This window comes from Mytilus galloprovincialis, chromosome 13, assembly GCF_965363235.1.
Source record: "Mytilus galloprovincialis chromosome 13, xbMytGall1.hap1.1, whole genome shotgun sequence".
Taxonomy (NCBI): domain Eukaryota; kingdom Metazoa; phylum Mollusca; class Bivalvia; order Mytilida; family Mytilidae; genus Mytilus; species Mytilus galloprovincialis.
Window position 1 is genome coordinate 20,298,264 of NC_134850.1, and position 72,089 is coordinate 20,370,352.

Here is a 72,089-nt window from a genome sequence, read left to right on the forward strand (position 1 = left end):
GGTGTTGGGTACCACCTTAATTTATGTATCGTTGTGGTTTTGTTTCTTTTTTATACCTATTCTGACATCGAACTCGGGCTTCTTTTGAACTGAGTTTTACTGTGCGTATTGCTCTGTGTTTGTTTTTGTCTATATTGGTTTGAGGTATAGGGGGAGGGTCGAGTTCTCAAAAATATGTTTAGCCCCGTCACATTTTTGAGCCTGTCCCACCAGGAGCCTCTGGCCTTTGTTAGTCTTGTATGATTTTTAATTTTAGATCATTTATATATTTCAGAATTTAGTATGACGTCCATTATCACTGAACTAGTACACGTTTTTGTTAAGGGGTAAGCTGATGCACGCCTCCTTTTGCGGGATTTTCTCGCTGTATTGAAGACCCATTGGTGGCTTTCTGCTTTTTCTGCTCTTTGGTTGTGCTGTTGTCTCTTTGACATTTTCCCAATTTCCATTCTCAACTATAAACAGTAAATGAACTCATCATAGATACCAGGATTAAATTTAGTACATACGCCAGACGCGCGTTTCGTCTTCAAAAGACTCATCAGTGACGCTCGAATCCAAAAAAGTTAAAAAGGCCAAATAAAGTACGAAGTTGACGAGCATTGAGAACAATATTCCTAAATGTTTTGCTAAATACAGCTAAGGTAATCTATGCCTGAGGTAGAAAAAGCCTTAGTATTTCAAAAAATTCAAAAATTTGTGAACAGTAAATTTATTAAAAATGACAATTCGTGTCAGCAGAATAAGTGCTGACTACTGGGCTTGTGATACTAAGTACCCTCGGGGAAATAAATCTCCACCAGCAGTGGCGTCTATATTGGCTTGAGGTATAGGGGGAGGGTCGAGTTCTCAAAAATATGTTTAACCCCGTCGCCTCTGGCCTTTGTTAGTCTTGTGTGATTTTTAATTTTAGATCATTTATATATTTCAGAATTTAGTATGACGTCCATTATCACTGAACTAGTACACGTTTTTGTTAAGGGGTAAGCTGATGCACGCCTCCTTTTGCGGGATTTTCTCGCTGTATTGAAGACCCATTGGTGGCTTTCTGCTTTTTCTGCTCTTTGGTTGTGCTGTTGTCTCTTTGACATTTTCCCAATTTCCATTCTCAACTGTATACAGTAAGTAAGTAATTTATTAAAGTGACATGTGCAATAACAATGAAACAAAACACCCGAACAATTGTCTACGTATATAAGTCACTTTCAAAATAACAAAAAAAAAACGTATGATCTTTCATCATCGATTTCAAACAAAATAATGGAAAAAACAGCTAAATTCCAAATAATTAATTCATCATGAGGAATTGAAAAATAAATAAAAATGAAATAATTAAAAGACATAGTCAATGTCCTGTTGAATAAATAATAAAATAATAAAGAAACGAAAAATCATTCAGGTTGACTATGAAGTAACTTTTTAAATTGCAAAACTACAGACAAATACACTTGTTACTGTCAACTGAATGATAAAAATTGTAAGTTTATCATGATGGTCGAACTTAAACGCTTTCACTCTATATTTAAAGCCAGCTTTCTAGGATTGTTTGTCATCAAAAAGAAGACTTTTCGTCGTTGGTTATACCTATTAATTCATTGTTAGAAAATATATTGTTAAATGTACTCTCTGTCTCAAGTCATTGTAAAAGGATCAGTGGAGAGAAAAAGTGGCACTCATTCTCAGTTGAGCTGCTGTTACAAAAAATTATATTATAAGCGTTCATTCGGTTGCTCGCCGTTATATCTTCTCGTCTCTAGCATCAAAAGAGGAATTCCACAACGCAGTTAATCTGCTTGAATAAATAAATTTTGTCTATGACACAATGTAAATACAAAATTAATTTTCGGAAATGGGTGTGGGGCGGGGTGGGGTGTGAGATGAAAAACAATCTCAGAAAGACATATAGATATAGTTGAATTTGCTGGGTTTTTATTTTGTTTAATAAGTACTTTGTTCTTTTTATGTGTACCTTTCTATTTAGTTGTATCAAATACGTACGTATTGCTATATAAACACATGCAAGTTGTCAACTCGACCATCAATTTTACAAGTTTGAATTAATTGTTCATTACCAATGCAAACTTGGTTTTTTATTAAGATAGTTGATTTATCATAGACAAACTATCGCAAAACTGAGCTTTGCCCTTTTTGTTCTTAGACTTTTAATTTGTGACTTTTTTTAATTCAAATTTAATATATTTCTTGCCTTGTAAAAAGTAGGTAAAGAGGGGTAACATATATATCCTATTATTAATTTCGAATCGCATTGATTAGAGTTTTTAGATAAATGAAATGTGAAAGATAGTTTCAAGTAAAAATTAAACACACGACAAAAAAAAAGGGGGGGTCGACTCCACTCAGAAAGCGCTTGTGCCTTAATTGGCATCTTGATCACAATAGATAACTTTTGTATAATTATACCCATAGACTAATAGAGACCCCCTTTCTTATGGAGCTACTTATATAATTGTACGCGTTTAATTTGAATAAAGTAAATCTCCAAAATTATGTAACCTTGTTCAAGTTTTTGCCTTACCCTTTTAAAAATTTCGATCCGTGTCTTATTACAATATGATAATTCTTAACTTATCAATATAAATAAATAAATATATTTTATTTTATATGAATAATTGCTATTATGTAACAGTATGCAGCTTGTGAAGTTAGAACATGTGAATATGAAAGATCTTCCCAGATCATGGGGATGAGATCGAATATGTTGCGATTATTATAGGCAGATTTAATTGAACCAATCAAAAATAGGAAATTGTACGGCGGCCAAAATGGTGGACAATTTCGAAAACAGAGGTTAAATGTGGAGAACCTTTATCATTTACATCAAACTGTCTTCTTATTTGCCAAACAATATCAATAGATAGGATAACAAACTAAATATAGTACTATTTAAGAAATTCTCAACTGGATAGACAGTTTCATCCGAAAGAAACAACCAGGTAACCACGTACGCTAAGTTTTATCGAAGCAAAATAACATGCACAAACTTGCTATTTTTTCGTCCAGATGATCCCGACGTCTGCTGAGGGTGAATAAAAAAAGCATTACAGACGCAAATAGTATTTCCACTAGTTTATCAGATGTTATTTTTATATTTATAAACAATAAACATAATAAAGTTATATTCTGGTATCTTCAACGTTTATATTATTGTGTTGAATTATCTCCCTTAGTCAGCCAGATTTATTCTTCTTAATTATTTGGAAGGATTTTGAAAAAAGGTGTAATTTATTCTCATTATCTTACTTGTCTCAATAATTTTATTTAAATGTATTGATACTTAATTTCATCTAACATGTCTTGAACAATGGTAGTTTGGGGGGGGGGGGTAGTCTGAGATTACTCTGACGTCCAACAGCTGTTTTGCCAGACAAACTGGGGCCGTGGGACGTCAGAGCTCGTCCCATATAAAAAACTGGATATTTGCCCATCCAAAATAGATGCTCTGCTTCGTCGCTTCTCGTGCCGACTGACGGCCTTGGAATTATATAAATCGGGCATCAATCTGTTCATTTTTCATTTACAGTACGGGTAGGGACTTATTTTTATGGATGTCTTAATCCGTCTAGATGTCAGACTGGTCGGACAGTTGTCCCAGTGTAATAAACACCTGCTGTGCAATATCCAAGTGGAAGGTCGTAAATCAATCTGTACCAGCTTGATTAGAATTAAATTTTACCTGTACAGATATATTAGTATTTATGGAGGATAGATAAATGTAAAATATTGTTTTGTATTCAAAGAGAAAGAATTAAAATTAAAATTAAATATAAGAATTAAAATTAAAATTAAATATAAGAATGAAAATTAAGATTAGATATAATTTTAATTTTTTTATAATTTGAAAATGAAATAAAGACGATTTTTAACAATATATTGTTGCCAATTATTTCAATAGTTTTGTGCCAATAAACTATTTTGTATTTGTATTTGTAAACCGTAAATATTTCATCTAATTCAAAATAATAAGCCTAACAACAACCAAGACTGTTTTCAATAGAAGTTTAAATTGTTGAGACTTCAATCCCGTAAATTATACGAGTTTTCTTGATAGTTATATTATTTCCCCCTTTTAACGTCCTGTTCCTTTATATGTTATTATTAGAAACTCAATTTTAAGTATAAGGCCAGCATATCGTATTTATAAAATATGTATAGGCATTGTGAATTAAGTTATTTTCCTTTTGATACAACTTTCCCCGTCGGAGCCTCTACATCTATTCACACCTGTCAATCATTTCTCGCAAGTGAAAAATTTTGGTCAGACAGATCACTCGTGCTTTCTATTTTGACATATTTCCCGTTAATCTCTTTGAAAGTCAAACAATTGGTATCTTTTAATACAATATTTATAACGCCGAGATCATATTTCGATTCCTATTTTATTAAAAAAAAATTTTTAAATTGTTGACACTCGAGATAATGCCTTTCTATTTTTATGTCTGAAATTTTTTATGAAAATCGCCGGTGTTATAAATATATTTTACAAATTGTATCAAATCGATACACGAAAATCAAAGTTTAACCTTATATAGTTTATTGAATAACAGTCAGGGGACTTACTTAAACAAGTGATTCTCTAAATCACTGATTCAAGTAACATTATTTTCATAAAGGTTGGAAGTTAGAGTTGTCTTTCTTTAATGATCACCTATTTAAGTAGTACAAATTAATCACTAGAAGAAGTGATTTAATATTAGTGTAGCTTTAAATATAGAATACTAATGATCCAGGGACTAATTATGTTTCTAAACTTATCAGAACCAACATCTGTGTTGTCTAGGATGACCAGGTCATTTCAGGTGATGACCTTGTACTGAATCTAGGATAATGACATGAAAATCACTTGTTTAAGTATCAGACCTCAATTTCCTATCCAAAAATCACTTCTTTAAGTATCATTCTTTTAATAACCCCCACTAATTTCAACACCCCCAAACAGTGAAATTTTTATCGCGAACAGTAGAATTTTATTACTTAATCTGAAAGATGAAACCTTGAACTTCACAGGAAAAATACTCCCACTGCTGTGAAAAATCTTTTAAGAAAGTATCAGTTCATTATGTAAAGCCATTATTATATTATTTTTTCACCTAAAATAGAATTTTCAGGTAAATGATAGCATCAAAGGCATAAACCTTGCTACTTAAAAGAAGCAAAAAGTTCATATTTTTTAATTTTACTAATTAAAAGATGTTATTTAAACCTATGTGTTTAAAATTTTGAAAAAGCTACAAAATCCCAATTTGTGACAAAACCTCAAATTTGCTACTCAAATAAGTGATTTAAAAATCACTTATTTCAGTAAGTCCCCTGACTGATAAATGCACATTTATACCCCAAAGGGGTTGAAGGCTAGTCGTACTAGTCGTGATCAGCTGTCTTTACTTTTTCGTCGTACTTCTAGTCATTCTTAAGCTCGCGCAGTCAGTATGATTTTTTTTAAATCGATGTTGTATTATTTCCGAAGTTTAAAGGAGGTCTCCAAATAGATTAATATTTAAATGGGAATCCGGTAAATGACTGATAAAAATAAAACAAAAAATAGTTAAAGAAGACTAAATCTTGTTTTGATTATTTCTATTCTGGTAAATCGATCAAGAGCCTCAAAACTAAAGCACAATACTGTCAATTATTCCACATCAAATTTAATCATGAATGAATTTTCCCACGGTCGTTCTGTAAGGTCACCTGTGTTTACTGTTACGACATTTCCCGCCATATAAAAATCTCGTGCAGTGGACAAAATCGTTCTATAATATCTTTTATTAGCATTCAATATTATTGTGAGTGGAGTCAAGTTAAAGTTCAACCACGTGCACACGATGTTGATCACTGATATGTGTATCATGGAATTGTCTTTTCACGGCAATTTTTTCTTTTAGATTGCTATAAAAAATATAACATACAAGTTTCCCTTTTTACATGGATTGTGCGTAAATTAATATTATACAATTAAGTTCAGGATTTCGGGATAAACCCTTTCGGGATCTGGGAATTCTTTTTCGCGATGTCGGGATTTAAATTTATTTAAATTCGGGACCTTGGGACTTCGTGTTTTAAGCCTGGGATTTCGAGATCCAGACCCCTTTTACCCCCTACCCCCAAATGCAGATCAATTATATTAATTTAGCATAATGAACAAACACGGAAATCTTAAAATAAACTTATGCCCGGGAAGAATCAATATTTTCTTCTAGTGTTATTATTTGTGTTCTATTTAATTATACATCTCCTAATTTTCGGACAATATTTGTTTACAGTAAAAAGTAAAAACTACAAAGAATCATCAAGCTACTATAAATAATATACAAGTATTGCTCACTGTAATTGTTTTTATCTCGGAACTGACCCAACACAGACTGAATATTAAATACAAATTATAGAAATATTTTGCATGTGACCGCGTCAAACTAAAACGTATGCAGCAGCACTTGAGACAGCATTCTGCTAATCAATGGATTTACATGGAAAATAAATCAGTAAAACAAAAATAACCGTAAGCTTCAAGAAATAGAATACATGTAAAAATATATATGTTTAAAAAATTTATGCAAACAAATAAGAAAAAGATACAAAAAAAAACAAACGAAAAGGAACATAAAATAAAAATAATTTTTAGGAACAAAGAAAATAAATAGCAGTTGAAATATGAAAACCATAATTAACAAAAATGGGCTATTTTTATTAAAACAACGTTTTCTCCAGTACTTCACCTGTAAAAACATTTTATGTCAAATACGATGTAGAACTAATATAATCAATAAAGTGACTGAGAGATTAAAATTACAGGTAACCTGATTCTGAAATCAGTGAACCGTAATTCTAGCAACACGGATTAAGATGAAAGGACCATTCACACCTGGATCTGTTGATTAATGACCATACCACCTACCATAAAAATGTCGGATTATTCATATCCGACTAGACGGATTAAGACATCCATAAAAATAAGTCCCTACCCGTACTGTATCTTTTCATTTATGTAAGATCAACCTACCTGCCAACCTTTATTTTCTCATATTTTAACAGTTTTCACAGAATGACAGAGACCCATCGATTTCTGCATTTTGACTGTCACTTTCAAACATGTTCAAATGGACATCAAGTTACAAGAGAGTTCGTGGTCTCGAGACTCATACAATGTATATATATATATGCAAATATTTATTATTTTTTCACCTCCTTTATAGGAGATAGATGTTTAACATTTAGTAGTCAACCCTGATTTTTCACCTCCTTTACAGGAGATTGGTATTAAGCATTTAGTTCCAACCATGTTAACAATCGGAAGCTCTCGGACATTTAGCTAACTTGCATCGTAAATGGATGATATGTTAGAGTATGGTCATTTGCATAAATCATCACTGTTTTCTCGTGGTCACGTGATAATCTTTGAAAATGAAACTCAAAATGCAGAAATCGATGTGTCACTGTAAAAACTGTCTAACTATTGAAACTATGAGAAAATAAAGGTTGGCAGGTAGGTGAAACTTACATAAATGAAGAGATAAATGAAAAATGAACAGATTGATGTCCGATTTATATAATTCCAATGCCGTCAGTTGGCACGAGAAGTGACGAAGCAGCGCATCTATTTTGGGTGGGCAAATACCCATTTTTAAGCAGTTAAGCTGCTTTATGCGAGCACCCTAGATTTATGTTCTACCCAATAAATGCTGAAATATGTGCCACTTTTATTATCGCTGGCTATCCAGGGATGATTCCAGGTGTTTTCAAATGGGTCCCTTGAACATCAAATTGGGAATTTTTTATCCCAATTGGGAATTTTTTATGCATACAATCTAAAACGAAATAATATCATTTTCCTGACCTGTAAAAAGGGAAAATGTATATTAAGTTTCACCTGTACACTGATTGAAGAAGTTATTGGATTCAGACCAGGAAAGTTGTAATACATGAATACCATTGCACATAATGCACTATCATCTTAACTTTGGTAAACAAGGCATATATACAAGCTAACATAAACCTATGACACTTAAGCAGTTTAGCTATTTATTCAAATTTCAAATTATCTCAAATTATCTCATAATATATAAGATATCTTATATAACATATATTTTTATAAGATATCTCATTTAATATATGAGATATCTTATATAATTTATTTTTTTAAAGCTATCTTATATATTATATGAGATATCTTATAATATTATTAATTCGTATATTTTAACAAATTTGATTCGTTTAGGGATAATCACATGTTAAACTATATTTTCCAAGGTAGAGAGAAAACGGCGGATAGCAAAACGCATATTGACCTGCAAAAAGCATATTGCACGGTTATTTTTAGAATATCTAAAAACCAATATACTTTGTGACGTCATGTTATGAATTTCAGGATATTGTTTAACGTTTTGAAACACATGATATCTGTGATCGATTTTTGACGAAAAAAATCTTCAAATACATAAGATGTCAAAAAAAAACGTAAATGAAATAACAACTAATATGTTGTTATTGTCAAGGAGACAATGTAATATCTATAAAATTCCAACAAACCTAAATGACGATTTTGATACAAATATGGTCAGAAATTAATAATATAACAAATATAGCCTTTGTGTGAGGTCAATACAGGATATATCGACCCAAAGAAGTATATCGACCTCGGACTTCGTCCTCAGTCAATATACTTCTTTCAGGTCAATATATCCTTGTATCGACCTCATACAACGGCTATATTTGTATATTATATGAGGTATCTTATATATTTAATAAGATATCTTATGAAATTTAACTGTCGAGAGTGAATAAATATCGTATTACACGAGATTTGGTGGTGGAATCTGTTTCTCTAATGATTTTCTAACATTATGCAGGCAAACTTATTCCTTCTTTTTGAATGATCTGCAAAAAGATGAGTTCTTTCTATGTGACGTCATCTGGCATGGTCACCTTTTTTCATGCCGTCACAATAGGAAATTCAGAGGAAAGCAAGAACATTTGACGTCATAATCGGATTTTAACCAATGAAGTACTGAGATCAAACGAACCACACGTTGATTAAATGTTTTTTATACAATGGGTACAGAAATGGATAAATTGATGAAGAATTAGAGAAATAAGATATCTTAAATAATCTTTTTTATAAGATATCTTATAAATATACTTTATATATACGATATCTTATATATAGTATATAAGATATATCTTATATATAGTTTATAAGATATATCATATTGTTTATAAGATATCTTATACAATTTATAAGATATCTGATAACAGTCAGGGGTACTACTTGTACAAGTGTATTTTGTTTACTTGAAGAAGTAAAAAAAAATATACACATATAAGTAAATTTGTAGGATACTTATACAAGTGAATTTTATTTACTTGTATAGGTAAAAAAAAAATTGGCTTAGTTATGTCCCTTAGGCATTCAGAATTTTTTACTTGTATAAGTAAAAAAATCATCCTTCTTTTCTTGAATTCTTAAGATTTCTTTGCTCTAATAGAATTTTAAGTTGTGTACCCTTTACAGATGTCTTTACTAATCATTTAAGTGTAATTTCATGGACAATGAAAATCCCATTTGTCTGTTATCTTCATAACACTGCTCATTTACAAGCCCCAAAGGAGCAATTTTTGATTGCCTTGCGCAAATATACAAGATCTTTGCTCAATCAGTTTCTTTGATGAATTAATGAGATGAAACATTGAACTTTAATGGAAAAATTTGAGCAAACCTGGGAAAAATCATTAAAGGCATGATTTTACATCTCAAAACTTGAGGATTTTTGTGGGATTGTAAGAAAAATTTACTTATACAAGTAAATTTTTTAGAAAATTAAGGGGAGATTATTCAAACATTATTTATTCACTTATATGTGTATATTTATTTTTACTTCTTCAAGTAAATAAAATCAGGCCATTCATTAAGAGGCGGTACCCGGTACTTTTACCCTCCTATGCTATTGACAAGTACCGCCTAAATGTAGGAATTTGTATATAAGATATTTATGGAATAAATTGAAAAGTACCACCTAGAAACGTGGAAAGTACCAGTCAACATGAAAGATAATGAAACCCCTGTAAAATACACTTGTACAAGTAGTACCCCTGACTGGATAAAGAAAAAATATATGAGATTTATAAACTCTAAAAGATATCTCATAAATTTTATAACATATCTCATGAACTATGTAAGATATCTTATGAACTTTATAAGATATCTTACAAACTATTATATAAGATATCTTATAAAGTGTATGAGATATCTTGAAGTTAGATTAAATAACAAAACGGCTTGCCTTATCAACCACTGAAAAAAATCATCCATTCGGTATTTTTTCAACAGATCATCTTTATAAACTTACCTTGATTCAAATGGATTTCAAATTGAACTGGCCAATTGTCGAATTCAGAAAAGCAATTACAAAAGGTTATATACTTAATTGATAAGATATTTACAGCAATTGCACCAGGCACCAGTGAACTTTAAAATTATTTGGATCATTTTTATATCTTTTGAAACAGTTCCATAATGATGACATCGTATTTCAGGGGAGGGGGGGACCTCATTTCATGAATGGTCCATTATCAACATTATTTTCAAAAACGCTCAAACTGTTGTCTTTTGAGGAAATAGAGCAAAATATAAAGTAATTTCTTTTACAAAACAAGTTTTAATCAAGTTACACAACCGGCTCTGCTGGGCGATCTGCTTTTATAAGATTGGCGCCCCTTAAAATTTATTTATCAATGTTATATCAAAATTTGAATTTGTTCTTTGCCGAGGTCTGCTTTGACACCAATTTTGACAAAAAGCATGTTTTTGATCAACCTGCTGAGCGATCTACATTTGCGAATTCAAATACTCCCATAAAATTTTATTCAATTGAATCCGGCTGCTAAAATTGTTTACCTCACGTTGACATAATTAAATCGTTGTTAATAAAATGCGATCGTAGTCAGTATTCTTATCCGGATTTTACTACGTTTTGAAGACAAACTATGAAAAATTATAGTTGCCGTAATCAGTGACTGAAACTTTTCCGGAAATACCGATTTTTATTTTATTTTCCTGAATTGGGAATTTATGTTCACAAACATTTTTTTGGGGCCGCTGGCAGATTTAAGGGCCGCTAAGCGGCCCTAAACTATATAGTGGAATCATCCCTGCTATCAATGTATCATGTTATTTATAACTAATTGGGCACTTTTTTCATACTTTTTATTATGGAATATAAAAAAATATTACCATAAAAACGTTAAATGGTTGTCGATTTTCCTAAAAGTTTTGAAGTTGCACATAGGAAGTAGTGCTCGATAGAAATCCTTCTATAGTTTATTACCCCCTGTGCTGTGGGCTAAGATGTCAAAGAACAATTGTATGAAATATTTGATCGCTGAAAATCTGTAGGAATATTGTTTGTCATCGATACGTATTACATACGTCAGTAGTCTATTAATAAGCTGATATAAGTTGGCGGCAATTTCAAATTACATAGAAGACGAAATTTACGTACCTTTTAAATTGGGAGAATTCTGATGATACATAGGTACTTTATTATTAATCATTTTAGTCGTGTTTTTTTTTTGTCTGATTGAGATTATTTAAATCATCTTTATTCAGTAATCTTTAATGTATGCTTATTTGTTTTCTTGTTAATATTATTCCGATTTCTAGCAAATGACCTTCATGCTTGTCAAATTAAGTTATTGTTATTGTAGTTTTCTGATTGGTCGATGTCAAGGTCATTTTAAGATTGTTTCGCTTTGGTGTTACACAATGTAACATAATGCTACACATGCTTTGATTAAGCTCGATGTGGTTCAATAAATATTGTGATGTAAACTTTAACAACTGTTTTCTAAATGAAGGCATTATTTAACTTCAAAGTCGCATATTTTGTAAAATATTAAGTCCGAATCTGTGACGCGTACCACACCATAATTGTTTTTGATAAATTTACAAGGACTTTTCGATTTCCGGTACAGAAAAATACGACTTTTTTATATGTTTCTTTTTATAATTTTTCACATTTAAACACTCGTTAAGTGTTATTGAATCAATTCTATGCGGTTCCTTCAGCAACTTTATGCTGGTAAACGATTTCCCATGAAAATAATAAGAAAAGAAATCGCATGATACGATAAAAAGGTAACGAGTTGACTAACAAGACTCGAGAAACGTTTAATATGTTTTCAACAAGTTGAAGTTACAAACAAGTTTTTCTTAATTCTTACTATTACAGTAATTGAAAGTTTAAATAAACGTTTTTTTATTATGATATTAGTAATGGAGGACAGTTAAACCGTAATCAACATATTTTAATTCAGTTATAATTTGAGACGTAAAATAAATCGAGAGTGAGAATGGGGAATGTGTAACATGTGTAATAGAGACAATAACCAGATCTTAGAGCAGACAACAGTCGAAGGTTAACAATGGATCTTTAATGCAGGGAGAAACTCCTACACCCAAAGGATTGCTTTTGCTGGCCCCTTAACACAATAACCATGATCATGATGATAACAAAAATGTAAACTATTTCAACTAGTCACTTGTTCAGGTGGAACTTTTAAACCAGTGGAAGAACAAAGTAACTACAATGTAGTTAATAAGTTCTGGAGAACTTTTCGGCTAGTTAGTTATTTCCGCCTGGAACTTTCCAACGTCGGAACAAAAGAGCATTTACAATAACTTGGACATCATACTAAAATCAGAAGTACAAATTTTAAAAAATGTACAAAACAATTATGAAAAATAAATATGATATACAGCAACAATCACCGCATTAGTGGGTCCTCACTATGGACAGGTACATACAGAATGTGGCAGCTTAAACATCTTAACTGGCACAAAACTCTCCCCTAACATAGGACAGTGCATGTGTATAATCTCAGACATTGAATCTTTATAAATATAAATTGGAAATAACGTTTGAAAGTGGTAGGATTGCATAACTTACATTACTGTACAAGCATTATTTGATACTTTAGAAATAGCTGAGAACAATGCCTGAGATAGATATTTTGACTAATTCTTTACACTATTCATCTGAACGTGGCCAAGTTTGCCTTTGGGTTTTTGATTAACTGTCTATAGCACCCTTTGGTGCTTTGATTTTATATGGGACGAGCTCTAACGTCCCACGTCCCCAGCTTGTCTGGCAAAACAGCTGTTGGACGTCAGAGTAATCTCGGACTATTTGGGGGGGGGGGGGGGGGGTGTAGATAGATTCATGACAAACAACAGTAAAAATTCTTGCCTAATGACATCAACATATATATACCTGCCAACTGTCACTATTTGTTGGGGATTTCTCCCATGGAAGCATCCATATGGAAATTTTGAAAGAGCAGTTTTGTCCACAATTTTAAAGAAAAAAATTAATTTTACAATGGCTATGAGCATGATGAGCTACAGATCTTACTAAAATCTTAAATTATCTTTTTTAAAACGGTTAACGATAAATATTTGAGAACTCTGAGGCTCTAACAAATCACAAAAAGGACAAATCCCCATGATCACTGTAAAATTTTAACCAAGTCACTAACGTTTCAACTTTTTCTTTTAATGATGGTGCGGAAAAGTAAACTATTGTTGTATATATATGTAAAAAAAAATATCAAAAGTAAGAAAAATTTCTGATCTTAGCATTTATCCTTTAACTGGACAGGAAGTATACGGCACACTGATAGAAAATGAACCCTGTGTTACCAGGCTGATGTCAAAAATGATCATGATGAATTCATGATCTACAATGTATTTATATTCTAGAATTTTTGTTAATACATGTACATCAGTGATATGAAATGTGCATGTCAGTTTAAAAACTACACATAAATGTGTAATAAAATGTGTCAGGAACAGTACTTAACATGCTTAACATTTTCTTCAGGGGCCAGCCTGGATTCCAAAACTTATTTTCAAGGGCCAGTAGAATTTTTAATGGCTCTACCAGGTTTTAATTTGTCACTTGTCACTTCACAGTCAAAATATGATCATGATGATAATAAATTTTTGACACAAAGGGAGATGCGTTACGACATTGTTAATCGCATTGCGGCCAAATTTTATGCCTAGTAGCTATATAGTACCGCAATGCATGAATAGTCTAGGGAAAACACTGCTTCTTCAAAGTATACATGTACATTGTATTGTATATTTGTTATAAGGGATTATTAATTTATTACTATGTAATTTCAAAAAAGTTGTTAAGATTTATAATTGACAATTATCACAATATTATGAATGTGGCAATCTGGTTGGGTTTTTTTTTTTGGTAAGACAGAAAATATATTAAGAAAAAATGCTTTATGTACAAAATGATGTAAGTTGAGTAAAAGTTGGAAGTTTAAACAAATACAACTGTTGTTTTGGAGAAAAAGGTGGCGAAAAAAGAAAATTTATCCAGGGAAAACCCTGCAATTATCATTTCTGATTGGTCATGTTGGTTAAAAAGAGCACTTTGACGAAAGTCTATAATCTGATAAAGAAAATCTGACATGTCATGGACACTGAGAACTGTAAAGGATGATCAGCACAATTAGATCTACATTGTACATAACTTTTATTTGGAGTTATTGCCCTTAATCTTGTTTAGTGACAAATTTTACCATTTGGTTTTGACTATTTTCATGTAATATGTAATACATGTACATACATATACAATGTACATGTATGTACATGTAGTGTATGTACTGATGTCATGGATGTAGTGAGAAACTTTAAACGTGTGTTAAATGTTATAAATATCAACAAGACAATTAGATCTACAAATAAGTAAACCTGGTTGAAATTATCTGTCAATTTTTATGCCTCTGCTATTGAAAGTTTTGGGCATATTGTTTTACCCCTGTCCGTCCGTCCCATTATGGGTATATTGTTATTCTGCATAAGGGCCTCAAGTGGTGGCTGAGTGGTCTAAGTAGGTACTACTGTAATCACTAGCCAGTCAACACTGAGGTTGTGAGTTTAAGCACGCTTGTGTGGAAGCACTCAATTCTAATCTTAATTGACTAGGATTGTCAGTTTTCCTATCGAAGGTCAGTGGTTTTCACCTGGCACTTCAGCTTCCTCCACCAATAAAAACTGGCCGCCACGAAATAGCCCAAAAGCGGAGCTTAAAAGTAGCCTGATAATATAACACCAAAAATAAAAATCAAAATATTCTGCATAAATATAATTCTTCCTACAGTCATGACAGTTTGAATCCTAGGAAGTTTTCACTTTGCTGGCAGTTTGTACATGTTGTACATATATTGAAAGTATGCACTTGATCATGGTGTTGATTTTTATTAATATTTGCTCTTTTGGGAGATAGTTGGAATTTTGACATTTTTGGACTATAAGCGGTTAAATATGTTATAGTTTCATGTACATGTATCTTAAAATAACACTTACCATCTGCAGGGACATCAATTGTGTCTCCAAGACACAATAAGAAAGTCCTACATTAACTTTTTATAATACAGTTACTTCAGAGTGGAGTATGGGGGCATCACTTTGTCTAGTCTATTGGAGATACATGTAAAACAATAAAAGATAGAAATTTTGACTTAAAAGCAAAAATGGTCTGAGTAAGACCTACAATATGTCAAGATGGCTGAATGTTCAGTCAACTCTTCATGTATAGTTAAGGGGTTATTGCCATTAAATGATTTTTTCCCCCATTTTTTGCATTTTTTAGAACAAATTTGATGAATTAAGGAAAAAGTAAGCAGTGAAAAATTATCAAGTTAAAAAAAAAGTTTGATCATGAATTAAGTCTACAATCTTCATGATGTTGGGTAGGGGCCAAAGTTTACCATGTTGAAGTCTGAAGATACAAATATATATAGCCAGGTTAGCAACACAGGATCTGTAGAGCCTCACATTTGTTTTTATTCTTAAAACATATTAAAATGCATTAATAACAATAACGTAGACATTTGCTACTAGATGTTCATAATTTTTGCTACTAGATGTTCATAATTTTTGTTACTAGATGTTCATAATTTGCAGCCATCAATCATTGTTTTATTTTTTTATAGGATGGATATAGATCAAGAACTGCAAGCTCAAAGCAAGCTATTGTTACAGAAATTAAAAGCTCGACAAGGAAAATTACAAAAAACCTTGAAAAATCAGAATAATTATTCGAAAAGTTCTGAGGATGATAGTCGTGAGTTGGAAACATCAACAACGGCTCTAAAACAGAGCTTGATTCAGAGTGCCAAAGCAAGGGAAAGGTTGGCAAAATATAAAGTAGTCAGCAGGGAAAATTCTCAAGAATCTATCAATGGTCAAACAAAGTATGACAAAAACATGGACCAGACTTATAATAAAGCTGAAATGAATAATAAGAGTATTTTATATAGAAAAAGTCTTGTTTCTGGTACAACAGACAATAACTATGCATCTGAAATGAATGGGGATTTAGATGAAAGTGATGATACTCCATTGAAAGCATTTGTACAAGCAGCTGAGCCCAAATCCGCAACAATTAGAAATAGGGAAACATCTAGTAAGCCAGAGACTCCCATTATGACGAGAAGACGGAAAATTATTGACCAAAATGTGAAAGTGGACTCTAATTTAAATGATAGTGAACTATACAGGGACGATCCAACAAGACTCAACTTTAGCTATTCCAAATTTAACGATAGTGACTTGGCTTATTTACAATCTAAACTTCAGGCTTCTCCGGAAGAAGTTTTGGGTACAGGGAAGGAAAACTTTGATGGTGCTATATCAGATGAGGAGAGTGCTGTTAAGTTGAGGTACAAAAGTAGACTGGTAGATGCAGGAAATGATAGAAAAGTGGCAGCTATTGCTAGGGAAGCTGAAAAACCAAAATCAATATTAACTAATGGACCAGGACAACTGAAAAAGGTAAAAAAAAAACCTTAAAGAAAATAGGTCTTTAAAGACTTAAGGTAATCGACTTCATGGGTGTTCAGGAGGATACCATACAATGATGTTAAAATGATTCATCTTAACTGCTAATAATAAGTTTTAATAGAACTCCTGAACTCAAAATTGTATGCAGTTGACTTTGTTGTTGATATAAACATTTTCTTTTAGAAATTTGATTTCAATTAAATGTTCATAACATAAATGTACATGTGCATATAGTTATGTACATATAACACTTTAAGTACTTATAAAAGAGGGGAGAAAGATACCAAAGGTATAGTCAAACTCATAAATCGATGATAAACTGACAGATATTCATGATATTACACTAAATACAATGTAGAACAAAAACTAAGCAACACAAACCCAACCAAAAACAGGGAGTAATCACAGGTGCTCAGGAAGTGTTAGCAGATCCTGCTCCACATTCAGTGACATGTGGAACCTGTCATGTTGCCAATAAATATATAGAGAAATTTTATTGCATACAAGTATTAACAATTTTCAATTCCATGTTAAAAAGTAAAATCACAAAAGTATTGATCTCAGAGGAAAATCTAATCGGAAAGTCCATAATCACATGGCAAAATCAAATGACAAAACACATCAAAAAAGAAAGGACAAGAACTGTCATGACTGTCATGTATGGATGTGCTATTGTTTCAATTCAACACTTAACAAAAATGCTTAATATAAATTTTAGATATATAAATTTTTTTATTTTTAGAATTTAAGCAAAGTGAGTTTTTTGTCATCCAAAGATGGTTCTATCAGTAGAGAGAGTTTTGGCCAACTTCATGACCGCCATCTGCTAGGTTATGACTGGATATCAGGATTGTTGGACAATGATAGGGAAGCTATGGACCATTCAGAGGGCTACTTTGAGGAACTCAGAGAATTTCGTCGAATCAACAGACAAGAATGTTGCAATGATTTTTACAATCAGTGAGTTTCGATCATTTTGATTGGATCATGATAATTTAGCAAATTGTAACATTTCATTTTGTAGATTTATTTATACTATAATTAACTGATGCTGAAAATATAACTTGAAACACTGCTGATAATTGACCCCCTCCTCTTAAAAAAACACAGGTACTAAAAAACAAAAAACACACATTAAATAACAAAAACAGACTCTTTGGTGCTTTATAGAAAGTTCCATGACAAAATTAACATCATGCATGCACTTTATACTTATATTTTTTTTATAATGTGACTGCAAATAATTTTATGAAATTAATAGAAAACTTAATTTTTTTCAGATCTCCAGAATCATTGTTTGAGTTAAAACAGCGTGAACCATCACCTATAGATGAAGCTTTAGCAGAAACAAGTATGTCTGATTTTCATAGACATTTGTCTTTATATTCAATAGTGCATATAAGTAATTTTAGATTAAATAATTTACATTTCAATACACACACAAAAAACGCTTACTTGAAGTCCGCAGAAAAATAGTGATTAAGAATTTGTGCTTAACTTTGTACAGAATTAAATAGAATTGTGTATTCACATATAATGTATATCCATTCACAATTTTGAAAAATGAAATGAATAATTTAAAGCAGTTGTTTTTTGTAAAATGTATGAAAACAGCTAAATAATAGCAGCAGGATAGAAATTTTTTATGACATTGTTAATAAAATTCTTGATAAAGAGGGGCGAAAGATACCAGAGGGACAGTCAAACTCATAAATCGAAAATAAACTGACAACGCCATGGTAAAAAATGAAAAAGGCAAACAGACAAACAATAGTACACATGACACAACATAAAAAACTAAAGAATAAGCAACACAAACCCCACCAAAAGCAAGGGGTGTTCTCAGGTGCTCTAAATTGCATTGTGTACTACATGTAGATACTCTTTAAATGTTGTAAAATATGAGTGTGCATCTTTATTTTTATAGAAGTAAAGCCATACCAAGTGAATGATAGACTTTTTACAGAACCAATCAAGGATCATTTGTTTCCTGGCCATGAACAGGTTGAGGGTGAACATCCTCATCATAGTAAAAAGAAACCAACATATGAACAACCCAGATTTGTCAGGTAACTGTGCAGTCTGTTCCAGAAAATACTATGTCACCCCAGGGAATGCAATTTTAATGCCCCACTTACGATAGAAGAGGGGCATTATGTTTTCTGGTCTGTGCTTCAGTTCATTCGTTTGTCCATCTGTTCAGCTTCAGGTTAAAGTTTTTGGTCGAGGTTGTTTTTTATGAAATTGAAGTCTAATCAACTTGAAACTTAGTATAGTACACATGTTCATTATGATATGATCCGGATTTTACGGTCCACTGAAGTTTGAACATAGAAAATAATAGTGTGATTGGGGCATCCATGAACTATGGACACATTCTTGTTTTTTGTCGAGCCTTCGACTTTAGTCGAAAAAGCGAGACTAAGCGATCCTACATTCCGTCGTCGTCGGCGGCGTCCACAAATATTCACTCTGTGGTTAAAGTTTTTGAAATTTTAATAACTTTCTTAAACTATGCTGAATTTCTACCACATGTGGACAGAAGCTTGTTTATGATCATAAGAAAGTATCCAGAAGTAAATTTTGTAAAAATAAAATTCAATTTTTTCTGTATTTTACTTATAAATGGACTTAGTTTTTCTGCGAGGAAACATTACATTCACTCTGTGGTTAAAGTTTTTAAAATTTTAATAACTTTCATAAACTATCCTTGATTTGTACCAAACTTGGACAGAAGCTTGTTTATGATCATAAGATAGTATCAAGAAGAAAATTTTGTAAAAATAAATTTCCACTTTTCCGAATTTTACTTATAAATGGACTTAGTTTTTACGGAGGAAACATTACATTCACTCTGTGCATTCACTCTGTGGTTAAAGTTTTTAAAATTTTAATAACTTTCATAAACTATCCTTGATTTGTACCAAACTTGGACAGAAGCTTGTTTATGATCATAAGATAGTATCAAGAAGAAAATTTTGCAAAAATAAATTTCCACTTTTCCGTATTTTACTTATAAATGGACTTAGTTTTTTTGCCAGAAACAAAACATTCACTTTGTGGTTTAAGTTTTTAAAATTTTTATAATGTTCTTAAACTATCCTGGATTTCTACCAAACTTAGACAAAAGCTTGTTTCTGATCATAAGATATTATTCAGAAGTAAATTTTGTAAAAAAAAAATTCACTTTTTCCGTATTTTACTTATAAATGGACTTAGTTTTTCTTCCAGTTAACATTACATACAGTATGCAGTTAAAGTTTAGAAAACATTTATTAGATTAATAAACTATCCTGGATTTTTTACCAAACTTGGAAGCTTCTTTCAATCAAAAGACAGTATCGAGAGGGAAATTTTTATTGATGTTTTTCCTCATTTTTGTTGAGTCTGCGATTAACAGCAAAAGTAGGCGAGACACTGGGTTCCGTGGAACCCTTACGAATTTTTATATTAAGTAACATTATTTTTAGCCAATATTGTTGCTATATATAAATGGCAAAATGGCATGACTAAAAACTGATTTAAATGAGTTTCCCTTAAAAAAAAATTGTTTTTGTGTTGTGCATTTATAAATTGAGTCAAATATGTCATCCTTCACAAAATATGTAATATATATGGAAATATTTAAAATAAGTAATCTTATGCAGCAGTATTACGATTCAAAAAATACTAGTAATGTTCATAATGTACAAACATAGTATTAGAAAATATTTTAAAAACAAATGTTGTCTGCTCTATGGTCGGGTTGTTGTCGCTTTGACAAATGTTTGACACATTCCCCATTTCCATTCTCAGTTTTATATTTACACTTGAACATTAGAAATATATAAACATGTACCATTTGAAATGTGTTAACAGCCCTGGTGTTAGGATATTTTACTGAGAATATGATACTTTTGCAAAAACAATATGTATTTTTCTGCATTGTATGCCATTTTATTTTTCTATATATATCATTATTAACATGAGGAAGCAACCTAAGTAACGATCGACTGCTATATTACAGGGTTAGTATACCAAGGTCAACCTTGATGTCACCACACCGTGTCAAACCACAAAGGAGGAGTCAGTATGAACCTTCTGATTCAATGGCTTTGTCGAAGGTAATGCTATATTTTGTAATGATTTGATCATGTTGATAAAAGTAATCATACAGGTGATTTTATAAAAAAGATTTGTATCCTATGAAACCTTAGCTATAAATTCAGAAATTATTGTGGCATTCATTTAGGGGCCAGCTGAAGGACGCCTCCAGGTGTGGGAATTTCTCGCTACATTGAAGACCTGTTGGTGACCCTCTGCTGTTGTTTTTTATTTGGTCGGGTTGTTGTCTCCTTGACACATTCCCCATTTCCATTCTCAATTTTATTATTGTGATTTTGTTATTTAAGACTAAAATGCGAGAAAAAAAATTGCAGTATTGAGAAAAATCGTATTTAGTTCATATAAAAATTAATGCAATTATAATCCTGTCGCATTTTTGGCAAAAAAAAAACCATTGCAATAATTTCTGAATTTACAGTATATGAACCTGACAATGGAGGTTCAAAAATTCTGTCATGAATGGCATGAAGATATTTTGGCTTCCAAATGATATGTTATTTTTGTTCAAATTCGAGTTCCACTGTACGTGTAGACTTGACATAACCTTTTTTTGTTTGTTCTGTAAAAATGGCATTTTCAAATGTCAGTCTGGTCATACAAATGTCAGATTTGAATTCATTAGATATATAGAGACTTCCATAAAAATTTAATAGAATTGCAGTTATGAATATAAAATAATGATAAAGATTTTAAACTATAAAAAATATTTGCCATCAAACACACGTGAATATAAGTTAAAGTAGTACAGTGAAACCTGGCTAAACTGAATCCTGCATACACTAAAAACCTGAATAAACCTTAAGCTCTGTCATATCAAATTGTATGCGTTGTGAACCTGACAAAATTGAACACAATCTTAAGTCCTGAAGAGGTTCGGTTTAAACAGGTTTCACTGCAATTTCCTTTTATATTTTTCTAGCATTGTGTAATGGGATATGAGAGCTCCGTCCCCTCAATGGTACCTGCTGCTTCAAACGTTGGTTTAAAGGATGCAACAACAGGAGTCAAATCTAAACTTCAGACGGTATGTTCATTATTTATACACTATAGTGTTGATATTTTTGAGTGAGCTGCTCGTTTTGCTAATTACAATTCAGAATTCTGCATTTGCGATATGTTGTATGAATTTTATTACATCAGACATTCAGATATCAGAATGTTTGAGTTATTTCCAGGAGTAACCGAGTTAGCAAACTTTTTTTTAGTAATTCTTTTAAAAAATACTACCATGAAACCCCCAATCTTAAAGATTTCAATTTAAATGGTCATGATGTACATGATGTAAATCCACTAATTCTTATGCACACATATTTCTTTCAAAATAGAATATTTTGATAATTTTGATATCAAATGAAAGCTTAAGGACTGATGATTGCAGTTGAACACTTTTGACTGGTTATGTTTTTAAAAAAAAAACATGACATTTCAAAGGTGGACATACTTTCCCTGTTTCTCAGGTCGGAAGTACTCATTTTCTGTAGTTGTGAAGTTCTAGGAATGTTGGCTTTTTTCTGACAGCAGAAAACAATGAAATGTTTATCACTTTATTTGAATTCAAGACAAAAGCATTTACAAATAATGCTTGAAATCAAAGAGTTTAACATAGGAAAAAGTAAAATAACAAAAATACAGAACTCGAAGGAAAATTCAAACCAGAAAGCTGGAAGTAATGGGTAGAGAACTATTGATGTTCCTCAAGGAAAATTTCTTCAAAACAGAGGTCAGTGGCAAACAAACTGAATTTGAGTTTTAGTTTTAGAAAATCTTCCAATCTGTTTTGATCTTCATGTGAATTTTATATTTAAATTTTATTTTTTTTAGTTTTAGAAATGAATTTTGTTATTGGTGTAAGCATGATATATATACCATGCAATTTGTAATTAAAGTGCATTTTATAGGCTTCCATTTATATAGTATTTTATATTTCAATTCCAATTATTTTCAGGTTTCAGATGATTTTCATCAAACTGTTATAAAGGTGGTCATTGACACGATTTGCTTCCTTTTAATAATATTAATAGTTAAAAATGTTAACTAGTTATGTTTATATATATTATATTCATTGTGTATCACTTGTCATCCATCATACAAACATCTTTTAAGTGGTCAGAGCTCCAGATAAGCTGCGTATTTGCGTGATCAAGCAATACAAATAATAAAAAACCCAATGCAATTGCCCATTGCAGGGTTCAACAACCCAATTAATTCAAAGGAAAACCCAATTATATTCCAAAACCATGAGTTCTCAACCCTTTTATTGGCTACCATTTGCGTTATTTACCCTTATCTGTTTACAGTCGTCGCGTAAACTATTTTTATAATATTTATAATTGGAAATTTCCTTTCGTTCTAAAAATAGATCCCTGCATCAAGTAGCTGAAATGGGTCCCTGTTACAGTTTTCCGTTGCTCAATAGGTACACGTGTTTTTGAAAACAGTTCGATCTTCTCGGCGTTTATCCAATTATCGTGTGTCATGAAGTCATATTTTTTTCGCATTGCTCGGGATTTATAATAACATACATTGAATTAAAACAAAAGTGAATGTCCGGTAAAATATTGAATATAAGCATGTTTTCTGCTTCTTTTGAAAAGCTTAGGGAAAGTTATGATGATAACAAGACTCAGCCAGTGTTTTTAGGAAGCGTCCATCGAACACACGGGCGTGTGTGCGTACCTTAACGAGAACATTGCTAATAAAAGCAGGGTTTCCTCAAAAACGAAATCAGTTGGAAAAAGTGAAAGGCCAAATCAATTATGACATGATAAAGCATCAGAAACCAAAAGTTCTAATAAAAGACAACTAAACCCAAATTTTATGAAAATTGGAGTAAAGCAAAAACATTCAAGTATAATTAGAGTTTATATACTATTTTTTTTTTCATTTTACGGTTAATTAATGAATACACACAGGCACTGGTCTCAGAATTTATTATATAAAGACCTGTATAAGACGAGTGCCTGTGAATACACATATCCGTTTTTTTACAGTTTATATGAGAAAATACAAAACTGGCAGAAGGTTTGAAACGGAACACAAATTAAACCTACAATTGCTTCTCAGTCAATAAACCAAATAAAACAGCTAGCGAATAACCCTTACCCTAACCCTAAACCAAATAAAACAGCTAAACAAAGAAAGAAACATATTTAAGATGGAAAAAAATCTGGGGTTGATATTGCCTAAATATTCAATATTGTGTTGATGAAAAAACCCAATACATTAAGGAGCTTGGTGGTGAAAAACCCAATTTGATATTAACATGAGGGGTGAATTGGAATTGATAATGCAATCAAAAAACTTTATCACCCAATTATATAAGAAAATGGTGGGTAAAAAACCCAATTTGTGAATTCTTATCTGGAGCTCTGGTGGTGTTGTCAGGTTACTGACATTTACCCAACATCTTCATATATTAAGTAAGGGCTATTCCAGAAAAAAATGTAGGGGGGGGGGGGGTTGGAAGGCAGTTTTTGTCAGCACCCGCCACCCAGACAATTGTAATTGAGAATTATAGTGCATTATAGTGAAAAGATGCTCTGATACCCATCACCCATGTATTATTAATACAATGTGCCTTCCAACCCCCCAATCCCTATACATTTTTTTTCTGGAATAGCCCTAAGCAAATTAATAAAAGAAAAAAAAGAAAAAAAGAAACAAATTTTGAATTCAATTAACTAATAAGACTTAGTTTTCATTCAAATGTACATTCTGGGGCAGCACACAGGTATAGAACTGTTGTTCAGTGCACAGAAATGTGCATAATTGCTTCCTTCCTACATATTGTACATGAGAATGAAACAGTCTTTTAGTTGTTGGAATATTTTCACTAAAAATTAATGTAAATTAATGTAAATCATTTCCTCTTGTAACCAGGTGAAGCATACACATTTTAAACATATTTATTTAATTTGAGTAATTCCAGAAATTACAGTAATACAGCTTTCATGCATGTATTTAACATTCTAGATATTTATTTATAAGCTATGAAATTGTTAAAAAGGGATTATATCCAATTTTACATTTGGTTGTTAGTTTAGTGAATTCCCACAATTTTTTTAATACTATATCGAAGATTTCAGCTTAAGATGGTTGATTCTTTAATGATAAATTATATATCCTCATATTATAATCTTCATGATTCTTAGAAATAACAATCTTAAAGCACTTTCACAATACAAGATATATTAAAGTTAGTGAAAGAAATTGTTGCACTACAAAAATTTCTGGAATGACTCATTTATATATGATAATAGTGTTTGATATCTCGTAATTCAGTTTATATACAGATATATTGCATGAATTACAAGATTACTGTTTATATGTTAAAATTGTTTGATTTTTGCTGTGTTTTTTCCATTGCTTAATTAACAAGTTTTCCTTCCAACACATAAATATAAAATATATATCAAGAAATATTTAACCTTTCAGAAATTTGTAGCTACTAACAAAGTTGTCAAGCTTTAAATTTTAAAATCTCAAGTTTTTCATTAAAAATACAAAAAAAAGGTTTATAATTTGGGTGGATTGGACAGCTTTGTTGAAAATAGGTATTTGGAGGCAGTTGAAATTAATCTCTTAACTATAAAAGGATAGTTTCTGTGGTTACCATGGTTACCAAATTTCTTGGATTGAAGAAAAAAAAAATATTTTCCTGGATATTTAATTTTGTGGTTTTGACAAGGGTTTGCAATGAACCTATAGGATGATAAATACAAACCAAAATATGAGAAAGAAAATGATTGCAGACCTACATTTATTTTGAACGTTCCTGATGCTTTCAACAATCAAGATTTACCTATATGATCTTTAATATTTTGTCATACACGTAAATAAGATTTATTGACCTTACATAATTATGAAGTTTTGCCTGACCTTTAATAGTATCTATTAAATGTAATTTTAAAATGTTCTTTAAAGTGTTATATGTAGAATGAATGCCAATTGTGTTTATTTTGTGGAATAATTTGTGTATAATTGTAATATAGATAAGGACAAGGAGAAAATATATTATAGTAAGTTTGGCAATATGTGTGAATTTTACTTTTCTTTTTATGGTGTAGGGAACTGCTCATAGTTTAGTTTTCATTAATCTTTTCTTTACGATTCCTTAAAATTCTGTTTTTCTAATATTCCAATTCTATTTTTAGACATTGGCTGATGCAGAAAGAATGGCGACCAGTTACCCATTCCCTTACACATCACATATGTCAAGCGTGAGAAAACCAACGAAAGAAAACACAGATTTGTACAAATCCTATATGGACATGACCCTACCTAGCAGTATGAAGTCTAACATTCCGGGAGTTGGTGAAGAATCTGTGTTACTGAAGAAAGCAACGGAAGATCTGCTTAACTCTACCTACTCAATGATGTATGAACTCGATAAAATCAAACAGGAGAGAGATTTTAAAGATTCTAGAAGTCTAGGACGTGTATAAATTGACTTATATTTTTATTTATTTTATTTATGACTATACTGACATTAAAAAGTAGAAGGATTTTAAGACATATAATGTGTTCTTTTTCTGTAAACTTAAAAAAGGGACAAAGGACAAGTCAAGTTGTTTGATTTTATAATTTCAGATAGCACAGAACAAGAGCAATCATATTTATTCCATTTAAATCAATTTTATTATAATGGTTGAAAGATTCCCAATCAAGACTTGTAATACAGAATATCTGCCAGACTAGTAAAAAAAAATTGGGATTTAAAAAGTGGAGAATCACTTCCTTCATCTTAGCCATTGAGAATCAATTATCCAGAAATTTTAACTGATTTCGTAGATGTTTTTAACATACAAAATGTATTCATCACAGTTCCCATACTTTCAATATCAGTTTCTTAAGTTGGAACTGATGTAGAGATTACTTTGAAAAACCCAAGTGTGCCACAACCTTATAACAAATGCTTTATATGTGTTTGTACCATGTAGGTCTATCTTCCTGTCAAGGAGTAGACCAATTTTGAGTGTAAAATTTCCAGCGTGCTGAAAGGCTAAACAATTTCAAAGTATGCACCATTAAAATGAAATCTGTTTATACAAATAAAAAGTAAGATGGTATAAATTAGTTGAGGAGTAGTTTCGACACTCTGGCAGCTTCAATAATGTGTCGGCAATGGTCCCTTGACTGGGAAGCTAGAATATCTTAGAGGTAGGGTATTCCAAGATATGAGGATGTCATCTGCAAATAGGCATATGGTAGAATTTAAGCCAACTGATATGTCATTGATGTAAAACAAAAAGTTAGAAAAGACCTATGATCGACATTGCATCACTGAATTCTGCAGATGCTCCTGGAATACTTGATTTTGAACATTTAAAAGCTACTGATGGGACTCTAAATCTGTTAATGGTTAATTTTGATTGGTCCTCAGTGAATTTTGGTTTCTTAATGTGTTGTAATAAAAAGATGTAGTGTCTGAAAATGTGTGTGTTATTCAATGTATTGCTCATAATTAAGAATCAGCCAATCTAGTTACTATTAAAAATTAACTATATGACAAAGTTTGAAATGAACATACTCATGGGGAGATTTAAAGCCCTTTTCAACTTACTTTTGTATTGCTTGATGTAGTCAAAAAGCGAGGCAAAAATAAGTACGCTGTTTCCAAGACGGCAGAGTCAGCTTCTACAATGTGGGTAACAGTGGTAGGTCAATCATATTAGGTATGCAGTTATTTAAGCATTGGCACATCTTATTTCCATGGAGATTATTTGTTGAGGTAAAATGATCTTTTTAGGAACTATTTATATGTGTTTGTGCTCAACCGATCCTTTTACTTTATGTTCGATACCAGACTTGGGGTCAATTACATTGGAATGTAATTAATTAAATTACACATTACATTGCAAAAATGGTCAATTACACTAATTACACATTACACAGTTTTTGAAATGTAATTAATTAAATTACAATTACTTTACTAAAGTAATTAATTAAATTACACATTACATTTCATCATAATATTTGTTAACCAATATCATACATGTATGTATAATGTATGTGTAAAATATTCATGTAAACATAGTTTAAGCGTTGCATTTGATAATCATGAGTAATTTTAATGTTTTGTCATTAAGTCTGCATCTCTCCGGTCTGTACACTTTGACAGCCATTCTCAAAAGTATTTCTATAGGAGCTCATGTGGCATATATCGCTTGATTAGAACATGGAGGTATTATACTTCCATAATCAGTAGATGTGTTGATAGAAGAGGAAACTATTTCCCATTAACTTGTCAATACATTAAGGGGTATTTTGACATCTCAGAAATGAAGTTATTTAAATAAAACATAGCATGAATAAAGAAATTATAAATAAATTAAAAAAAATCACATAATAATTATTAAAGGTATGCTTGTCACAACATTGAAAATAATTTTTAGTACAAACAATGTGTATACCGGTAATGTCTATATCTAAGCAATATTTTGCTAATTAGATTAAATACATGTAATAGTGGCATTGCCCCCTGGACATTTTAATCTGATTAATTGCTGTTTGTTTTTACAGCTGTATAATCCTTTTGTGTATACTAATTTGACAAAATGATTGTGTGCAGTAAATTTGAATTCTAAATGAACTCTCGTAAAGATTTTCCACACATTTTTTGTTTTTGTTTAACATGGTGATTTCTTACTTTTCAATCTATTTAGTTAATAAAATTAACGGTACCAATTTTCTTGCACCAGATGCGCATTTCGACAATACATGTCTCTTCAGTGATGCTCGTGGCCAAAATATTTGAAATCCAAAGCTTATATAAAAGATGAAGAGCTATAATCCAAAAGGTCCAAAAAGTATAGCCAAGTCCGTGAAAGGAATCAGAGCTTTGCATGTTAAAGTTCTTTCTTAAAAACATATGTATTTTTTCAAATCATAAGACTATTCAGAAAAAAATTCTGTTGGTCAAGTAAGTAATATAAGAACTTTAGAATAAATTACAGAAAGAATGTGATACCAATATTTGAAAAATAAATATAATTTTACAATTTATATTATTAAACATAAATCCTTATCATAAACACCATAAAAGTTCATGTAATTGAAATGTAATTCAAAAGTAATTGAGCATTACATGGTTTTTTCATTGTAATTAATTAAATTACCATTACAAGTAATTAAAAAAATGCTCAATTACACATTGCATTCAATTACATGGAAAATTGTAATGCATTACACTTAATTACCATTACATTTTCAATTACCCCACCCCTGTTCGATACTCATTTGTTCCTTATTTGATTTTTATACGTTCTACCTTTTAACTGCTTTATGTCCGTATGTTTGAAGATGGATCTTGGTTCGAAGCGATGAAATCACCTTGTTAGCGCTTGTATAAAAAAGAAGATGTGGTATGATTGCCAATGAGACAACACCTCACAATAGACCAAAATGACACAGAAATTATCAACTATAGGTCACTGTACGGCCTTCAACAATGAGCATAGCCCAAACCGTGTAGTCACCTATAAAAGGTCCAGACATGACAATCTCAAACAATTCAAACAACAAAACTAAGGGCCGTATTTCATATACAAAAAAATAAACGGAAAACAAATATGTAACACAAAAACAAACGATAACTACTTAATTTCAGGCTCTTGTCTAGGGACAGGCACATACTAAAATAATGTGGTGGGGTTAAACATGTTAGCAGGGTGTACATCGTTTCGGAGCATGCTACTACCTTGTTTAATTCGTTCCATCACTCGCTTATAATTCGCTTATAATATGTGTATCATACGTTGCACCTTTTAAAACATGATTTTCAATTGTTTTGTTGTCTCTGGTGGTAGATTTGGGTTCTTAGAGGTGATATAACTCTATTAGCGCATATATACCCGTTCAAGCGCCCGGATAATACCCTGTGAAATATTCGTTACTTGTTCGCTTTTAATACGTTTGTTGTACGTTGCACCTTTTAGAAAAGGATTTTCAATTGTGTTCATATCTCTGTTGTTAATAATGTGTTCTTATAGATGAAATACCCCTATTATCGCATATGTTCCAGCGCTCGGATAATACCCTGTTACTTATTCGTTCCTTATTCGCTTTTAATGCGCGGGGTATACGTTGCACCTTAAAATAAATCGTTTTTTAATTGTGTTCATGTCTCTGGTGGTAACAATGTGTTCTTAGAGATGAAATGACCCTATTACCACGCATGTACCCGTTCCAGCGCTCGGTTAATACCCTGTTACCTATTCGTTACCTATTCGTTACCTATCTGTTACCTATTCACTTATCATACGTTTGTTGTACGTTGCACCTTTTAGAAAAGGATTTTCAATTGTGTCCATGTCTCTGGTGGTAACAATGTGTTCTTAGAGATAAAATGACCCTATTAGCGCGCATGTACCCGTTCCAGCGCTCGGTTATTTAATACCCTGGTACCTATTCGTTACCTATTCGCTTTTAATACGTTTTGTTGTACGTTGCACCTTTTAGAAAAGGATTTTCAATTGTGTTCATGTCTCTGGTGGTAACAATGTGTTCTTAGAGATGAAATGACCCTATTAGCGTGCATGTGCCCGTTCCAGCGCTCGGTTTATACCTTGTTACCTATTAGTTACCTATTCACTTATTATACGTTTGTTGTACGTTGCACTTTTTAGAAAAGGATTTTCAATTGTGTCCAAGTCTTTGGTGGTAACAATGGGTTCTTATAGATGAAATACCCCTATTAGCGCGTATGTACCCGTTCCAGCGCTCGGATAATACCCGGTTACTTATTCGTTCCTTATTCGCTTTTAATGCGCAGTGTAAATAAATCGTTTTTTAATTGTGTTCATGTCTCTGGTGGTACCTTTTAGAAAAGGATTTTGAATTGTGTTCATGTGTCTGGTGGTAACAATGTGTTCTTAGAGATGAAATACCACTATTAGCGCGTATGTACCCGTTCCAGCGCTCGGATAATACCCGGTTACTTATTCGTTCCTTATTCGCTTTTAATGCGCGGGGTATACGTTGCACCTTGAAATAAATCGTTTTTTAATTGTGTTCATGTCTCTGGTGGTAACAATGTGTTCTTAGAGGTGAAATGACCCTATTAGCGCGCATGTACCCGTTCCAGCGCTACACTGATACCCTGTTACTTATTCGTTCCTTATTCGCTTTTAAAACGTGTGTTATGCGTTGCACTTTTAAAAAGAAATATTTTTGTGTCTCTGGTGGTAACTGTCGGTTCTTAGAGGTGAAATATAACCCTAATAAAACATATGTACCCGTTTCAGCGCTCGACTGATACCATTACTTATTCGTTCCTTATTCGCTTTTAATGCGCTTGGTATACGTTGCACCTTGGAATAAATCGATTATCTATTGCTTTCATGTCTCTGGGGGTAATTGTGTGTTCTCTGAAGTGAAAAAAACCCTATTGGCGCATATGTACCCGTTTCAGCGCAACACTGATACCCTGTTACTTATTCGTTTCTTATTCGCTTATAAAACGTGTGTTATGCGTTGCACTTTAAAAAAAGAAATATGTTTGTGTCTCTGCTGGTAACTGTCGGTTCTTAGAGGTGAAATAACCCTAATAGAACATATCTTCCCGTTTCAGCGCTCGACTCAGTGATACCCTGTTACTTATTCGTTCCTTATTCGCTTTAAATACGCGTGCTATGCGTTGTACCTTGAAATAAGAATAAGTAACAAGGTATTAGCCTAGCGCTGGGACGGGTACGTACGCGCTAATAGGGTTATTTCATCTCTAAGAACACATTGTTACCACCAGAGACATGAACACAATTGAAAATCCTTTTCTAAAAGGTGCAACGTACAACAAACGTATTATAAGTTAATAGGTAACGAATAGGTAACAGGGTATTAACCGAGCGCTGGAACGGGTACATGCGCGCTAATAGGGTCATTTCGTCTCTAAGAACACATTGTTACCACCAGAGACATGAACACAATTAAAAAACGATTTATTTCAAGGTGCAACGTATACTTACCCCGCGCATTAAAAGCGAATAAGTAACAGGGTATTATCCGAGCGCTGGAACGGGTACATGCACGCTTATAGAGTCATTTCATCTCTAAGAAGACATTGTTACCACCAGAGACATGGACACAATTGAAAATCTTTTTCTAAAAGGTGCAACGTTTGCAAAGTACAACAAACGTATTATAAGTGAATAGGTAACGAATAGGAAACGAATAGGTAACAGGGTATTAACCGAGTGCTGGAACGGGTACATGCGTTCTACTAGGGTCATTTCGTCTCTAAGAACACATTGTTACCACCAGAGACATGAACACAATTAAAAAACGATTTATTTCAAGGTGCAACGTACACTTACCCCGCGCATTGAAAATCCTTTTCTAAAAGGTGCAACGTACAACAAACGTATTATAAGTGAATAGGTAACGAATAGGTAACAGGGTATTAACCGAATTCTGGAACGGGTACATGCGCGCTAATAGGGTCATTTCATCTCTAAGAACACATTGTTACCACCCGAGACATGGACACAATTGAAAATTCTTTTCTAAAAGGTGCAACGCACAACAAACGTATTATAAGTGAATAAGTAACGAATAGGTAACGAATAGGTAACGAATAGGTAACAGGGTATTAACCGAGCGCTGGAACGGGTACATGCGCTTTAATAGGATCATTTCGTCTCTAAGAACACATTGTTACCACCAGAGACATGAACACAATTGAAAATCCTTTTCTAAAAGGTGCAACGTACAACAAACGTATTATAAGTGAATAGGTAACGAATAGGTAACGAATAGGTAACAGGATATTAACCGAGCGCTGGAACGGGTACATGCGCTCTTATAGGGTCATTTCGTCTCTAAGAACACATTGTTACCACCAGAAACATGAACACAATTAAAAAACGATTTATTTCAAGGTGCAACGTATACTTACCCCGCCCATTAAAAGCGAATAAGGAACGAATAAGTAACAGGGTATTATCCGAGCGCTGGAACGGGTACATGCACGTTAATAGAGTCATTTCATCTCCAAGAAGACATTGTTACCACCAGAGACATGGACACAATTGCAAATCCTTTTCCAAGAGGTGCAACGTACAACAAACGTATTATAAGTGAATAGGTAACGAATAGGTAACAGAGTATTAACCGAGCGCTGGAACGGGTACAAGCGCTCTAATAGGGTCATTTCGTCTCTAAGAACACAATGTTACCACCAGAGACATGAACACAATTAAAAACGATTTATTTCAAGGTGCAACGTATACTTACTCCGCGCATTAAAAGCGAATAAGGAACGAATAAGTAGCAGGGTATTATCCGAGCGCTGGAACGGGTACATACGCGCTAATAGGGGTATTTCCTCTATAAGAACAAATTATTACCACCAGAGATATGAACACAATTGAAAATCCTTTTCTAAAAGGTGCAACGTACAACAAACGTATTAAAAGCGAATAAGTAACGAATATTTAACAGGGTAATATCCGAGCGCTGGAACGGGTACATATGCGCATATAGAGTTATATCACCTCTAAGAACCCAAATCTACCACCAGAGACAACAAAACAATTGAAAATCATGTTTTAAAAGGTGCAACGTATGATACACGTATTATAAGCGAGTGATGGAACGATTTAAACAAGGTAATAGCATGCTCCGAAACGATGTACACCCTGCTAACATGTTTAACCCCACCACATTATGTTAGTATGTGCCTGTCCCTAGACAAGAGCCTGAAATTAAGTAGTTATCATTTGTTTTTGTGTTACATATTTGTTTTCCGTTTATTTTTTTGTATATGAAATACGGCCGTTAGTTTTGTTGTTTGAATTGTTTGAAATTGTTATGTCTGGGCCTTTTATAGGTGATTACACGGTTTGGGCTATGCTCATTGTTGAAGGCCGTACATTGACTTATAGTTGATATTTTCTGTGTCATTTTGGTCTATTGTGGGGTGTTGTCTCATTGGCAATCGTACCACATCTTTTTTTATGCAAGCGCTAACACGGTGATTTCATCCCTTCGAACCAAGATCCATCTTCAAACATACGGACATAAATCAGTTAAAAGGTAGAACGTATAAAAATCAAATAAGGAACAAATGAGTATCGAACATAAAGTAAAAGGATCGGTTGAGCACAAACACATATAAATAGGTCATAAAAAGATCATTTTACCTCAACAAATTTAGAACTATTACCAGATATAGGAGTATAAACAATTAAAAAGGGGGAAGGATATTAAAAATCGAATAAGTAACGAATAAGGAATAGGGAATAAGTAACGAATAGGTAACGATAGGGAATAGGGAATAAGTAACGAATAGGTAACGTATAGGGAATAGGGAATAGGTAACGAATAGGAAATAGGGAATAGGCAACGAATAGGGAATAGGGAATAGGTAACGAATTGGGAATAGGGAATAGGTAACGAATAGGTAACGAATAGGGAATAGGTAACGAATAGGGAATAGGGAATAGGTAACGAATAGGGAATGGGGAATAGGTAACGAATAGGGAATAGGGAATAAGTAACCAACTTGACGTCCATCGTTGGCCTAACGTTTGTTCAACATCAGCACGTATTATTCCATCAATGGACCAACGTTGGGCCAATGTATTGTATAAAATCTTACAACGTTGTGCCAACGTTTAGCCATCACGTTGGGCCAACATAGGGCCACTTTGCACTTATACATTGGGCCAACGTTTAAAAATAACGTTGGGCCAATGCATGTAGATACGTTGGGTCAATGTTGTGCCAACGTACCAATGTTGTCTGGGGATCGACTGATTTCAATGGAACTATGAAATTTTGGTCCTCAATGCTCTTCAACTTCGTACTTTATTTGGCCTTTTTAACTGATTTGGATTCAAGCGTTACTAATGAGTCTTTTGTAGACTAAACGCGCGTTTAAAAATTCAAAATTTAATCCTGGTGTGTATCAACTTATTTTTATAGCTTGGTCTTATGTTATTCTGTATCACCGCTGTGTCAGATGAGGGGAGGGTTTAGCACTCACAAACATGTTTAACAGCGCCACATTCGTTATATGCCTGACCAACATAAGGAGTTTTTATTCAGGGGTTGTGGTTGGTTTAAAATGTCTGTTATGCTTATCTCCGTAAATTGTTTTTGTTAAAAATCGGGCCGTTATATTTCTCAGTTAAATTGTTTCATATTTTTCAGGCCGATTATACAGTTACGGTTTCTCACTGATGATTGCAGTATATATGTTGCTTATACTTCCTTACATTTACTGCATTTGAACTTAGGGTTAAGGCGGGTAGTTGTTTCATTGGCACTCATACCACATCTCCTTATTATATATGGTACACATAATGTAGTGGAGTTCATAATGCGTGCGTGCGAAAACTCAACCCCCTAAACGAATACCGTACGTAGTGTAAAAGCACAACACTTAAACAAACTCCGAAAGTCACTCAAAACGGTCTTGACGCATGAGATAGGCACGAGGCACACAAAAATAGCAAAAAAGACAAAAGACAAAGTAAAGTCGTAGTTATTTTTCGCTATTTTATAGCTTATTACAACTAAAAGATAAATCATATTTAATCTATTATAATTGAAAAGAAAAAGAAAAGTTATATATGGTTATGTAAACCACATCGTGATATCATGCTTAGAACAATTGTGTGCGTGAGAACGTTTATCAGCACACTATATATTTGACAACATTATGACAGTATATATAGTATTGAATTTGAAGAAGATAAACTGAAAATACGACATGAATTTTAAACATGTTTATTTTCAGTTCGTTGTTTTTTTTAATGTTGAAAAACACCCGGATCCTAAACAAGAGAAAGCTATTATGATTTTCTTGATATAGGGCTGCTGCTCACAAGAAAGCTATTAAATCAAGAGTTCCAAATGGTGAAATTGAAATCATCGATTCGTCGTAAATTTTACGGACGCCATCACGAGTTTGTTGGCCGTTATGGAATATCTGTTTCACAGATAATATTGGATATGTTCCGTATGTCGTAATTACAATCCCGTTCCCTTTTCACGAATATGACCTACCGAATTAGACTATTTACCGGGTTTGTAATAACATGAGCAACACGACGGGTGCCACATGTGGAAAAGGATCTGGAGCCCCTGAGATCACCCCCAGTTTTTGGTGGGTTTCGTGTTGCTTAGTCTAGTTTTCTTTGTTGTATCTTGTGTTTTATTATTTGTCTTTTTCTTTATTTAGCATTGTCAGTTTATTTTCGATATATGAGCTTTGACTGTCCCTCTAGTATCTTTCGCCCCTCTTATGTATCTCAATCAGTAAGCTAAGTTAAGAGTTACAAGTTTTTGTCATGGACTGATTCTAAAAAAATAGTTTAATCCCACCCGATATTCATATGCGTTTCCTTTGTCGAATGGTTTGTCTTGTGTCATACATACATTTTATTTTATTGTTTCGAGAATAGTGTTTTGACGTCTCAGTTTTCGAGAATGATATGTTTAAGGGTTGATATATAAATAAAGGCAACAGTAGTATAGTCATAAATCGAATAAGAGAAAACAAATCCGGATAACAAACTAAAACCGAGGGAAACACATCATCTTATATTTTCAAACTATGTATCCTATAAGAGCTGTTTTAATACAAATTAAGCTTATTGTCCTCTTAAAAACTAATTTAACCCCGACACATAATTACATGTCTGTTCTAATTCATAACCCTCTTAAGGGATTAATTGCCCTATGTCTTATCGAAATATCTTCTTTTTTTTCTTTCTTTTTTTTAGAATTCAGTGTAATTGGCTCAATTAACAGTTGTGAAACAGTTAACAAAAAATTTAATATAATAATGAATCGGAATAGTTTAAGAAAAAAATCTGCCCTAATTTAAAAATCTATTCTGCTGTAAATATACTTAGTATGTTTATTTTGTTATATAATAGTGTTCAATGTTAATAATGATTACCATCATATATAACTGGGAATTTCATGATAAGAAGCTAGCAAAATATCAATTTCCTTAAAATATGTTTTTTTCTAGTAGAGATAAGGGTCTTTCTGGTTGTGATTTTACATATTTTTTGTTAATCTACTAGTCTCAATAGTTAAATCCATCACATATTCATTAGATTTGTATAGTGTGTGTTGCATTGTCATTTGTTTTTTTACACTTGTGTCGGGTTTTTTTCCACTTATAGTTGATGTGTTTCCCTCGGTTTAAGTTTGTAACCGAGATTTGTTTTTTCTCTCAATCGATTTATGACTTTCGTACAGCAATCTACAGTAGTGTACAATGTTGCCTTTATTGAGTTTGACTTCTATTTTGATTATTAACAGTGGGCGAACTAATGAAGCGTGAACAATAGACCGTAGTAACTCTTTTAACATTTAATAGCGCTGACGGAATATTTTGTTTGTTCACGCCAAATCATTTCGAGCACATTACTTATTTTTTTAAATACTGTCTATCAAATTATACCATGCAGCTAGGAAATGCATGCAAACCCATATTAGGTTTCAGTTTTATTCGCGATGTATAGAAAATAACCTTATAATACTGATAACGTCTTTGCTGCATAGTAAGAGGGGGAAACAGGAGGAATTGAGTGCATACACAAAATAAAAGCGCTTTAAAATACAATTTCCCGAAATCTACCTATAGAACAAATTTCTTCTTCTTCTTCTTCTTCTTCTTCTTCTTCTTCTTCTTCTTCTGGCCTCTCCACGTCGTTCTTGGAGACTTTTCCAACCCAATTCGTTAATTATGTCCGTGTGTAGCGCTTGATGATATATCGCGCAGCCCTCCTTTGAACTTTTTTAATTTGTTTCTGTGTGTGAATATACCGATTTAAAAGTCTGTTTATGTTAAGATATTTAAGAAAATTATTATCTGTGAAATTATTTTACATTACGAAGTCTAGACTTAACCTGTTTCGTTTGTCATTTGAAATTACATAACTTTCGAATATAAACTGGTGCCCATGAACCCAATTTTAAATGATCAAAACTGAAATATTAATTAGAAATTTGTAATTACATAACTTTCGAATATAAACTGGTGCCCATGAACCCAATTTTAAATGATCAAAACTGAAATATTAATTAAAAATTAAGTGTTTATCTGTTTCCAATAAACAAATCTTACCACAACATTATTGGGTTACATCATGTTTGCTTGTATAGAAATTTTACAATTGAGCTGACTTGCAATAAATTAAAGAAACACGACACCCATTGATAACGATCGAATTTTGATGTGTAATTACAAAACTATATATCGATTTTGATGTTTAATTAAGAAATATATCATCTGTTATTAAAGAAGAATTTAGAAATGTATGCATTTTTGATTGTATTTATAGCACTTATGTGACTTGATTAGCACGATAATATAATTCGGAGAAAACACTGTGCGATATTTTCCATTCTTATTTCTTAAGACGGATAAAAATACCTAATTGAAACATACTTCTTGCAATGATTGATTTTTATAGTGGAAATGAACGCATATTTCTTCTATAATTAGTTTGGTGTTTTTGAAATTTCAGACACAATTATTTTTATTGATTCTATCAATATAAAAATCAACATATATTGTATGATTTCCCAATGTGACCAGGAGTTTCTTAGAAAGTATACAAAGGGATAGCACTATCCCTTCACTTCACGTTTATAGATATTGTCATGTCACTAAGTTATCTTAGGTTGGTGATAATCGACTATTCGAATATCATTTTGGTTTTCGATACTCGGTACTACCGAGCGATACCCGAGTACCGTACTCGTTGGCATCCCCTTAACTTTATGTTCCGCTATATTGATGATGTTCTCTCACTAAATAATACAAAATTTGGTGACTATATTGAACGAATCTATCCCATCGAACTAGAGATAAAGGATACTACAGATACAGTTAAGTCTGCCACATATCTTGACTTACATTTAGAAATTGACAATGAGGGTCGGTTGAAAACAAAACTTTACGACAAAAGAAATGATTTCAGCTTCCCAATTGTGAACTTTCCATGTAGCAACATTCCAGCAGCGCCTGCATACGAAGTATATATCTCCCAATTGATACAATATTCCCGTGCTTGTATTTCCTATCATGATTTCCTTGATAGAGGATTGCTGCTCACAAGGAAGCTATTAAACCAAAAGTTCAAAATGGTGAAGTTGAAATCATTCCTTCGTAAATTTTACGGACGCCATTACGAGTTGATTGACCGTTATGGAATAACCGTTTCACAAATGATATCGGATATGTACCTTATGTCGTAACTACAATCTCATTCCCTTTTCACGAATGTGATCTACCGAATTATACAATTTACCGGATTTGTGATAACATAAGCAACACGACGGGTGCCACATGTGGAGCAGGATTTGCTTACCCTTCCGGAGCAACTGAGATCACACCCAGTTTTTGGTGGGGTTCGTGTTGCTCAGACTTTAGTTTTCTATGTTATGTCTTCTGTACTATTTGTCTGTTAGTCTTTTTATTTTTAGCCATGGCGATGTCAGTTTATTTTCGATATATGAGTTTGACAGTCCTTCTAGTATCTTTCGTCCCTTTTTTTTTTAATATCCATGCATTTGTTTAATAATTTCTTAGAAAAATATAAACAATGCTTTGAAAATATCATGTGTCCTAACCAGGAACGATCAAAGCCGAATATTTTAAAGCCAAGGATGTAAGAGAATCGAAACAGTTGATCCCAGGCATAGATTACTTTAGCCGTATTTGGCACAACTTTTTGGAATTTTGGATTCTCAATGCTCTTCAATTTTGTACTTGTTTCGCTTTATAAATATTTTGATATGAGCGTCACTGATGAGTCTTATGTAGACGAAACGCGCGTCTGGCGTACTAAATTATAATCCTTGTACCTTTGATAACTATTTACACCACTAGGTCGATGCCACTGCTGGTGGACATTTCGACCCCGAAGGTATCACCAGCCCAGTAGTCAACACTTCGGTGTTGACATGCATACCAATAATGTGGTCATTTTTATAAATTTCCTGTTTACAAAACTTTGAATTTTTCGAAAAACTAAAGATTTTCTTATCCTAGACATAGATTACCGTAGCCGTATTTGGCACAACTTTTTCGAATTTTGGATCCTCAATGCTCTTCAACTTTGTACTTGTTTGGCTTTATAAATATTTTGATATGAGCGTCACTGATGAGTCTTATGTAGACGAAATCTAATAATTATGAAATATTGACATACTAATGCATTAAATATTATATTCTTAAAAATAAGCTATAACCTAGCGATGTCGACCTGTTTATAATAATATTTTTAAAAAGTTTAAACATCACACAAGTATCAATTGAACTTATAATTGACAATCTTTAAAAATCTGTGATTTCGAGGGTCTTATTGGGGTTTACAACATAGATAATAATGTACCAAAAAAGTTAAGAATAGATATAAAAAATAAAAAAAATAGGCCACAACATACAAATAGTGATGGGGGTTCTAATAAATTATGTAAATAAATATCTGGCTAATTCTATACAGAATATAGAAAAATAGCCCTCACGATTAAACCCCATGTTATATTCTAACATGCAACTATCATTGTAATATATTAACTTAGTTAACCCACGTTTGATACGCATTTGTTAATCCACATTTGCTCGGTAGACATGGAAAAGATTGTAAAACTTTTACTGTTTATAATATCTCACGCAGCAATTCCATGTTTTGGACAGGCGGGTGGAGGGGATGAGGCAAAGACTCTTGTCACTAACCTGTTTTCAAGTTATAGTACTATGGTCCGACCTAACAAGGATTATTCGGAACCGATGAACGTTGATCTAGACATGATCCTTGTTGGTATTAATGGTTTAGATGAAGTCGAGGGTAAATTAACAACAACTGGTTACCTATCCGTTAGATGGATCGACGAATATTTAGTCTGGGACAATGATATCATGCAACTGTACATTCCTCAGAATAAAATATGGAAACCAGATTTGACACTTAAAAACGGCTTTACAAAATTGACCACACTTGGGTCCGATTTTATCCTAGTCCAGGTTATGCAAATGGGATTTGTATGGTGGCAGCCGTTCGAGGTTTTCGAATCTAAATGTTCGATTGACATTACACACTTTCCTTTTGATCAACAAACGTGCGACCTTGTTTTTGTAGTTTGGTCATACTTCATAATGGACGTGAATGTTACAAAAGGTACCAGCGGAATTGAAACAGAAGATATGGAAGAAAGTGCACAATGGAGCATAGTTTCAACTTCTGCAAGAGAGGATAAAGAAGGAACAGAGTCAAAGGTCACATTTACACTTACAATACAACGGAGCTCTGGGTATTATATTTTCAACATTATCATCCCAGTTATATTTCTCGGACTACTAAATGTGATTACCTATGTCCTTCCAGCGGATAGTGGAGAAAAGATGAGTTACGCTATGACTGTTTTCTTATCATTTGCCGTGTTCCTGACAATCGTAAGTTCGGAATTACCCAAGTCATCAGGATCCTATTTCGGATATTATTTAATGGTCTTATTAAGTTTTGGTGTGATAACAGTTTGTGTTACGGCACTTGAGCTCCGCCTGCATCACAGTCAGCGCAAGGTGCCAAGTTGGATAGAAAATTTGATGCAATGGGCATGTTGCTGTTGCGAAGACAATCGCGTCGATGATTTGGGAAACACTAGGAGGAAAAAGGACGTGACTTGGTCTGATTTTACCGCTTTTATAGATTTTGCAATGTTTTGGATTTTGTTTATGTCATTCATAGTTTTAACAGAAATTGTAATGATTATTTTGAAACTTAGGATTAAAACGTGATTTTGATTCGTAGAATCGTTTCTAAGGATTTAATCTGTCTGTTTCACATGTGTAGCGAGGTTTTAAAATAGACAGAATGTAATGGGCTCGAAGATTGTCAATGCTTTGTCATAACCGGGGCCTTTATATCTTCGTTCTGCAATTTTGTATACTATTTTTTTTCGTCTTTGTCTATTTTGTACATTATTCTTTATCCTTAGTATTTTAGCAGCCATTATTATATCTTCTTTATTATTGTGGCTCTATTTCTGCATTATTTATTTTGTTTGCCTTTCTATTGCACTTTTTGACCATTATTCTCTATTCTGTAAACCCAAGTAACTTTTTTTGCTCGATCTATCTTTCAAACATAATTTAATTATGTTTAAAGTAAACGTATGGTATTCGACAAGTAGGATTAATACAATTCATCGCCCGGAGGGTAAATTGTGACGTTATGATTGGTTTAACGCTGTCACGTGGTGACCCCCTATGAGACCGTAGGGGGTTAGTAAATTTCATAGGGGGGTCATGACGCGTTAATGGTGCAGTCATTTATTAATGTTGTTGTGTTTCATTGTTATTTTTCAACAAAACGCAGCAGAAAAATTCAAGCGTGCGATAAATTTGTTATACGGTTAACTTCTGACCCCCTACGGATCCATAGAGGGTGAATAAAATCCATAGGGGATTCGGCCTCCGGACCATGTACGTTCCTTGAACAAGATAACAAACAGAGGAAAAGCAATGTACTGTAAACAAACAACAACAAAAACGGAATGATGGTGTGATTAGCATACGCAACTTACATTTCGAAGTAGTTGAAACAATTAGTAGCTATATATATAGATGTCTGAAAGATCTGACAAGCGCACATACGCTTACAACTCATTATTGTCAACCTACTAAAAGGACATTATTTTGCTGATATATCCCAGAGAAAAGAGGTACGAAATTTTTTTTTTTAAACGAACTGACGGACAGAGAAGAACAGACTAGTGTTTGCTTAACGCCCGAATGACAAATACTTCATTCGTATTCAAGACGAGAACGAATACACTTTCAACTAAGAGGGTTCGTACGAGATTCAGACTTCTAAATAAAAACCAGCGTGATACTCTACCAATATGATGCAATTTTACGTATCATTTCGAAAGTACTCGGCTACATGGATTTTACCGCCGAATGGAAGGAGGCATGGCATTACAATATATATAAATCACATTCAACAATGACTGGGCTACTCATTTCCTTCATATACAATACAAGAAAGTAACTCAATCATCCGAAATTTTTTTTATACCTGTATCATTTCACTCCTTGACGAGGTCCTTTTTGAAAGTTTTATTTAACAAACATCTGGCGGAAATTTGAAATTAACAAAATAGTATTTGCTTTTTTTAAACAACATATATTCAAACAACAAAATATTATTCAGTGCTTATAAATCATATTTGATATGCCTTTGTCAAACTTAAAATAAATGAATGTCAACGATAAGTAAAATGAATTAATTCAGTTATATAATTAAAGGGGCACTAGCTTCGAGATATATAAAAAATATAAAGTTTGATTTTATTCTGTTCAATCAATAATGAAAGTGAAATAGTGAAATAACAATTCCCTTTTTGCAGCCAAAAAGGTTCAATTTTGTCAAATTACGTTAAAAAACATTGATAATTAAATTTTCATTTGCAAGTGAATGAGTCGACCTCTTTAAATCCGTATTCATGTGACCTTCAATTTAATCCCTAGCTAGAGATTGACAACGCATGCATTGTACGTGTACTGGTTATTTAAAGAAAAAGAATGTCAACAATGAAAGTGAAACTACGGTAAATCATTTGATTACTAATTCGATGCACATAAAATCATTCTTATACGGTCAAAAACAATGAGAAACATCTATTTTTAATCTATAAAATCAAATCAAACAGACCTATAAAAATACAATTGCACGTGTTGGTTTAATCTATTCATATCTTTATTTATGTTTACATCGCTTATATGGTCATCTGAGGTCAAATCAATAGTTGATTAGATGGCGTCTGGACTAAAATACGCACGAAACGAACCTATATATTGTCTATCACATGCTCTTTAAACTGTTTATTTTAGACTTTTGATAGTTTGGATAAATGTTTTACATTGTTATAAATCAAACATGAGAATTTGAGTCAAATCGGTGACCATGAATTTGACAGCTAGTGCCCTTTAACATAGTTACTTGCAAAACAAGTTTGGTTCGGGTTAATAATAGCTTATTTATTGGGAAAATCTTGTAATTTGGTGAAAGCTTACAAAAAGTGCACAGTATTTAAACTTTAAAATTTGATAAGTAATATAATAAAATGCTGTAATAACCTAGAACTATGAACACACTTATACTTAATGTCAATAAAAGGACTTTTTCAAAAATAATTCAGTAGAGAAAAGATATAATAGGTATGAATTAAAGGCATTCAAAACGTATGACAAGGGTGGGCTTCTTGTAAGATCTCAGCCGCTCACAAATATCAAAACAGGCTACTAGTATATCAATGTTTATGTCATTCAACAACTACATTATGATTTAAATGAACTAAATAAACTAGCTGTGCATGGGGTAATATAGCAGAAATTTAATACAAATCAAACATAAAGATTGCCGCATTATTCTCAAGTGTTTTCTCTCTTTCTTTTCAGTTTAATTCAGTCAATTGTAAACACCTTTGTTTTTGATTAAAACCAGGACAACTTACGAAACTATCTATTTGGACAAATATAGCATTTGAATTCGTCTACAATTATTGTTATATCGAAGGAACAGAAAGGTTTTGGTGGCAACGTTGAAATATATATATTAACGATTTTTCCCCTTCAAGTCGTTATATCACACAACGGGCATGGCACTTGAGGCGTTGTCAGTTTATTTTCGATTTATGAGTTTGACTGTCCCTCTGGTATCTTTCGCCTTTTGAGACACCATATTGCACACCCCCATTGCGACAAGGCATATACATCTTTTGTTACCGGGCTGTTGCAGCACTAGTGTCATTGCCCGACATGATTAGTCCAGATAACCATATTTCTTTTCACCAACCAACCAGTGTAGTTATGAAGAAGCTAAGCATTTAACTTTAGAAAACAGTGAGAAAAAGAGTGATTTAAACGAACTGTCGGACAGAGAAGAACTGACTTGTGTTTCCTTAATTTCATAAAAATTAATCTAATAGAAACCTTGGACAAAGATGGTTCGTCAGGGACTCAAGACTTTCAAATGAAAAATGATGCAATTTCGTCTCCCTTCGAAAATATTCGGCTCCAAAGCATGGATTTTACTGCCGAATGGAAGGAGGCATGACATTACAATATATCTAATTCCTTAAAATAAATGGAGAAATCAATGTCTAGTAATTGAATTGACACAATAAAAACTGAACAGCCATCAGAGATGAATTATCGGCACCTATATAATATTAATGCTCTTCAACTTCGTACTTTAATTGGCCTTTTAAACTTTTTTTTATTTGAACATCACTGATGAATCTTTTCTAGACGAAAAGCGCGTCTGGCGCAAATACAAAATTTCAATCATGGTATCTATGATGAGTTTATTCAGGAACAATTAACCATAAAATTAAGATTGAAGAACACCAACAGATTTAGAAATAGGTTTTGAATTCGAATTTCAAAATAGGGTCAGCATTTCTGAATTATACTCTATAATTTATGTTTTTGTAATGTGCTTATTTGCAAACTACATATATAAATAATCATAGATACTCATAGTATAAAGTATACTTGTGGTAGTAAGTCCATATTACATCAGCAAAGTATAAACAAATAAAAAATTATTTTGTTTAGTCATTTTTACAAACTTATAAATAAATAATAATAGTGTACAAATCTCAGGCAGAGTGAAATACCAATTATCAAGTCTTGCAAAGTGATAAAACCTACAACCTCCTATAATCGACGTGAGCTTACTTCCAATAAACGAGAGCCGTTAAAGGTAATATCACAGTTAACGCCCTTCAATCTGTTTAAAAAGTGATTGAAAAAATCTCTTTCCATCTCATGTTTTTTGAGAATTCAAAGCGTTTTTTTTGGTTTTTTTTTCAATTATGTTTTGGTCACATTAGCATGTAAACACAAGGTGATAATCCGTTTGCCAGTGTGGAAAGAAATAAGTACCGAACAGGTAAAACATTCTGTTATTCCCGACATTAATACAGGAAACCTTGTCATATATTTTAATCTCTACCTCTCATAGTTAACAAGCATTCTGTAAGTATTGTCTGGCAATACATAAGTACCATACCGGTTTAAAATTCATTGTAATGGAACAAAATTCTAATTTGATCTATAAATAGTCATGGTGTAAACTACATAAAAATATCAAGTCAAAATCTTCAAGCATGACGACAAAAATGTTGAAAACTGAATATTTAAGTGAGTTTTCTATGTCCAAAAAAAACAAAATTAACAACTCGATCTTTAACTTGTTATGATAAAACTAACTATTTGATAAGACTGTCATTCAATATAAGGAGAGGTGTAGTGCTATAAAACCAGGTTTTAATCCACCATTTTCTACATTTGAAAATGCCTGTACCAAGTCAGGTATATAGCAGTTTGATGTGTTTTGTCATTGGATTTTTCCATTTGAATAGGGACTTTCCGTTTAGAATTTTCCCTGGAGTTCAGTATTTTTGTGATTTCACTTTCTAATCATCAAATCAACATCTTCAAGAATGACAAACAAAACTACCACTAAAATATTCAAACAATTTACCTAAGACAAGAAAAATGTCATTTTGTCATTTAAATTAAAAAAAAAAAGATTGATTTCCCTTTGAACAGAAATCTACTAATTAATAAGTATTTCATAAAACATTAAATTATAGGGAAAGGGCTTTAAATGAATAAAGAGAAAAGGACAAATCGTGAAAATTGAACTTGATCTGTAATTTGTCATGCTAAAACAAAATAATGAAATATCAAATAAATATCTTCAAGCACAAAGAAAAGTCTGGAACACTGATTTTCCGGACTGACAGATGGACAGACAGACGGACTGAATGCAAACCTAGACACCTTTGACTTAGTCGGTAGGGGACTAAAAATAAAAGATGCAGGGTTTTCTGAACCATGAATGCTGAATACAGTCGTATGCGTAGGAACGTTCACCAGCACACTAAAATGTATTTGGATCAAAATGCATAATACTGAACTAAAATACGACATGAAGATAAACCAAACTGAGCTACAATCTAGATTGACACAACTAAACCAAAGCGATCTTCACTCTGAACTAGTTTTTATGGTCTCTCATTTAAAAATACACAACTCTTGTTATTCCCTTCCGTTTATTTTCACTTTTCGTTGTAATTTCCAGTTAAACAAATCTTGAACCCCAATATGTTCAAACCGTTAATTTGCAAGTGCGAGATTTTTTTATAACATCAATATAATTATAGTCACGCTATTTATCTCAATCAGAAAATAAGTTTTAAGTGTTTTTAATCTGATGATGCCTATCAACAGATCTAAACGGGTTAGGCTATAAATTGAATTGAATTCTATCTCCTTTTAGTTCAGTATTTTTGTGATTTAACTTTTTTTCAATTTGGCTCAAAAATAAGTCACTATACTGTAAGCAGAATTAAAAAAAAGTTTTGTTACTCTTTCTTGCAACATTATGCTTAAAGCATGTTTCAAATATATATTGTAACATACATAGAAAACACCATTTTTATTAGAAGAAATAATTCAAAAACGCAAATTTCAATATATTTTTTTCAACAATTCAATGTTACTATCTTGCTCCTTTCAAATGACAACTACAGTAGAAATATTTAAAGAAAGTCCTAAAATTCATTTTCATAATATCAACATAAATTGAAAATAAAATGAAATTGACTTATACATATGATTTATTTGATCACCTTGCACTTTCACGGTGTTACTGGTTTGCTGATGCTCTTCTATACCTCAGGAATAGATTGCCTTAGCTGTATTTGGCAAATCTTTTAGGAATTTTGGTCCTCAATGCTCTAACTTTGTACTTTCTTTCGCCTTTTAAACTTTTCGGATTCGAGCATCACTGATGATTCTTTTGTAGACGAAACCCACTTCTGGCATAAATACAAAATTTAATCCTGGTATCTATGATGAGTTTATTTTCTACATCAGTTGCTTTAAATATCTAACCAGTTAAAAAGTTTAGTTTGATTCAACAAATTGTAATTTTCATAGAATTTTGAATAAACTCTAAAAGCTGGAGAGCAACACTAACAGACACGTTAGAGTAACAGAATCCAGCATCAGTTTACACACATAGTATCACCTGGTTTCAACTATAAAGTATTGTAACCAGTAAACTAGTCATTAACAATGGTCCAGCAATAGTAAACATAAGAGTTCAGACTTTGAATTCTTCAGTTTTCCTATGAAGAAGGTGTCAGGTCATGTTATAAATTGACGTCAGTACTCTATCTTTAGATGTAGAAAGCTAATCTATATAGGTTTCACTCTAACAAGAATGTGTCCATAGTGCACAAATGCTCTATCTGCACTATCATTTTCTATGTCCAATGGACCATGAAAATGGGGAAAAATCTCTTATTTGGCATTAAAATTAAAAATATCATATCATAGGGAACATGTATACTAAGTTTCGAGTTGATTGGACTTCAACTTCATCAAAAACTACTTCGACCAAAAACTTTAATCTGAAGAGGGACAGACGAACGAACGGACAGACTCACAGACCAGAAAACATAATGCCCATAAATGGGGCATAAAAATAGATTATAAGCATGAATTCTGAACCAATTTTCATTGGTCTTTATTCAACAACTTTAGCTCATATCTTTTGTTTCTTAAAATGCGTTCTAATCATTACTATTTTTAATGGTTTTCCTCAAACTGTCTAAGACATTAAACATATTACTATGTGAGAAATATTGGTTTGAGAAATTACGGTATTTTTTATACTGTAAATTCAAAAATTATTGCCATGTTTTTATTTTTGCGAAAAGTGTAATGATGGTTATAATCGCAGTAATTTATACTCACATTTTGAATTATTTTTATTTGAATTAAATAGGATTTTTCTCAATATTGCAAAATTAAAATCCAATTTAAGTCTAAAAGGACATTATTACAATAATAAATGCAGGCAATAATTCTGAATTTCATTTCTGACATTACAATATATTGCATTCAATGATGAAAGATACAGTAACTTTTTTATCAACATTTACTACTCCTAAATTGTCAGCAATTACTAGATGTCACATGAGTTACCATAATTTCAGAAAGTTTTGCAATGTTTTTATTAATGCAAAAGTTTAATGGAATGTTATGGAAGTTTTGCATGTTGAATGGTATTTAATTGATTTAGGACACTGCAAGAATTTTATTGCATGGAATTTGAATTGCTGCTACACTCAAACGAACCAGTTATTGGACAAACTGGAAGAAATACATGTAAATAAAGGTAGATCTATAAAGACTGAATATTTTATTTTGGCCATATTTGTTGTCTTTGAGATTTGTCCATTTTTCCAAATGTTGAACTCTTCTGCGATTTAGCTGTAGAAAACTGTGGCTTATAAACCTAAAATTACACAAATAAACTATAATTAGCACATAATACTGTATCTGAATATTTTAATATTTAAAACTTTCAACATACTGTGGATTCATTAATATTAGTTGGATACCAATTTTCGTGGATTTAGTGGGTACAGGTAAACCACAAAGTTAAATGATCAACGAATAACAAATTAAATATAGGCTTGTAATCAGACTTTGGCAAAACCACAACATTTAATATCCATGATCATATATAAAAGTTTTCCTTTAACAACTAAAATTGGTAAACATGGAAATAAATGAATGGAGAGTGCAAATTTTATATTAGTGTTGTATTCACCGTAAAAATGCACTAAAATGGGTAACTGAAGCAGAATTAGGCATAAATCTATAAAAAAAATGGGATATTTGCGGTTGAACTAGTATTCAAAACATAATCAGTAAAGGTTTCAGAGGGTTTCTGTGGTCTAATGACACCTTATATATAAGTGTCCTGAATGGCTAGTATATTTTTCATGTGTTTCTTTTATAAGAACATTGTTTATATTTCACGATCTCCAGAAGAAACGTTTGATGTGCCCTGACAGATATAGGAAGATGTGGTGTGAGTGCCAATGAGACAACTCTCCATCCCAATAACAATTTATAAAAGTAAACCATTATAAGTCAATGTATGGCCTTCAACACGGAGCCTTGGCTGTATGTATGCAGTTGATTTTGCTTACATCTTGAAGGCTAAGAATAATGAAATCATTGGATTAGTTTACTTAGTTTAAACATATTTATTTATAGTGGATAGGGAAACAAGTTTAGCAACTTATATTAATCCCCTTCCACTTTGTGGGTGCGAGTGCTGCCTTGTAGGGGCATCGGATTGCCATTTATGGTCCCCTTCCGATGGACTATCATCGTTTATTCAAGACCATACTTGCAAATGGTGTCAAGGGAGAGCCAAAAATTCAGTCCCTTAAAATTTCATCCCGGAAATTATTGGATACTTAACTTAACCACCTATATTCGTAATCAGTGTAATTAAACACATATGTTATTATCACGAAAATATTTGGTTGAAAATTATTACTAGTGGTCATAATTGTAGTAAAATTCCCATAATTTTCAATTCAGGATCATTCACCCATGTCTTTAAGGATGCAATGACGTCACATCATTTGGAATCAGGCCACAATAACCATTAACCACTTTTTTGCCTCGGGCAGCAATATGAGTAGGACAATTTTGCAGTTATTACATATACATATGCAAAACCCAATGTTTTCGCAACAAATATGTGATAAATAATCTTACCTTACTACCCCTTCCTCTTCTTCTCATTCCTGCATTTGGATCAAAGACTTTTTTCTTCCCTTCTTTAGAGGTCCCTCCTACAATGAAATAATGAAAATATTTAGTAAAATACTTGGATTATATGCTGCCCATTAAAAAAAAACCATAAATTGAGAAACTTGTGAATGTTATTACCTTTTAAGAGTATTAAAAGTAAAATCTCTTTAAAAACGATTGGCAGTTAGAACTTCCTCTGATATTGGTAGCTCAATAAGTGTAAGTTCACAAATTATTAGTTGAATTTATTTAAGTGATTGCTCAACAATCAACACAACCACAAGTTTTTCGATTTTCTAATGTTGCATAAAAATAAAAATTTTAAAATTTATATAAATTGTAAGTTTGATTTTTGCGACATATATCTTTTTATCGCAACATATAGCTTGTCACAACTTTCACAATGATAAACATCTGAAAATTTCTGACTTTATGGTGTAAAAGTGAAAGAGATGAAAGTTGTTTCCAAAATGTAAAGTGTTAAATATTGTTGCTGCTCTTTTTTCATACTTATTAATATATAACCATTTGCTATTTTAATAATAGTTGTGAGAGAAAAAACAAATCAAATTTAAAAGGTATAAATTAAAGCTAATTTATAACAGTTTCACGCAAATTTAATCACCAAAATTGGACAAAAAACAACTACTTCAGAGATCATGTGACACTATGACATTTTCAATTTAAAGTTTATAAAATTAGATGCTGTGCATTTGTTATATCTTTCGGTACTGTCTAACTTTATATCAATATATATTATTGTTCAATAGGCTCGGAGGAAATGATTAAATAGTTTAAAAATTTTAGGGGGTCAGGCCACTTCTGAATTGACCCATATTTAATAAATTTCAAATGTACAGTCCAACCTGCCTAATCCGACACTGAGTATTCCAACATCTTGTTTTAACCGACACATTTTCATGATCCGAAAACATGCCTATCCGTGCAGAAAAAAACCTGAATATTTCAACACCCTGCTTAATATGACATTTTTTTCTGGTCCCCCAGTGCGTCAGATATCACAGGTTACACTGTAATATGAAAAACAACAGAAATGTCCAAACCTTCAAATATATTTAAATTAGCTTTGCTGTAATCGTATGGTGTGAAGTCTTCTGCAGGCTCCTCCTCCTCCTCCTCTTCCTCTAATTGTAATTCTCCTTCTTCTTCCATTTTCCTCTTCTTTTTCTTCTTTCTGCTTGTCTCAATATCTGTATCTTTACCAAGAATTCTTCCATGACCACTTTTGAGCTTTAAAAATATAAAAAATGGAGTTTAGGGCTTAAACATATTAACAACTATAGCTGTCTGCAGAGCATGAAAGATTTCCACCATTGCCCCCTTTTTTTAACATCTATTTTATAGAAATATGTCATAATGCAATTTCTTTTTAAATTGTTTTCAAGCTTTTCAAGTAAGAAATATGTAGTAAGAAAATTAAAAAATTCTCTTCCAGTCCTATGATAAGTATAATTAAACCATGTCAATCCTGTTTATGCTAACCAAAAATAAATTGTTTTGTGCTCGCCTAGAGTGTGGATATCAGTCTAATACAAAGCAGGATATGTTCATGTCATATGGACATATTGTCAATCAATCATTGAAACAATTCATATGCTGTTGACAATGTCAAATACTTTATTTATATCAAAGTCTGTCTATAGAATTTGATGTGACTGTCATACAAGTGAGAGGTTTAGCAAGCTATAAAACCAGGTTTAATCCACCATTTCTTACATAAGAAATGCCTGTACCAAGTCAAAATTTTGACAATTGTTATCTATTCGTTTGATGTAGTTTGAGCTTTTGGTTTTGCCATTTGATTGGGGACTTTCCGTTTTGAATTTTCCTCAGCGTTCAGTATTTTTGTGATTTGACTTTTTATGTAAATGCACAATTTAACTTCATACATAGATACCTTTCCAAACGGCTGTAACAAATCTCCAGTATCTTTAACTTCAACCTTTTGTCGCTTAGCAGCAGGTGGTCCTAAAGATTCAGAATAAAATAGCACAGTAAGAATTAAAAATTTCTTCCCAAAGGAAATTCAGCATTCCTTCAGTTTATTTTTTCTAAATAATTAGTATGGTTTTGGTAGCATTTTTATAGAACTATATATGGTAGCAAATTTTAGTTAATCAAGTTTTGAAAAGAGACTAAACTTTAGTTTTGAAAACTATATTTATTCATTAGTTGAAAAATTGAGAATGAAAATGGGGAATGTGTCAAACAGGCAACAATCTGACCAGAGAGGGAAAATGCAACTCTCTGATGTGTGCTTCAGCTGGCCTTGATCAAAATTTGTTTTGAATTACATGCTGTTTTGGACCTATCAAGAATTACTCTTATTTAAGTACTTTGACTGTTTTTTTGGGGGGGGGGCAGGGATCTCCATGGCCTGTTTAACGATGGCGCCCCGCCATCGTTCAAATGTCTTGCGCCATCGTCAAATAACTTGCGCCATCGTTAAATTGTCTTGCGCCATCGTTAAATTGTCTTCCGCTATCGTTCAAAACTTCATCGTTTTTTGTAGCCCGACGCCATTTTTTTATCAATTATAATCAAATGCATGTAATTGCATAACCCTTAGGCTTTTTATGTTATAATCCAATACAGTTCTAACGCCTGAGGGATATCCGGATTAAGATCGCTAATCACTTGGACCTGAGCTTGTATACAGGTAGATCAACAAACCAGACAGGAGAATACTATCTGAGGATAGGGATCCATTTGTCGAATTAATCAACTAAGTTTCAGCAAATGATTATGATAATTTAGATTAAATAAATAAATTAATAATCCAGTTACAAAGAAAACAGTTTAACAAGTCGAACACATGCTTTATTTTGACTTACGCAATCAGCATTCCCCTTTTCTTAAGAAGTACAAAATAAGACGCAAAACAGTAAATATTATTTCATCGCAAATAACTCGAGTACTGCTGTAACGATAATTTAGAATTACTTTAAAAGTTTAAAAGTAAAAACTTAAATATTTCCTGTAAAGAAATATCGTATCCTAATTCCGAATTCATTTCGTATATTACAATCAAATTGATACATCCTCGTTTCCGGTTTCTATTCAGACTCGAAAGATGCATGTTGCACAGCATCAATTTGCCAGATAAAGTAATTAAAAACCTTTTCATTTGTCAACGTTTGCTTTACAAATCTCTTTAACCTTTTACATAACCCGTACGCATCGTTTTGTTGTTGCTGCAAATCAGCCATACCGGTAATGGGTCCTGAATTTGACAGTGTCCATGAAAAATAAGCTCCACATCATGATTTTTAACCCCCATAACAATTACCAAAAATACAAGAAATCTACATGGGGACCTTCATGACAGCTTTTGGTCATTCTCGACTAAGGGGGACCATGAAGACTTGGCATTTGAATGGCTAAAAACGGCAATACAGTCGATTCCACTTAATTGCATACCGCTTAATAGCATAATTCGGTTAATTGCATACTTTTCTCCTGCACAAAACCATTTCCCATTCATCTAATGTTAAATTGTACGGTTATATGCATAGCCCCACAAGTGGCATTTCGGTTAATTGCATAGAAAATAATCGCCAGCTAGATATGCTGAGTTAAAACTAACGAGATTTTTGACCGGAAACAGCAATTTGGTAAGTATATTTTTCTTGAATGCATCATAATTTTTTATATTATTTCACATTTACTTATGTGTTATTTAAATAAAGTTTTAAAACAGTTTCTTTCGTGTTTATATGATTATAAAAAAGACCTCGATGTGTACACAGGTAAAGTTTCCCATATTCTATTTTAAGCCTCGAGGTCATAAAAATGTCAATCAGCTGATTGTTGTAAAAACACTTGTTGTAACCATTCTATGATCTTCTATCTCAAAAGGTGTTAATTATTGATTGCATATCAAACATTGTTCATAGATTACATTTTGGGTGTATTTTTAAAACAATAACGCCTGCTAATTATCGGTCATATCCGACCATGTGCAATCTCGTAATTTGGCTAGGAGTGATCTACATTTTATGTTAAATATTACAGGGCATTTATATATGGTTGAAGAATTTCATACATTAATCTTTCAATTTAATATTTTTTGAAAAGAACATTTACTTAAAATTATTATATTTTCTCACTTTCAACACTCGTGTCCAGCAAATAACCCATGCAGGGCCCCATTACCTGTGAACTTTGCATATACGAAACTAACGAGGTTAAAGTAACAGTGTTACATCACTGTGCAATCGGTAAATACTGCATATTAAAGGCAGTTCATTACACATTTATTGTATCAAATGATTATAAACTGTGTAGCATTGTTCAACAGTTTGTTTTAATCAAAACGTAACAATATAATGTGTACATCCGGGTCATAGAAACAAATCTATTTTTAGAACAATTTTATTTTCGTATCTCAGGTAAAGGAAAAGTCGGTACATAAATAAACTAAAACTAAATGTGTTTATAAATTTTATGGAAAGAATAAACAATGAAATAAAATGCATGACTTTAATTAGAATAAATAATCATTCAATATGTTGTAAGTGGATTATGGACGTCGTCTTTCTTCAAGATATCCTTTAATACTGATCTGCACTATCTATGTTATTTGACTCCGTATTTTGGCATTTCGGATATAAGCATACTCCGCTTTATTGCATAATTTCGTCTGACAAATAGGCTATGCAAATAACCGGAATGTACTGTAAATGAAAGTATTGATACTTCTAATTCTATAATGAAAATTCAAATAAATATAATTTAAATAAGCAATGAATTAGCATGTTCACCATTCCTTGTATGGAGGGATAAAATACTTCCGATCGCGCTACACTGTACAGCGTAGACACGGTTTGTAATGGTGAAAGTTATGAAGTTCCTCCATCGTTCAATTTTCATCCATGGAGATCCCTGGGGGGGCTTCATTCTGATCTAACGAGTCAAGAACTTGCCTTTTGTTGATCTCAGCAATATATGTTTTTTTTAATTATCTACAATAAATCACCCCCATAAATTGCTCCCTATAATTATTACAAATACCTGATGATGTTGCTGGAGTAGGGGGTGTTTCTTTTCTTTTTACTGCTGTATGTTTCATTAACATCCAGTTATTAAACACCTATAGCCAAAAATAAAATAAATCTTTAAATAATGTTTTTTAATTTTATAGAAATTATAACCTACATCTACCGGTATACTGTTCCATATAACATGTATAAGTGCAATTAAAGTACTTTTGATAACTTTTTCTTGGACAGTCGAAATACAAAATTGTGCATCAGTTCTTCTTTCAGCAACTTCTGTGTAACAATAAATAATCAAAGTGATGGATATCGCTCATGGAAAGATTGGAAGAGTAGTTTGGATAATTTCATATTAAGGTATAGTGGGGACAAAAGAACATAAATAAAGCACTATTGTTGAAAATTCTTTCAGTAAATGTTACCAACTACTTTTATAAGACATAAGCTATTAAAGAACTTAAAACACAGTGTCAACAATAATAATCTAAAAATGTTGTTTTGGGGCATTTTGTAAGTTAAAACATAGGTTATATGACATTGAAGATTAAAAGTTGTAGAGTGCTTTTTGATCAATTTATATTTTTCAGAATAGAGCATTGAAAATGTACTTTTTCAACGTAAACAAATTAAAAAACTTATTTTTATTGAAATGCAGATTTTTCTTGATTGCAAAAATATATATCCATTTCTTATAAAAATTCAAATGACTAAAACAGACATAATGATTGATGGGGAATAAACTAATAAAAAATGGTTTGTTATAATCAAAAGTTTTAAAATTTTAAAACTGTTTCAAGCCAATTACTGATAAAAAATAAATAAATGAACTAACCTAAATTGTTGATTAATTGCAGATGATTTTTGGAAATACCTTTTATATATTCATATTTATATTTTTTTTTTAAAGATCTTGTTAATCCTTAATAAATCATTTATCTTTCAGACATAATTTACAGATTCACTTTATGTAATGTAGATCAAAAGTAATAGGCAATAAATAAATCTATCATCCTTATCTATAAAACATCTTGTACATACATTTGTGTATTCAATTATGAGGTCAAATATTCATTGATATTTGTTTATTGGGATTTATATTGAAGCACAGATGTAATAGGGTCTGTATAATTATGTAAGACTGAGGTTGATAAGTAATGTGGTCAATTTGATTGACAGTTCAGGAGGTGGGGCCTTGTAATTAAATGTTAAAGGTTCACCTTGTCCTTGAATGGTTGATGATAATGACAGATGTCAATCATCTTGTATTGTATCAATACTCAATTACCTAATCAAGATGTTTAAAAAAAGTCTTTCCATCAATACTCCTTAATGACATATATTCTTGAATGAACTGCTCCAAAAATATACCCATTTGTTAACGGCCTTTATGTATATTATGTGCACATACATGAGAACTATAGGGAACTATATTTCAGTGTGAATACATTTAGTAATAGTAGCTAACCTGTCGTGTTGTTAGGGAGGCCAATGCCTAAGGAAAGATTTAGAAGTTCAAATCTTTCCAAAAAAAATCCTACGTGCACAGGTCCTGTCAACAGTTTATGAGTAGCACAGTAGAAAGAAAAATAATTACTATACAGTTAAAGCTGTCTAACCTGTATGTTAAGGTCACCCTTGAAAAAAGTGAAAATATCTTTATAAGATGATGATGATGGAGGTGTTTAATGACCTTTACAATATTGGTGTGCTTAAGGGGATACAGAACACCTAAGGGAGTTAACACTTAAAAATCAGCTGCATGTTTTAATCACATATTATCATTAAGGAAAAATCAAGCTGGTCACCGATCAAAATATTTGTTTGTCAAACTGCTATATATCCAAACAAATTATTCCTGTAAACATGTGGTTCAAATGTCTAGAATTTTCATATTTTTGTCAACAGTCAGGGTTATTATTTTGTCAAAACTTCATGAAAATTCAAACAAGCCAAATCTTTGTAAGTGTTGGTCACCCTTAAGAGAAATATCATTGATATAGTAGTTAAATTTCTATGTAATTGACTTTACAACTTACCTGCTCATGTTTACCATCTTTAGTTTCTGGAAGATACTGTAAAAAAATATTATGCATAAATATTAGTTATTTTTTTATTACATCACCAAATTATAACCTTCCTGGAATACAAGAAAAATTAAGGGGTAATGTTTCCATGGGACACAGATGATGCCCACGCTTGCATATCACATAAAGTTATAAAGGGACAAAACTGAAGAACGGTAAAAGTAACGTTACCCAAATTTCAACTTGATCTGATTTTGTGGTAATAAACATTGTGTATAAGTTTCATAACATTTGGTTGAAACCAACTATGGGATGTACTTTCTATATAATGTCATATTTCATACAGGATAATTTTCTTGCTGAAATTCTTCTGACATCCTATTTCCCACCGATGCTGTTTCAAAAAATTAGGAAAAACTGAAATTATTACCTGTGAAATTGGACTAACAAAGGTGGCTGTTATTGCTGCTGCCATTCTCTGTGCTCTTGTAAACTCTTTAGGTGACTGAAATTCAAAACAGGTTGATCAATTAGTAACCAACATTAGTATTCATCCCATATTCCCTTTTTACAAATCTATCATTTATAATAATGGGGGACAATATAATCATACTCAACTTAAACAGTGCTTATTTGTTTTCAAAGGCGTTTGTATCCCTCAAACCCCCATGGCTATGGATGTGATATCTACAAGTTTGAACGAACATAACTACAACATCAATTATCCCCCCAATTTGTTTTAAATTAATGAAAAAGCTCATGTCAATGGATCTTTCAAATTGATAATCTTTAAAATGTGCACTTTGCTTGTCGTTGGAGGCTGTGGGGTGACCTGTGGTTGTTGATTTTTGTGTCATTTGGTCTTTTTTGAAGAGTTGTCTCATTGGCAATCATACCTTCATTTTTATACTTACATGATTTTCAAACACTGTTAATAAAGGTTTTTTCTTCAGTATAGTAATGTTTTCTTTACTATTTCCAAACATGGTTGGATTCTCTTTCAGTAACGTAGGATCTGAAATAAAAGTAATATAATGTGATTATCTTTATTGATGGCAGAAAACTTGTAGTTCCATGGACATGATGAACACTTAATTTCTAGAAAATTCTGCATATTAGCTTGTATAATTTTTTTTTATCTCGTTGAACAATTAAATGTGTTGTTCATCTATACCCACAAAATCAACAAAACAAAATAATTATAAATCCAATGGCATGGTGACCATTACATGATATATTTGGAGAATAAGCTACAATGCTAAATATGATTAATAATTTGACTTGCTCAATAAAGATATAGGAAAAAACTTTATGCTGATTATGAAAGTAAATCTACAATGTATAAAAGTGTTTTGAATTCAGCAAGGCTATATACATGTATATTTTATCAATTAAGTAATTCTATAAGTTTGGACAAAGATATATTGTAGGGTATCAACAGCCTATGTTCAAGATGTTACAATTTTGAAAATCAGTTTTTGCAGTTTTTGCAATAGTCTGGTCAATCTAGCATAAATTTGACCCTAACCTTGAAGTAATTGCAACAGATGATTGTTAAGTTTTAATCTTTAGCATTACCTCAAATATACATAGAAAAAAGTCCCATAAAATCTAACTTGAGGGAAACTAAAAAATAATGATCTTAAAAGTCCTATGGAGATTTGCATTGATATGGGAGCTAACTCTGCAAAAAAGACAGAAATAACAATAAAAATTGATACAAAATTATAACTTTTCCGTTTCTATTAAACAGAATGTATTGATTCTTGATATCTTAGCCGTCTTGAGAGCATAACAAACAACTCTTAATGTGTATCTTTTATCAAGCTACAACCTAGATTTCATAATTCATTAGTTGACCGTTTATTAGATTTTTCAGCATGTCATGGTAAAAAATCTCAAATTGAATAAAACTAATTTAGCATATCTTCTTTTTGTAGTTTAAAGTTTCTTTTAACAGATAGATGCTGAACAAATATAATTGACAGATATAAACAATACCAAATATTAACATTATTTTTTTTAAATGGTCACAAAGCCATAAACTTGAAATACTTTAATGAAAAATGTGCAAAAAAAAATTCCCATAACACTTAGGTTTTGTACATTTCATGAGCAGAAGATGATATAATGTAGTCAAATACGAACTTATTACCCCATCAGAGTATCATATTTTACATGAATTTAAAGAAAATCAACCTAAAACTGATAAAAAAGGACTAATTTTGCGGAGTTAACTCCCTTTCCAATGTTAATTTCCATAAGAAATTCAAAATGCAAAATTTGAGTTTTCCTCAAGTTAGATTTTATGTAACTTTTTTCTGTGTAGATTTTGGACTAAATGCTATAGATTACAGTTAAAAAAATTATGTTGCAATTAGTTTGCGGTTCAAACTTAGTTTGACTGGACTACAAACATTATGATCTCTCTTGGGTATAATTTATCAAGAATCATTCAGCAGTTCAAAACCCCTTTCAATTCTGTAAACTTATCTTTCCTACCAACCCATTTTTAAAAGTTCAGTCGCAAATTGAAAACAAATTTCAAGTTGGTGTAAAATTAGTCCAACAATATCAATTGTTTAGGCTTACCCAGTAAACATGGTGTGTTTCCCAGATCTTGGTACTTCTGTTGGTATGACATATCATGTGTACAGTTTAACAGACTGTCAGGGTTATATTTGGGATGTTTGTACATACTCGGTTCCTTGATTTTAGGTGTTGAGACCTGAAAATATAAGTATAAGATCTATATTCTATTCTTACTTCAATCTTTTTTCTGTCTTCAATTTGTAAAACAAGTGTTCGCATCTTATTGTATAATTTATTTGTTAATATCACTGTGTAAATGATGTAAGTGTTCGGAAAACGGTAAATGGGTGAGTGATGAATCTGAAAATGCATCCAGTCTTCATGATAAAACTTTTGAATCCAGAAGCTCAATTCTTTGAATATTTTAGATGTATTTTGTTGGCTTGCTGCACCATCAACAGTAAAGCTGACCTATATAAACCCTGAGACTAAATTTCAGTAATCATTGTAATGTAGATCTTAAAAAAATGTTTTCAGTGTTCACTAAGTATATCTGCATTGAGATAATATAAAAATAACTGTGCAATATCACTTTTGCTATCTGACGTTTTCTATCTACCTTCAAAAATATAGATCAACATGTGAATATCCCTGATCGATTCAAATAAGTTAAAATATACAAATTAGTAGTAATATGGAATATCCTTACTGTAGTAAGTGGTACTTCTCTGGCTTCCATTATAATATTGTGTATTTCTATCAGATACTGTCTAACCAGTGGAGGTATAGGGTTACTTACTGTAGTAAGAGGTACTTCTCTAGCCTCCATTATAATATTGTGTATTTCTATCAGATACTGTCTAACCAGTGGAGGTATAGGGTTACTTACTGTAGTAAGGGGTACTTCTCTGGCCTCCATTATAATATTGTGTATTTCTATCAGATACTGTCTAACCAGTGGAGGTATAGGATTACTTACTGTAGTAAGGGGTACTTCTCTGGCTTCCATTATAATATTGTGTATTTCTATCAGATACTGTCTAACCAGTGGAGGTATAGGGTTACAGCATGCTAGCACACCTTGTCTCTCTCTTGGCAATATTTCACTTATTTGTAATAACATGTGGTTTGGTAATACGTAACTGAAAAAAAACCAGTTATAAATCAACTACATGTACCCCGGTATACAGATTATGCAAATAATTACATTTTTCAAATCAAAAAAATTCACAAGCCTGCACGAGTTTTAGATATTAAATCAAGTATCTTAAAGCTTGTTAATAATGGACTTGTTATGAATTTTTGATTTATCAAATATAAACTGAAAGAAGACAATTTTCATTGCAAACCTGCTAATGTTTGTCATTTAACCCTTTCGCCGATGAGTCCCGGTTTACCGGGATTCACGCTTCAGACAGCTGACGATGAGTCCCGTTTTACCGGGATCGGAATACCTCTTTTATATTTCCCGCTCAAAACAGTGCAAACATGAGTTATCTTTCTTTGAGGAATACCCGGATGAAAGTGTAAACATGGCGCTTCCGTTTGTTGAAAACCGTGTCAAAATCAGAGGAAATTTACGGAATTTACGAGAATTTGAAATGAGGAAACATTTTTTTTAAAAAAATATGGAAGAATTAAAGCCAAAATAGAATACTGTTTTGACATAAAATGTCGTTTTATGTACAAAACACTTGGAATGGACATCGTTCAGTGTGAGGAATTTGTACTGCCTCATAAAATTTTTCTAAATTTTGCCGTTCTGGGTTAGAAAATTACGATTTGGGGTCAAAATGCAGAATTTTGGGAATTTCACCTAGATAATGCTGAAAATTTGAAAATTTGAATATTTTATGAAGAAAAAATTATCAAAACATGAACAAAACTGTGAACATGGTGTTCAGTGAATGAAACAAAGACACAAATAACTACAAACAAAGTTTTCATTGACATGTATGATGAACATCTCCAACTGGAGTAATAGTAGCCAGGGAAGCCATCGTCTCAGAGTAGCTTCTGTCTGGGCAGCAATCGGTGAAAGGGTTAAGGAGCCTTAAATAGCTTGCTAATGGGTATAGGTTTTACTCATTGTTGAAGGCTGTACAATGACATACAGTATCTAAATTCTACATCATTTTGTCTCTGGTGGAGAGTTGTCTCATTAGCAATCAAACCTCATCTCCTTATTTTCACATATTAAATGTTGTTTTTCATATCAGCTTAATTTCTTAATATTGAACCTTAAACAAAGACAACAGTTAAGGAGTATCAATATGAAACCAGTGCTGATATGGACAAGGAAAAGCATAATAAAACATGGTTTCTTACCCTATACTTTCATCCTCCACTCTGGCTATTCTGTCTCTCCAGGAATATAAGTTTTTTAATGCAGCCAATTGTCTAGAGTTGAACACTTTCTTACTCTTCTTGTATAATTCCATGTATAAACCATCTGTGTATATAGGTTTTCTGTACACCTATAATCAAGGAAATATTTAGATGTTTTTCCATGAGATTTTTTATGAGTTCAATGCATTAGATTTTGTGTGCAATAGATAAATTCAAAATTCTTCATTTCCCTCATTTCATGTGTTCATAACCAACAACACTTAGGTAGCAAAGTGTGAAACCAGATAAGGCAAAGGTTGAGCATGTTTTTTTTTAAATCATTTTTGAAAGCAGAATAGTTGCCAATAATTGGTGAAATCCACTTTATTTGAACTTTGGTGGATATTTGTCTCATTGGCTATCATACCTCATCTCCTAATTTTATCTTGAAGCCAATTATAAAAATTCTTTATTTTCAACAGATTATAAACTAAATAAAACCTTTAATTCTTCTTTCAAAACAAAGAAAAACATTGGGTACTTTTTTCCTTTGAACGTCTTGAGCTTACTAAATGATAACAGTTATACCTACTCCTGGAAAGCTTACATAAATACTGAACCACAACTATTTACCAGGCTATTATTTGTAATGACATGAGCAACATGATTGGTACCACATGTGGAGCAGGATCTTCTTACCCTAAAGGAGCACTTGAGATCACCCCTAGTTTTTGGTGGGGTTAGTGTTGCTTATTCTTTAGTTTTATATGTTGTGTCATGTGTACTATTGTTTGTCTGTTTGTCTTTTCATTTTTAGCCATGGCGTTGTCAGTTTATTTTCGATTTAGGAGTTAGACTGTCCCTCTGGTATCTTTTGTCCCTCTTTTTTGCGCTTGCTAACCTTGCTTAACCTTACAATAACTCTTTACATTTTCTACCTAACTGATACTAACCTGTGAACAGACTCTAGTACTCTTCTGAAAAACAGAATGAAGGAGATTATTCTGTTCATTTCCTCTCTCAATCAATTCGTTTCTCATCTTGTCATAGATATACAGTAAATAGTGGGTGTCTTCTCTCGCATACTTGATTAATTCTTCAGGGAGTGGTCTATAAATAAATATAACATAGATATACAGTAAATAATGGGTGTCTTCTCTCCCATACTTGATGTGGTCTGTAAATAAATTCAAAATAGGTAAGAATTATCTCCCCTCATTTATGCTGAATTGTCTACCCTTTGCACAACAGTAAATATGCAGAATTCAGCTCAAAAGTTGTATTTATACTTATAATAAAGCAAACAGACAGATATACAGTCAGTATTTTTATTACTTTGTCAGAGTTCTGCAACAGTAACTTCTATGGTTTAGATTTTAAAGTCTTCATTGTGATCATGATTAATGTTTATAGCCATGTATAGTGCATTTAATTGGTTATAAAGGATAAATTTTGCAGTCATATGACTACTGGATAATAATTAAAATTTCTGAGATACACTTAACCTATTAAAATGTATAAACCAGCTGCATTTGTTTACACCTGTCCTAAGTCAGAAACCTGAGGTTCAGTAGTTGCTGTTTGTTGATGTGTTTCATAAGGGTTTCTCTTTTTTTTTATAGACTTGACCGTTGGTTTTCCCATTTGAATGGTTTAACACCAGTCATATTTTTGGGCCCTTTATAGCTTACTGTTAAATGTGAGCCAAGGCTTCGTGTTGAAGACTGTGAATAGACCTATAATGGTTTTTCTTTTCAAATGTGACTTGGATGTCGCATTGGCTCTCATACTACATCTTCTTATATTTATTTACTATATTCAATTACCTTATTCTCCAATCAGCTAACTGATACTGTTTATCTGCCTCTACCTGGCAATAAACTTGTAACAAATGTGCCAGGGAGTGCCGTGCCATATTTAACACTCTAGCAGCCTGTCCTGTATCAAACATGTTGATAATATACAACCCTAAATCTCTTTGCAACCAGCCAATGTCCATATCTGCACCATGTAACACCTAAAACAGATAATTAACATTAATTCATAGTTTATTCAATATTCTCCTTGAACTGGAACAATCATGATTAAAACAATTGCCTGGACACTGATCACTTTCCATTTGACCCTGTTTCAGAGGTTCAAAATTGATTTTGATTTGATTTACAATCAAATTTTCTTAGAAAACTGTCATGAATTTATGCAAAAATTAGATTTAGACGAAATTCATTTACATTTATGACATCACAAAAACATCACTAATGACTCAATTGCTCAAAATCTCTTTTATAAGAAAGATTTTGACTTTTTAACATATGTTTTCATAAAATTTTCATTACATTATCCCATCTTAAAAATTTCAGAAATTAAGGGCCAATATTATAGGGTTATTGCATGAATATTGGGGAATATTGTCCCGAGTAGAATTTTATATTGCAGGAGCTTGCGAGTGCAATATATGTTTTACAAGGGACGATATTCCCCAATATTCATGCAATAACCCTTTTATTGTATAGCAATATAATATTTAAAAGTAAAAATTGGTTTAAACTAAGATTTTGTCATTGATGACGTCATGAATTTTGAAGACTTATTGCACTAGTGCAATATTAGAATTTATTGCACGCTAACTTTTGGTTACGTTCTGTGGGAAATATTATATTGCTATACAATATTATGTGTTATTGAACAAACTCCTTTGAATCGTACTTTCCCAAGTTCATTTCTAAGTTTTAAGGATGCGCTAACAAAATCTAATATTCCACCAAAGCTGAACATGCTGAACAAGAATGGATATGAATGACATTTAATGTATAATAATTACATTAGATGTATGTTTCATTATAATACTTTATTCTGATTGGTTAACTGCACATCATGTGTTATTCCGTATTTTTAAAACAGTTGCATTGCTCAATACAACTTATCATTCATGATAACACGTGGTCCAACAATAAAGTGCACAGGTGAATTAAATAAAAAAGATATATAAAATTCGTGTTTTCATGATCATAGCTAAAAAATGTAATTATAAGTATTGAATGCTTCTTTTTATAACTTTATAGGGTTGTAAAAGCGTTGACCGTGTGAACATTTTTAGAATGAAGTGCTATCGCGCTTCATTCAAAATGTACTTCGGTCACCACTTTTACACCCCAATAAATTTACAAAAAGAAGCATTCAATTCTTAAATGCAAAGTTAATGGTATTTAAAAAAATTCTAGCTTTAAACATGAAAAAAAGTTAAAAATTATACCTTTAATATAGAGGGATCTGTAAAAACTACATTTAGTAAATGTAGTTCATTCCTAAGTTCTAATGTGTCTATAATATAGTCATTGGTTCTGGTAGATATCTGCATTAAACATGTCAATCCTTGAAATGATCTGTACGAATGGTGCTGAAATAAAACAATAACTAAGTTAATAACATATTTAGAATCTTATGAGTAATTTCTTTCTTTTCTGTTATTCTATTTTGAAGTTGAATCACAAAACAAGTCTTAAATTAACATAATATTTTGTCTGTGCATTTCAAAGACAAAGGACACAGTGGTTTCACTTGTACTCTTTCCAAAAAAATTGGCTACCGGTATATGTATTTAATGTCTAGAAACGCATCCTTAAACATATAAAATGTAGCACAACTATTTTTGGGGGACCTTTTTTGCACAATTCTGTTATACTCTTTAGAAGATAACAGTATTGTATTTTAAGCACTGACGGTATCACTTGGTGATTTTACGGTCTAAAATTAATTTTACTGGTGTCTTGTAAGCAGAGCCAATAAACCAGTATTTACTACCATCAAATGACCAATTGATACCATTGGAGCTTAAAATTAGGGATGTCAAAAGATCTGAAATTTAACACTCGGTCATGATACTTGCGAGTGCTCGAGTACTCCGATGAATCTTAAATGTCTATTGAAAAGTAAAGATTTTAGGTGGGATGCAGTGTTTTTGTTTTTACCTGCATACACTTATTAACAAAAAGACAAATGTACTACAAAAATAACTTGATCCTCTGTTAAGTGTATCTGACCTCCTTTTTTGTGTCAATTTAACAATGAATAACTGACTGGCATTTCTACAAATAACCTATCATAATAGCAATTATTGTTTGTGTAGGTGTTCATGAACCAATTTAGAAACATGCAAATAAAACCATAAATATTTGAATATAAAAGTCCGACAAAGTAGACAAAAAGTGGCATCTGTACCAGGGCTTCCAAAAAATATTTGAGCCAGCCGGACATTTCATATCTGATCCCGATTTTAATCCCTTAAGACTTAGTCACAAAAGGCAATTATGGTAATCAGATGGCCATTCCACTGATTGACATTACATAAAAAAAAAAAAACGATCTTAAACTTTACTTTGATATGATATGAATTTGATGTTAGGATGTTACTGTTAAATTGGCAGTGCATCATTCAAAGTGTGCACATCAGCTTGCTCATATCTGCCGTAGACTTTTTATTTGTGCAAAATGACATTGTCAAAAACTTTACTTTCGTTTTCAACCGGAAGTTGACTTGACAATTGTAAAACATGGACCATAAACGGATACGTAAAATCCGTGTACGTTTTATAAAGCACGACTGAGAGAAGAAGCTCTTTCCACGTTATTTCTTCAACAAAATACTTGATTTGAACGTTAGATACAGGTCTCATTGATAATTTTAGCATTTTTAAAGAAATGTAGGATGCATTATTAAATTTCCCACCTGTGCACATGCGCACACGTGTTCTAGTTCATAAGATGTAGTTCTGACGATTTTTTTTTATTTAAAACCTTTTTAAATTTTTCATCAAACAATGTCAAATCATATTATTATACTTATTTCTAATAATTTAAATCTTTTGGACTAAATCAATTAGATAAAAACCTCTGAAATGTAAGAAAATAATTGTGAATAAACCAATCAATTTATATACGATGTCCGGTACTGAACATAGTTCACCTGTCACCTGAACAGGTAGATTTCAGCTGTCCAACTACTAATTAGCCTTGATTAAATTTAGAAAGTATTGAAGTAGGTGTTGTTTTGATAGTAATTAATCATCTTGTCACATTTATGACCGGAAATGTGTTGATGTTAAAGGCAAAAGGTTGGGTCAAAAAGATCGTGAATTATGTAAAAATGACCTAAAAAGCCTTGAAAACTAAAAAGTATATGACCGTTTCATGCTTTGCCCAGCCGGACTTTTATCGGACATTATACAAATGACCGGAATATATGACCGTTTTGGAAGCCCTGATCTGTACCTGTTGAGTTGGTACTATTTATATTCATTAATTTGTCAACAACAATATAGGACTTCAAATTACTTGTGCTTGTTTGTGTTGCTCAGTCTTCAGTTTTCTGTGTTTTGTTTTTTTGCACTATGGTTTGTCTGTTGGTGTTTTTCCTCATATGTTAGCCATCATGGGGCATTGTCAGTTGATTTTTAACTTATGAGTTTGAATGTCGCCTCTCTTTAATAGTAAATTAAACAATAATTAAGTTTCAAACAAAGAGTAATTAAATAAATTTAAACGTACATCTCATACCAATAACTTATACATAGAAGTCTTGTTTAACAAACAAAGGTAAGTTAAAGGCTTGTGATGTGTTATTAATCAATGAAAGTGTTGATTCGTGTACAAACACCATTCAAAATGTCTCTAATCAGTAGGGTTCACTAAAGGGCACTTTGAATTTGTTCTTGTTTGGAATATGATCTAGTCAAGAACTTCTGATGAATGACTGTTTGAGTTTCAATTTTTTTTTACAAGTAGTGCCCTTGAAAACTTCTCCTCGGAAGGATCAGACTACTATATGCTAGTACCAAATAGAAGTCTCAGGATAAACGAATTATTGTTGATAATGAATTCAAAATAGTATTACGAAGGGGATATTTCAAGAGAACTAAAGTGAGTGGAAATGTGAAAACTATCTCAAGATTTATAACAGGCAAACAAGTATCTGAGTACTAAAAGTGTACTTGAGTATTCTGGCTTCCGACCGATTACCTGAATACTTGAGTACTCGTTGCAATCCCTACTTAAAATACAATACCGTTATCTCCATTCTAATAAAATCTGTCAGAAAACAACATCTGCCATACCTCGTATGCACTTGTGCTTTCATTTTCATAGCATCAATTGCAAATTGATGCCAAGAAAATTGGTGATGTTATCCAATAAATATGAACATTAAAAGCGATGTTGCATTAGAATAACAATTTAGAACAATTGTTGAGAGGTTTAAGATCTCAATTTGTGTTCATATTATTTAGGCCAAAAAAAAAAATAGGTGTGTTTCCGGTCGCCCGACCGACCCTAATTTTTTGGCGCCGACCCTAACTTTTTTTTCCCGGAAAAAAAAAAAAAAAAAAAATCCGGATTTTTTTCGTTTTTTTCCGGAAACGGTTTTTGTTTAGTATAGCCTTTGAATGGCATCTTTTAAACGTTTGATTTCAAATAAAATTTTAATACAGTAAGCATTTGTGTGATATAGATTGAAGTCAAACAACGGCATGGCTTCTGCTATGGCCATCAGTCAAAGTGTGTTATCAATAACAATTGATGAGTGTCCACACAGGAACGAGAAAAAAAGTAAACTGATTATAGAAATACACAAAAAACAACCGAAGTAGGCCAGTAAAAAAAAAAAAAAAAAAAATACCTACCTACCGACCCTAATTTTTTGGGGCATGCAACAGGAAACACACCTATTTTTTTTTTTGGCCTTACCTCTAAATCAATGGCTATTTCTTCTTGTGTCATGAGTGTGTTACACAAATCTTTTAGTTCTTCAAGATTTGTGACTATTGTACATTCTGTTTCCCCTAGAGGCTTGGGGTCCTACAATGACAACAGTGAAATAGATTTCCTAAAGCATTTAAAAGATATGTTAGATGTCCGACACAATTTTTCAATAACATTAGACATTACTTGAATTATATGTATAATAACCAACATAATTGAGTCCAATAATTTAACTGTCAATTACAAAATGCAATGAATAGTTTTCAAGGACTATTTTTTTCTTCTTGAATATGCTGAGACTGTAAAGAAATATTTACCGTAGGTGATGACACGTTGAGAGATTTCTGTAAAGGTTTTAGATGGGCAAGTTCATGTTGATATGGATGAGGATACCTGAAATTATTAATAAAGTCATAAACATAACTAATGTTATAAAACTGATTGAGTATTTCATACTTGTTACTAATATTATCAAACATTTAAATACATTTTTATTTAAATTATAAAAAAATAGATTTGAAATTGACTAGATAATAAGATTTGAATTTCATTCAAATTAAGACTGTTCCATAAAATACCTTTGTACATCTTATTCCATCAATATATCTTAAGTTTGATGAATATTTTGTTACACAAAAGCAATGTCTGCTGAGGTCTTCCATGCCAATTATTTATATTTTCAAAAATTTGAAGATCTTTCCTTACATCAAATTGAAAAATGTTCAAAGAGGCAGTATTTACTATTTCACAAAAAAAGTTAGACATTTTTTTCAAGAATAAAGTACACATTGTAAATGATATTAAAATGAGGTATTTTGGTGGCAAATGTTTAAAATAACTTATTTTTTCATAAAGTTGACTTTTCAATATACAGTCGATTCCACTTAATTGCATACCGCTTAATAGCATAATTCGGTTAATTGCATAGTTTTCTCCTGCACAAAACCATTTCCCATTCATCTAATGTTAAATTGTCCGGTTATATGCATAGCTCTACAAGTGGCCTTTCGGTTTATTGCATAGAAAATTATTGCCGTCTAGATATGCTTAGTTCAAACTGACGAGATTTTTGACCGGAAACGGTCATTTGGTAAGTATATTTTTCTTGAATGCATCCTTATTTTCGTTATTATTTCATATTTACTTTTGTGTTATTGAAATAAAGTTTTAAAACAGTTTCTTTCGTGTTTATATTATGGAATTTGATTTAAAAATAAACCTCGATGTCTACACAGGTAAAGTTTCCCATGTTCTATTTTAAGCCTCGAGGTCATAAAAATGTCAAACAGATAATTGTTGTAAAAACACTGACCATTCTACTTCAAAGGGTGTTAATAATTGATTGGATTTAAACAATTGTCCATAGATTACATTTGGGGTTAATTTTTAAAACAAAAACTCCTGCTAATTATCGATGATAACCAATGTGAACTCTATTGGGCTTGGGGTGATTTGTATTAATATTAATATTATAGGGCATTTACATATGGTTTAAGAATTTTATACATCAATCTTTTGTTTTTAATATTTTATGAAAAGAGCATTTACTTTTAATTATTATATTTTCTCACTTTCAACACTTGTGTCCAGCAATTAACCCGTACAGGGCCCCACCATTACTGCTTTGCATATACGAAACTAACAAGTTGTTACTTCAGTGCCCAACTGCATATCAACATCAATTCATTACACATCTATTGTTAAAATAATTATAAACTGTGAAGTATTGTTTAAAAGTTTATTTTAATCAAAGCCTAACAATGTACATTGTACAATATGGGTCATAGAAACAAATCTATTTTTAGAACAGTTTATTTTCGTATCCCAGGTAAAGGAAAGTCTGAATGCAAATAAACTAAACTAAGTGTGTTTATAATCTTTATTTAAAGAAACAAAATAAAATAACACATATGACACTAGAGTAGACATAAAATTTTTATTAGAATAAATCAACATTCAGTATATTGTATGTGGATTACAGACGTTCATCTTTCTTCAGGGATTTCTTTTACTGATCTGTTCTATCGATGTTATTTGACTCTGTCATTTGGCATTTCGGATATAAGCATACTCCGCTTTATTGCATAATTTTGTCTGACAAATAGGCTATGCAAATAACCGGAATCTACTGTATTACAAAGATTCAAAATTCTGTTAATGACAGGGATTGAACAGATTTTATATAACTTACTGAAATGCTGGATTTTCTGTCATTTCTGGTGTTATATCCTCAGGTAATTGTAAGCTTTCTGAAATAATTACTTCAGATTTAATATACTATGAGAAAATTATAAGCACTATTTGGCGCCTGTTACTACACTAAAATTTTAAAAATTGATGAGCAAACTAAACAAAAAGTCAGAGCTAAAAAGATTATGTAAGTTCATAAAGTGTATAAATAAACAAGTGGGTCCTCCTGGCTAAAATGTATATTATTTTGAAACACACTATTTATGTACATATAAATTGTACTCTCTGTATCTATGTATCTGCAATGGTTATGAGAATAAAGGTATTAGGAGAACTAAATAGATCACTATTCAATAAGGTCAGTTACTTGGCATTTCTTAAAAATTAGTATCATTGTATCCCTGTTCGAATTCCCAATACAAGATCACAAAGATTAGAAGAATTATTGTGATTATAACCTGTCCAATTTTTCACAATAATTAAAACATCACAATTAATTTCTTAATTTATGGTATAAATGTTTCTTAATACATAATAATACCTTCTAATGTCTTCATAGCATTTGGTTTGTATCGAATACAGGGTACAAAAGGTCT

At 32.0% G+C, this 72,089-nt stretch overlaps 2 protein-coding genes across 3 annotated transcripts in view; one reads left to right on the forward strand and one right to left on the reverse strand.

The window, feature by feature from the left end:
• The first annotated feature begins 2,748 nt into the window (after positions 1-2,748).
• LOC143057450 (uncharacterized) lies at positions 2,749-26,496 on the forward strand. 2 transcript variants are annotated; one of them, XM_076230756.1, is made up of 9 exons: positions 2,749-2,954; positions 16,024-16,864; positions 17,616-17,833; positions 18,154-18,224; positions 18,801-18,942; positions 20,880-20,976; positions 21,897-22,001; positions 22,923-22,955; positions 26,131-26,496. In XM_076230756.1, the coding sequence occupies exons 2-9, from the start codon at positions 16,025-16,027 to the stop codon at positions 26,419-26,421; spliced, it is 1,797 nt and encodes a 598-aa protein (XP_076086871.1). In that variant the 5' UTR covers positions 2,749-2,954; position 16,024; the 3' UTR covers positions 26,422-26,496. The 2 variants fall into 2 exon arrangements, with proteins under 2 accessions (XP_076086871.1, XP_076086873.1); XM_076230758.1 differs by lacking the exon at positions 22,923-22,955.
• Positions 26,497-49,216: 22,720 nt separating this feature from the next.
• LOC143057288 (exosome complex component 10-like) overlaps positions 49,217-72,089 on the reverse strand; it is a 32,818-nt gene continuing 9,945 nt past the window's right edge. Inside the window, exons 5-22 of the mRNA XM_076230573.1 lie at positions 72,035-72,089; positions 71,495-71,552; positions 69,621-69,696; positions 69,289-69,399; positions 65,804-65,947; positions 64,377-64,567; positions 63,504-63,660; positions 62,551-62,699; positions 61,202-61,364; positions 60,283-60,418; positions 58,605-58,705; positions 58,121-58,195; positions 57,703-57,738; positions 55,683-55,761; positions 52,567-52,637; positions 51,713-51,899; positions 50,613-50,689; positions 49,217-49,329 (exon numbers count right to left, since the gene is read on the reverse strand). The exon at positions 72,035-72,089 is cut by the window's right edge and continues 105 nt beyond it. Of these exons, the coding sequence (XP_076086688.1) occupies positions 49,234-49,329; positions 50,613-50,689; positions 51,713-51,899; positions 52,567-52,637; positions 55,683-55,761; positions 57,703-57,738; positions 58,121-58,195; positions 58,605-58,705; positions 60,283-60,418; positions 61,202-61,364; positions 62,551-62,699; positions 63,504-63,660; positions 64,377-64,567; positions 65,804-65,947; positions 69,289-69,399; positions 69,621-69,696; positions 71,495-71,552; positions 72,035-72,089 (1,962 nt within the window). The 3' untranslated portion in view covers positions 49,217-49,233. The remainder of the gene's footprint in view (positions 49,330-50,612; positions 50,690-51,712; positions 51,900-52,566; positions 52,638-55,682; positions 55,762-57,702; positions 57,739-58,120; positions 58,196-58,604; positions 58,706-60,282; positions 60,419-61,201; positions 61,365-62,550; positions 62,700-63,503; positions 63,661-64,376; positions 64,568-65,803; positions 65,948-69,288; positions 69,400-69,620; positions 69,697-71,494; positions 71,553-72,034) is intronic.

Coding starts and splice junctions, on each gene's coding strand:
- LOC143057450 (XM_076230756.1), top strand. CDS start 16,025: ATGGATATAGATCAAGAACTGCAAGCTCAAAGCAAGCTATTGTTACAG. Junction 17,834..18,153: donor TGCAATGATTTTTACAATCA/GTGAGTTTCGAT, acceptor AATTTTTTTCAG/ATCTCCAGAATCATTGTTTG. Junction 22,002..22,922: donor TCAAATCTAAACTTCAGACG/GTATGTTCATTA, acceptor AATTATTTTCAG/GTTTCAGATGATTTTCATCA.